Below are 72,089 nucleotides of genomic sequence, written 5' to 3'. Positions count from 1 at the left end.
TCGGCACATTCGGGCGGTGTTGCTGGTTTAGTTTTACCATTGTCGAGGATGTCTTGTAACCGGGATGGCGAGTCTGATCGAAATGTCTCAGAAGAAGGAATATCCTTCGTTGACCGTGAGAGCTTGTGATGGCCTAAGTTGGGACTCCCCTGCAGGGTTTTGAACTTTTGAAAGCCGTTCCCGCGGTTATGGGCAGATGGGAATTTGTTAATGTTCGGTTGTAGATAACATGAAACTTAACTTAATTAAAACAAATCAACCGCGTGTGTAACCGTGATGGTCTCTTTTCGATGGAGTCCGGGAAGTGAACACGGTGTTGGAGTAATGATTGATGTAGGTTGTTTTAGGATCACTTCTTGATCATAGTTGTTCGACCGTGCTTTTGCCTTCTCTTCTCGCTCTCTTTTGCGAACAGGTTAGCCACCATATATGCTAGTCGCTTGCTGTAGCTCCACATCATACCTTGCCTTACCTATAAGCTTAAATAGTCTTGATCACGAGGGTGCGAGATTGCTGAGTCCCCGTGACTCACAGATTACTTCCAAACCAGATGCAGGGACCGATGATACCGTTCCGGACGATGCGCTTGAGCTCAAGTGGGAGTTCGATGAAGACTCTCGTCGTTACTATGTGTCTTTCCCAGATGACCAGTAGTGGTGCCCAGTTGGGGCAATCGGGGACCGTGTCGCATGTGGGGGTTGATCTTTATTTTTGGTACCGTAGTCGGACCATGGGTGTATTGGATGATTGTAATGTTATTCATGTAGTTGTGTGATGTGGCGAGTGTAAGCCAACTATGTATCCTTTCCCCTTTTATCTATTTACATGGGTTGTTGTGAAGATTACCTTACTTGCGACATTGCTTTCAATGCGGTTATGCCTCTAAGTCGTGCTTCGACACGTAGGAGATATAGCCGCATCGAGGGCGTTACAAGTTGGTAATCAGAGCCTTCCCCGACCTTTGGAGCCCCCTGCTTGATCGAATCGTTGGCGTTGTTGAGTCTAGAAAAATGTTTTGAGTCATTTAGGAATTATATATCAGAGAGTTTAGGAATTCTTTTTACTCCCCAGTCCCTTCATCGCTCTAGTGAGGCATCCTGACGTAGAGTTTTGACTCTTCTCTTCTCAAATTTCACTAAAAAATTTAGGATCACGCGGGTATCTTGGAATCGTTCCGATCGATTTGTGACGAGAACATTGTTCTTGGTGCCTCCTGTCATTTAGGGGTTGTGGCAGTGTCCCGGGGAGTTGAGCTCCGAGGTGTTGTCGTCACAATTTTATCGTTGAGATTCTGGAATACCTGAGTTTCGCCGACATCGAAAATCTCTTTTATGCAGTTGTTGGTGAGATAACCTCGACGCCACCCAGTACTGGGGCGGGAGTTCGGGAGTATTGCCATAACTCGTATAACGGATGCTTTTCGAAGGTTGAGGTAAATGATTTCCGAAGTTTTCTCGGTTATGTGTTGAAGGATGGATACAGCTGGATGTAGGATTTGCTAGATTTGGGTGAGATATTATGCTTCCCCTGTATCCCCAACACCTGATTGCATAACCGGAAAGGTTCGGGAGTTTCATAGGTGGGAATTCTTGTAGCTCTAGTTCTTCTTCCGCGGATATTTGGTTTGGGATTGGGTAATCCTCACCAAGTATTCGTTCTTGTTCCGTACCTTGTTGTTTTTCTTCTACCTCAATTCTAAGTGGCTTCTCAATTTATGGATATGTGACCATTTCAATTGGAATGCATTCGTTCATTTTGTTCGGATGTGAAGACTATATGTTGCAATTTCAACCCGTTTGATTCAGCTTCAATATTTGTCTGTCAATGTGCTAATGGATGTCAACCTCTTCAGGATGGCTCCTCCAACGCGCACGACTCCGAATCCTGATCCGCCACCACCACCTCCACCTCCGGAGGCATGGCAAGCTGTGATGGCCGCTACCAATGCAAACACGCAGCTGATCATGCAACTTCTTCAAGAGCGCAACCAAGGGAACCAGGGTCATGGCAACAATCAGAATCAGTTTGCTACACTCAACCAGTTCCTTGCTAACCAGCCAAAGACCTTCAGCAATTGTGTTGAGGCAACAGACGCTGATGATTGGCTCGTGGACATATGCAAGCATTTCGAGTGCAGTAACGTCAGGCCTGAGGACTTTGTCAAGTTCGCTTCCTTCCAACTCAAAGACCAAGCTGCAGAATGGTTTCAGCAGTACAAAGATTCCAGAGGAGGCCGTGTGATTACCTGGGATGAATTCCGTCAAGACTTCAAAGCTCATCATATTCCTCAGAGTGTGGTTGAAAGCAAGCGTGAGGAATTCCGCAACCTGAAGCAAGGCACTATGTCTGTTTACGAGTACAACAAATGTTTCAGAAGCTCGCCCGTTTTGCTAAGCAAGACGTCCCTGACGAGAAGAGCATGATATACCAGTTCAGGGGTGGTCTCAGAGAAGAAATCTAGCTAGCTCTCGTCCTCTTTGAGCCCAAGAGGTACGATGAGTTTTACAACATGGCAATGAAGCAAGAGACTGCTCAACTGAAGTGCGATGCTTCCAAGAAGCGAGTTAGAGATGCAACTCCTTCTTCCTCAACTCAAGTGGCTAAGCAGCAGAAGTATTGGCTTCCTCCTCCTCCGTTCCGTTAGCCTTATCAGCAGAAGAGCAAAGGTGGCAGTGGATCTTCCCACCCACCCAACCCTGGCTTTCAGAACAAGACTTCGTCTCAAGCTCCAAGATCAAGTGCTCCGTATCACTATCTGCTCTCGGAGGTCACGTGCAACAAGTGTTCACAGAAGGGTCACTATGCCAACAAATGCTTCAATCATAGGCGTCTCCCTCCTCCTCCTCCTGTGAGATCGGCAAGTACAGCTGTGGTCAAGCATAACCCCAAGCACGCCAAGGTCAACTTGATGAATGCAGCTCAGGCAGAGGACTCGTCAGATGTCATCATGGGTAACCTTCCTGTTAACGATGTTCCTGCAAAAGTTCTTTTTGATACTGGTGCCTCACATTGTTTCATCTCAAGACCTTTTGCATCTAAGCATGAGTTGGCTTTGCAAGTTTGGCCTAGACCGATAGCAGTTGTCTTTCCCGGTAGGCGCATGAATGCTAACTCCTTTGTTCCGGATGTTACTATCACTTTGGGTCACTACAAGTTTCTGTCTTCTACTACGGTTCTTGGTGACTCGGATATTGATCTTATTCTCGGAATGGATTGGCTTTCTAAGCACAAGGCTCATCTTGATTGTGCTACCAGGCAGATTCAGTTGACTCATTCGTCTGAGGATGTAATTGTCTTTTCCGCTAATGACGATACCATCCGTCTATTTTCGCTCAATGAGAAGGGTGAACTGGATGCCATCTCTCAAATTCTAGTCATTTGCGAATATCAAGATGTCTTTCCAGAAGAGCTTCCAGGAATGCCTCCGCACCGGCCAGTTGAATTCGTCATCGATCTTGAGCCTGGCACGGAACCTGTTTGCAAACGTCCTTACAAGCTTGGACCTGAAGAGTTGAAGGAGATGAAGAAGCAACTCGATATTCAAGAGCGTATGGGTCTCATCTGACCTAGTTCTTCTCCGTGGGGTTGTGGAGTTCTTTTTGTGAAGAAGAAGGTTGGAACGGACCGACTTTGTGTTGACTACCGTCCATTGAACAAGAAGACTATAAAGAACAAGTACCCACTTCCCAACATCGACGAGCTGTTTGAACAACTCAAAAGTGCTCGAGTATTCTTCAAGCTTGATCTCCATATGGGTTATCACCAGATTCGAATTCGTGAGCAAGATATTCCCAAGACAGCATTCAGAACAAGCTATGGTTCATATGAATACACTGTCATGTCTTTTGGCCTCGTCAACGCTCCTCCGACTTTCTCTCGCATGATGAACTTCATCTTCAACCCCTACACAAATGACTTCGTCTTGGTCTACCTCGATGACATTTTGGTCTTTTCCAAGAACAAGGAAGATCATGCCAAGCACTTGCGTTTGGTGCTCGATAAGCTCAGAGAACATCAGTTCTACGCCAAGTTTTCGAAGTGCGAGTTTTGGCTCGATGAGGTTCTCTATCTTGGGCATATCATCTCTGCCAAGGGCATAGCGGTGAATCCTGAGAAGGTGTCTGCAATTGTGAATTGGGAACCACCTCAGAACGTGAAGCAACTCCGCAGCTTCCTTGGTCTCGCAAGCTATTGTCGAAGGTTCGTTGAGAACTTTTCAAAGATCGCGAAGCCTCTTTCAAACCTTCTCCAGAAGCACGTGAAGTACGTTTGGTCTCCTGAATTTGACATCGCTTTCAACACCCTGAAAGAGAAATTAGTCACTTCTCCAGTTCTGACTCCTCCTGATGAATCCGAACCGTTCGAGGTCTTCTGTGATGCCTCTCTTCAAGGTCTTGGTGCAGTGTTGATGCAAGAGAAGAAAGTTGTGGCTTATACCTCTCGCCAGTTGAAGCCCAACGAGAAGAACTACCCCACTCATGACCTCGAGTTGGCGGCAGTTGTGCATGCTCTTTTGACTTGGAGACATCTCTTATTGGGAAGAAAAGTGGACATCTTCACTGACCACAAGAGTCTCAAGTACATCTTCACTCAGCCTAATCTCAACCTCAGGCAGACTCGTTGGGTCGAAATGATTCAAGAGTATAATCCGAGTATCGAATATACTCCAGGCAAGGCCAATGTAATTGCTGACGCATTGAGCAGGAAGGCTTACTGCAACAGTCTGATTCTCAAGCCTTACCAACCCGAGCTTTGTGAAGCTTTCCGCAAACTCAATCTGCAAGTTGTTCCTCAAGGTTTCCTCGCCAACCTTCAAGTCTCTCCTACTTTGGAAGATCAGATTCGCGAGGCTCAACTTCTTGATGCTATGGTGAAGAAGGTGAAGATTGGGATTGCCAAGAGTCAACCCAAGTACAAGTGCTATCGCCTTGATGACAAGGATACTCTCTTCTTTGAGGATCGCATTGTTGTGCCTAAAGGTGATCTTCGTAAAGTCATTATGAACGAGGCTCACAATTCACTCCTCTCCATCCACCCTGGGAGCACAAAGATGTACCAGGACCTCAAGCAGGTGTATTGGTCGACTCGAATGAAGCGCGAGATTGCTCAGTTCGTGAATGAATGTGATGTCTGCAGAAGAGTGAAGGCAGAACACCAACGACCAGCTGGTCTCCTCCAACCTCTTGCCATTCCAGAATGGAAGTTCGACCACATTGAGATGGACTTCATGATGGAATTTCCAAAGTCCAAGCGTGGCAATGATGTTATATTAGTTGTCATCGACAAACTCACTAAAGTGGCTCACTTTCTGCCTATCAAAGAGTCTATCACTGCAGCTCAATTGGCGGAGCTTTATACCTCTCGGATTGTCTCTCTGCACGGTATTCTGCAGTTGATCTCTTCAGACTGTGGCAGCATCCTCACCTCGAAGTTTTGGGATTCTTTTCAGAAGGCCATGGGCACCAACATCCGTTTCAGCACAGCTTTATATCCTCAAACTAGCGGCCAAGTCGAGTGTGTCAATCAGATTCTTGAAGATATGCTCAGGGCTTGCGTTATCTCTTTCGGTATGAAGTGGGAAGATTGTCTTCCATATGCCTAGTTCTCCTACAACAATAGCTTCCAAGCGAGTTCAGGCAAGGCCCCATTTGAAATTCTCTATGGCAGGAAGTGTCGTACTCCTCTTAACTGGTCAGAGACCGGTGAACGTCAACTTCTTGGAAATGACTTGATCACAGAGGCAGAGGAAATGTGCAAAGTCATTCGTGATAACCTCAAAGCAGCGCAATCGCGCCAGAAGAGCTACTATGATAGTAAGCATCGTGATTTGGCTTTCGAGATCGGAGACCATGTTTACCTCCGCATCTCTCCAATGAAAGGTACTCGTCGCTTCGGTATCAAAGGGAAGCTTGCCCCTAGATACGTGGGTCCTTTCAAGATCGTCAGCAAGAGAGGCGATCTCGCCTATCAACTCAAGCTTCCCTCAAACTTTCAAATGTGCACGACGTGTTCCATGTCTCTCAGCTCCGCAAGTGCTTCAAGACCCCTGACCGCACCATCAACTTCGACGACATTGATCTCCAAGAAGACCTTTCTTATCATGAGCACCCCGTTGATATCCTTGAAGAAACTGAGCGCAAGACTCGCAATAAGTCAATAAAATTCCTCAAAGTCAAGTGGTCACACCATTCCGACCGTGAAGCCACCTGGGAACGCGAGGATCACCTCCGTTTTGAGTACCCGGCGTTTTTCCAATCCTAGATCTCGGGACGAGATCCTTTCATAGTGGGGGAGTGTTGTAACACCCCGAATGTAATTTACCTTATCTATATCCCAACTCTTGCCATTTCCGGCGCTAAGTTATTTTATTTCCTCGGTTTCGGGTTTTTGTCTCCGTGTGTTTTGATTTTGTCATGCATATCATATCATATCATCATGTGCATTGCATTTGCATACGTGTTCGTCTCATGCATCCGAGCATTTTCCCCGTTGTCCGTTTTGCATTCCGGCGCTCCTATCTCCTCCGGTGGTCCTTTCTACCTCTTTTCGTGTCTAGGGATTAAACATTTCCGGATTGGACCGAGACTTGCCATGCGGCCTTGGTTTACTACCGGTAGACCGCCTGTCAAGTTTCGCGCCATTTGGACTTCGTTTGATACTCCAACGGTTAACCGAGGGACCGAAAAGGCCTCGTGTGTGTTGCAGCCCAACACCCTTACAATTTGACCCAAAACCCACCAAAAACCCTTCCATCATCTAGAGCTTTCGATCACGATCGCGTGACCGCAAACCGTGCTCCATTTGGAGCTTCCTAGCTCCTCCTACCTATAAAACTAGGTCTCCCCGAAATTTTCGGGTCTCCGCTAGCCTAAACCTAGATCCTCTCCCTCTCGCCGCGCCGGACACGTCCGGTCCGGCCGGACACATCGCCGCCACCAGCCGCCGCTTGCCACGTGTCCCGCCGGGGCTCCCGCTGCGCCGGCCCGCCCGACCTAGGGAGGGCCCCTGAGAGCCCGCGCACCCCGCGCCTTTGCCCGTGACTCTGCCGCCGTCCTCCTCCCGTCCGGTCGCCGCACACCATCTCCGACCTCCACCGGAGCCCGCCGTGCTCCTCTACGCTCACCGTGCCGCTACCTCGCCGCCGCGGTCTGCCGCTCCGCCGCTCCACCGCGTCGGCCGAGCTCCGGCGCCACGCCTCCGCCGCCCGGCCACGCCGGCCACCTCCACCGCCCTGCCCTACCTCGTCGTCGGCGATGCCCTCAAGCTTCAAGTCCAGCGAACCTCGAAGTGCATGCTCCGGTGAACAGTGTCACGCGCCAGATCCAGTTTTCGCGAGGGTTGACTTTCATCACCAAACCCTAATTATTTTGCAAACTTTGGCATGTTATAACTCCGCATCCATAGCTCCGATTTGTGCGTGTAGCATATCAAAATGTTCGCCTCGCCGAGTACATCATTTCATCCCATTGCATCATTTTAATTTGAGCTCATCTTGATGCCCGAAATGCTATTGGAAGAGGGCTATGTGATAAATTTGTCAGATCTGTTTCAACAAATAGCTATTTGTCATTTTTGCCATGATTAATGTGTGCATGATATGCTCCTGAGCTCTACATGTGTTTTGCTATATGCCATGCCATCTTTACAGAGGTGCTTACCTTGTATTTTTGTGATATTTGTGGTGACTAGCACAGGCTTGCAAAGTAGCGTAATCGGTATTGCTGTTTTCAGGGACTTAGAATTTCACTAAGTCCTTGTCCTGATTTTGTCGTTATGCCATATGTTCATGTTGTTTCCTAGTGATCCGTGCCTCTTTTGAGGATGATCAGTAAGGATGATTTGTTAACATTGTGGTGCTATATCCATCCATGTCTTTCTTTGCATTTATGGAGCAACCTAGCTTGAGTCAATCGAGCTCTACTTTTGCTATAAAGTGAATCCTGGCAGATTGTTGACATGTTTAGCGATTTTGCCGAGGATGTTGCTATTGATCCTTGCATGATATGTTGTTGTTCTTGCCATGTCTAGCTTCTATGGTACATATTATTGATGTGTGTATGCTTAGTTTGTACTGCCATGCTCTGTAGTGAGTGCATCGAGCTCATAAACATGCCTACTCGTTAACTGATTTGCATGCTCCAATTTTTCACGAAGTCTGAATCTGTTTATGTTTTTGCCATGTTCACATGCTTGCAATTGTATTTCTGATCCATTTTGGCTCAAGGTCACTAAGGGAATTTTGTTAAGTGCTTTGAGTAGCTTCATGCCATGCCTTGCTTTGCCATGTTAAGTTCCGGTAGCATGTAGTTTTCATGCTCTAAAGTGTGCTTCCTGATGATAAATTCCAGACTTGTGTTAATTTCACTAAGTCTGAAACCTGTTATCATTTGCACTTTTGCCATGCTTGTTTGAACCTGTTAATGGATGAATTGGCCATAGCTCAGTGTTCATCTTTTGTCAAGCATCATGAGTGGATCCCTGCCATGTATTTTTTTGCTATGTTTGAGTGTTGTAGCATATTTATCTTGATGCATTTAGTTGGTTACTTGCTGATTATCGCAGACCGGTGCCATATTTGTTTTGCTTGCCATTTCCAAACCGTGCATCTGATTCCGGTGATCTTTATATCGATTTCAACCGAAATTACCTCACATTTCTAGTGGGACTCTTGGATTTCCAACTTGAGGCCAATTTCAATCATTCCTTGTCAAATCTTGCATATGCATCACATATCGCATCCCGCATATCATACCATCTTTGCATCATGTTGTTTGAGCATTGCACGTGGTTGATTGTGTTCCGTTTGCTTGCTGTTCTTGTTTGGGTAGAGCCGGGAGACGAGTTTGCGAACGAGGAGCCCGTTGAGTTCACTTACGAGGATCAAGTCAACTCTGACAACTTTGCACGCAAGATGATCATACCCTCGAAATCACTTCTATCTTTGCTTGCTAGATGCTCGCTCTTTTGCTATGCCTATGCTACGATGCCTACCACTTGCTTATCATGCCTCCCAAATTTTCATGTCAAACCTCTAACCCACCATGTCCTAGCAAACCATTGATTGGCTATGTTACCGCTTTGCTCAGCCCCTCTTATAGTGTTGCTAGTTGCAGGTGAAGATTGGAGATCATTCCTTGTTGGAACATTGTTTATTGTTGGGATATCACTATATTATCTTGTTATCTTAATGCACCTATATATTTGGTAAAGGGTGGAAGGCTCAGCCTTTTGCCTAGTGTTTTGTTCCACTATTGCCGCCCTAGTTTCTGTCATATCGGTGTTATATTCCCAGATTTTGCGTTCCTTACGCGGTTGGGTTATAATGGGAACCCCTTGACAGTTCGCCTTGAATAAAACTCTTCCATCAATGCTCAACTTTGGTTTTACCATTCGCCACCTAGCCTCTTTTTCCCTTGGGTTCCGCGGACTCAAGGGTCATCTTTATTTAAACCCCCGGGCCAGTGCTCCTCTGAGTGTTGGTCCAACCTGTCAACTGCCGGTGGCCACCAGGGGCAACTCTAGGCTGGCCTACCGGAACCTTGGACAATACGGTGTGCCCTGTGAACAAGATATGTGCAGCTCCTATCGGGATTTGTTGGCACATTCGGGCAGTGTTGCTGGTTTAGTTTTACCATTGTCGAGGATGTCTTGTAACCGGGATGCCGAGTCTGATTGGAATGTCTTGGGAGAAGGAATATCCTTCGTTGACCGTGTGAGCATGTGATGGGCTAAGTTGGGACTCCCCTGCAGGGTTTTGAATTTTCGAAAGCCGTGCCCGCGGTTATGGGCAGATGGGAATTTGTTAATGTCCGGTTGTAGATAACATGAAACTTAACTTAATTAAAATGAATCAACTGCGTGTGTAACCGTGATGGCCTCTTCTCGGCGGAGTCCGGGAAGTGAACACTGTGTTGGAGTAATGATTGACGTAGGTTGTTTTAGGATCACTTCTTGATCATAGTTGTTTGACCGTGCTTTTGCCTTCTCTTCTCGCTCTCTTTTGCGAACAGGTTAGCCACCATATATGCTAGTCGCTTCCTGCAGCTCCACATCATACCTTACCTTACCTATAAGCTTAAATAGTCTTGATCGCGAGGGTGCGAGATTGCTTAGTCCCCGTGACTCACAGATTAGTTCCAAACCAGATGCAAGGACTGATGCTACCGTTCTGGATGATGCGCTTGAGCTCAAGTGGGAGTTCAATGAAGACTCTCATCCTTACTATGTGTCTTTCCCAGATGATCAGTAGTGGTGCCCAGTTGGGGCGATCGGGGACCATGTCGCATGTGGGGGTTGATCTTTATTTTTGGTACCGTAGTCGGACCATGAGTGTATTAGATGATTGTAATGTTATTCATGTAGTTGTGTGATGTGGCGAGTGTAAGCCAACTATGTATCTTTTCCCCTTTTATATATTTTCATGGGTTGTTGTGAAGATTACCTTACTTGCGACATTGCTTTCAATGCGGTTATGCCTTTGAGTCGTGCTTCGACACGTAGGAGATATAACCGCATCGAGGGCGTTACATCCAAGCACTGAATGAACGGCACCTCCGCGTTCAGCACACGTTCAGGTTGATGAGGTCCCTTGGTCTCTTGATCCAGTTGAGGACGAGGGAGAGTTCCGTCAGCATGACGGTGTGGCAACGGTTATGATGAAGTTACCGGCGCAGGGCTTCACCTAAGCACTACGACGATATGATTGAGGTGTGTAACTGTGGAGGGGGGCACTGCACACGGCTAAGAGAAGACTAGGTGTCTTTGGGGTGCCCCTCCCACGTATATAAAGGGGGGAGGAGAGAAGGAAAGCCCTATAGTAGGCGCGCCAAGGGGGGAGTCCTACTTGGACTCCCGGAACAAGTAGGATTCCCCCCCTTTCCTTTCCCGACACCCCCCTAACCCTAGTCCAATTCGGGTTGGGCTTGTAGGGGCGTGTGCCTCCACCTGGCCACCGCCTCCTCTCTTCCACTAGGGCCCATGAAGGCCCATTAACCCACCGGGAGGTTCTAGTAACCCCCCGGTACTCCGAAAAATGTCCGAACATATCCGAAACCATTCCACTGTCCGAACATAACCTTCCAATATATCAATCTTTATGTCTAGACCATTTTGAGACTCCTCGTCATGTCCGTGATCTCATCCAGGACTCCGAACAAACTTCGGTTCATCGAAGCACATAACTCATAATACAAATCGTCATCGAACGTTAAGCATGCAAACCCTACGGGTTCGAGAACTATGTATACATGACCAAGACACATCTCCGGTCAATAATCAATAGCTGAACATGGATGCTCATACTGGCTCCTACATATACTTCGAAGATCTTTATCGGTCAAACCGCAAAACAACATACGTTCTTCCCTTTTTCATCAGTATGTTACTTGCCCGAGATTCGATCGTCGGTATCATCATACCTAGTTCAATCTTGTCACCGGTAAGTCTCTTTACTCATTCCGTAATGCATCATCCCGCAACTAACTCATTAGTCACATTGCTTGCAAGGCTTATAGTGATGAGCATTACCGAGAGGGCCCATAGATACCTCTTCGAAACACAGAGTGACAAATCCTAATCTCGATCTATGCCAACTCAACAAACACCATCGGAGACACCTGTGGAGCATCTTTATAATCACCCAGTTACGTTGTGACATTTGATAACAAACAAGGGAGTTACATAATCTCATAGTCAGGGGAACATGTATAAGTCATGAAGAAAGCAATAGCAATAAAACTAAATGATCATTATGCTAAGCTAACGGATGGGTCTTGTCCATCACATCATTCTCTAATGATGTGATCCCGTTCATCAAATGAAAACACAAGTCTATGGTCAGGAAACTTAACCATCTTTGATTAACGAGCTAGTCTAGTAGAGTCATACTAGGGACACTTTGTTTGTCTATGTATTCACACATGTACTAAGTTTCCGGTTAATACAATTCTAGCATGAATAATAAACATTTATCATGATATAAGTAAATATAAATAACAACTTTATTATTGCCTGTAGGGCATATTTCCTTTAGTCTCCCACTTGCACTAGAGTTAATAATCTAGATTACATAGTAATGATTCTAACACCCATGGAGTCTTGGTGTTGATCATGTTTTGCTCGTGAGAGAGGTTACTCAATGGGTCTGCAACATTCAGATCTGTATGTATCTTGCAAATCTCCATGTCTCCCTCCTTGACTTGATCGCGGATGGAATTGAAGCGTATTTTGATGTGTTTGGATCTCTTGTGGAATCTGGATTCCTTGGCCAAGGCAATTGCTCCAGTATTGTCACAAAAGATTTTCATTGGACCCGATAAACTAGGTATGACAGCTAGATCGGATATGAACTCCTTCATCTAGACTCGTTCATTTGCTGCTTCCAAAGCAGTTGTGTAGTCCGCTTCACACGTAGATCTCGCTACGACGCTCCACTTGGAACTGCACCAACTGACAGTTCCACCATTCAATATAAATACGTATCCGGTTTGTGACTTAGAGTCATTCAGATCAGTGTCAAAGCTTGCATCGATGTAACCATTTACGACGAGCTCTTTGTCACCTCCATAAACGAGAAACATATCCTTAGTCCTTTTCAGGTATTTCAGGATGTTCTTGACCACTATCCAATGACCCACTCCTGGATTACTTTGGTACCTCCCTGCTAAACTAATATCAAGGCACACATCAGGTCTGGTACACAACATTGCATACATGATAGAACCTATGGCTGAGGCATATGGAATGACTTTCATTTTCTATCCATCTTCTGCATTGGTCGGGCATTGAGTCTGACTCAACTTCACACCTTGTAACACAGGCAAGAACCCTTTCTTTGACAGATCCATTTTGAACTTCTTAAAAACTTTATCAAGGTATGTGCTTTGTGAAAGTCCAATTAAGCATCTTCATCTATCTCTATAGATCTTGATGCCCAATATATAAGCAGCTTCACCAAGGTCTTTCATTCAAAAATTCTTATTCAAGTATCCTTTTATGCTATTCAGAAATTAGGTATCATTTCCGATTAACAATATGTCATCGACATATAATATCATAAATGCTACAGAGCTCCCACTCACTTTCTTGTAAATACAGGCTTCTCCAAAAGTCTGTATAAAATCATATGCTTTGATCACACTATCAAAGAGTATATTCCAACTCCGAGAGGCTTGCACCAGTCCATAAATGGATCGCTGGAGCTTGCACCTTTTGGATCGACAAAACCTTCTGGTTGCATCATATACAATTCTTCTTTAAGATATCCATTAAGGAATGTTGTTTTGACATCCATTTGCCAAATTTCATAATCATAAAATGCGGCAATTGCTAACATGATTCGGACAGACTTAAGCATCGCTACGGGTGAGAAGGTCTCATCATAGTCAACTCCTGGAACTTGTCGAAAACCTTTCGCAACAAGTCGAGCTTTGTAGATAGTAACATTACCATCAGCGTCAGTCTTCTTCTTGAAAATCCATTTATTCTCTATTGCTTGCCGATCATCAGGCAAGTCAACCAAAGTCCACAGTTTGTTCTCATACATGGATCCTCCAGCCATTTTGCGGAATCTGGGCTCATCATCGCTTCCTCATAGTTCATAGGTTCGTCATGGTCAAGTAACATGGCCTCCAGGACAGGATTACCGTACCACTCTGGTGTGGATCTTACTCTGGTTGACCTACAAGGTTCGGTAGTAACTTGATCAGAAGTTTCAAGATCATCATCATTAGCTTCCTCACTAATTGGTGTAGGAATCACTGGAACTGATTTCTGTGATGAACTACTTTCCAATTCGGGAGAAGGTACCATTACCTCATCAAGTTCTTCTTTCCTCCCACTCACTTCTTTCGAGAGAAACTCCTTCTCTAGAAAGGTTCCATTCTTAGCAACGAATATCTTACCTTCGGATCTGTGACGGAAGGTGTACCCAACAGTCTCCTTTGGATATCCTATGAAGACACATTTCTCCGATTTGGGTTCGAGTTTATCAGGTTGAAGCTTTTTCACATAAGCATCGTAGCCCCAAACTTTAAGAAACGACAACTTGGGTTTCTTGCCAAACAACAGTTCATATGGTGTCGTCTCAACGGATTTAGATGGTGCCCTATTTAACGTGAATGCAGCCATCTCTAAAGCATAACCCCAAAACGATAGAGGTAAATCAGTAAGAGACATCATAGATCGCACCATATCTAATAAAGTATGATTATGATGTTCGGACACTCCATTACGTTGTGGTGTTCCAGGTGGCGTGAGTTGCGAAACTATTCCAAATTGTTTCAAATGAAGACAAAACTCGTAACTCAAATATTCACCTCCATGATCAGATCATAGAAACTTTATTTTCTTGTTACGATGATTTTCCACTTCACTCTAAAATTCTTTGAACTTTTCAAATGTTTTAGACTTATGTTTCATCAAGTAGATATACACATATCTTCTCAAATCATCTATGAAGGTCAGAAAATAACGATACCCGCCGCGAGCCTCAACACTCATTGGACCGCATACATCTGTATGTATTATTTACAACAAGTCTGTTGCTCGCTCCATTGTTCCGGAGAATAGAGTCTTAGTCATCTTGCCCATGAGGCTTGGTTTGCAAGCATCAAGTGATTCCAAAATTCCATCAGCATGGAGTTTCTTCATGCGCTTTATACCAATATGACCTAAACGGCAGTGCCACAAATAAGTTGCACTATCATTATTAAACTTATATCTTTTGGCTTCAATAATATGAATATGTGTATCACTACTATCGATATTCAACAAAAATAGACCACTCAGCAAGGGTGCATGACCATAAAAGATATTACTCATATAAATAGAGCAACTATTATTCTCTGAGTTAACTGAATAACCGTATCGCATCAAACAAGATCCATATATAATGTTCATGCTTAACGCTGGCACCAAATAACAATTATTCAGGTCTAAAACTAATCCCCGAAGCTAGATGAAGAGGTAGCGTGCTGACGGCGATCGCATTGACTTTGGAACCATTTCCCATGCACATCGTCACCTCGTCCTTAGCCAATCTTCATTTAATCCGTAGCCCCTGTTTCGAGTTGCAAATATGAGCAACAGAACTAGTATCAAATACCCAGGCGCTACTACGAGCATTAGTAACGTACAGATCAATAACATGTATATCAAATATACCTTTCACTTTTCCATCCTTCTTATCCACCAAATACTTGGGGCAGTTCCGCTTCAAGTGACTAGTCCCTTTGCAGTAGAAGCACTCAGTCTCAGGCTTAGGTCCAGACTTGGGCTTCTTCACTTGAGCAGCAACTTGCTTGCCACTCTTCTTAAAGTTCCCCTTCTTCCCTTTGCCCTTCTTCTCGAAACTAGTGGTCTTGTTGACCATCAACACTTGATGCTCCTTCTTGATTTCCACCTCCATAGCCTTTAGCATCGCGAAGATCTTGGGAATTTTCTTATCCATCCCTTGCATATTATAGTTCATCACGAAGCTTTTGTAGCTTGGTGGCAGTGAATGAAGAACTCTGTCAATGACACTATCATCAGGAATATTAACTCCCAGTTGAGTCAAGTGGTTGTGGTACCTAGACATTCTGACTATATGTTCACTGACAGAACTATTCTAATCCATTTTGCAGCTGTAGAACTTATTGGAGACTTCATATATCTCAATCCGGGCATTTGCTTGAAATATTAACTCCAACTCCTGGAACATCTCATATGCTCCATGACGTTCAAAACGTCATTGAAGTCCTAGTTCTAAGACGTAAAGGATGGTGATAACCCACAAGTATAGGGGATCGCAACAGTTTTCGATAAGTAAGATTGTCGAACCCAACGAGGAGCTAAAGGCAGAACAAATATTCCCTCAAGTTCTATCAACCACCGATACAACTCTACGCACGCTTGACGTTCGCCTTACCTAGAACAAGTATGAAACTAGAAGTATTTTGTAGGTGTTGTTGGATAGGTTTGCAAGATAATAAAGAGCAAGTAAAAAAAGTAGGGGCTATTTTAGATAAAGACATAACTAAGTTAGTTTTAGTAAAGAGCTTTTTGTTACGAGAAAGTTATTTGTCCCTAGGCAATCGATAACTAGACCGATAATCATTATTGCAATTTTATTTGAGGGAGAGGCATAATCTAACATACTTTCTCTACTTGGATCATATGCACTTATGATTGGATCTCTACCAAGCATCCGCAACTACTAAGGATCATTAAGGTAAAACCCAACCATAGCATTAAAGCATCAAGTCCTCTTTATCACATACGCAACAACCCCCTTACTCAGGTTTGTGTTTCAGTCACTCACGCAACCCACTATAAGCGAATCATGAACGTATTGCAACACCCTACAGCGGGGATCCCTCACGCTTGCGCGACACGGAGAGTGCCATAGGACAGCACCAATAATAAAACATGCAACTCAAACCAATCTCGATCATCAAATAGCCCATAGGACAAAACGGATCTAGTCAAACATCATGGGATAGCCATACATCATTGGGAAATAATATATAGCGTTGAGCACCATGTTTAAGTAGAGATTACAGCGGGTAGGAGAGAGGTTACACCACTGCATAGAGGGGGGAAGAGTTGGTGATGATGGCGGTGAAGTTGTTGGTGAAGATTGCGGTGATGATGATGGCCACAGCAGTGTTCCGGCGCCACCGGAAGTGAAGGGGAGAGGGGGCCCCTTCGTCTTCTTCTTCCTTGACCTCCTCCCTAGATGGGAGAAGGGTTTCCCCTCTGGTCCTTGGCCTCCATGGCGTGGGAGGGGCGAGAGCCCCTCCGAGATTGGAACTGTCTCTCTGTCTCTCTCTGTTTCTGCGTTCCCTAATTCTACCTTCTCACCGTTTCTTATATTCCTGGAGATCCGTAACTCCGATTGGGCTGAAATTTTAACACGATCTCTATCCGAATAGTAGATTTCTTGCAGCAAAAGAAGGGCATCAACCGCCTTACGGGGTGGCCTCGAGGGCCCAAGGCGCGCCCCCTGCCTCGTGGCCCCCTCGGGCATCGTCTCGCGTGGATTTTTCTTCCCAAAAATCACATATATTCAAAAAAAATCTCCATCAGTTTTTATCCCGTTTGGACTCTGTTTGATATGGACATTCTGTGAAACAAAAAACATGCAACAAACATGAACTGGCACTGGGCACTGGATCAATATGTTAGTCCCAAAAATAGTATAAAAAGTTGCCAAAAGTACATGAAAGTTGTAGAATATTGGCATGGAACAATCAAAAATTATAGATACGACAGAGACGTATCAGCATCCCCAAGCTTGATTCCTGCTCGTCCTCGAGTAGGTAAATGATAAAAAAGATAATTTTTGATGTGGAATGCTACCTGGCATAATCTTGATCACATATCTAATCATGGCATGAATATTAAGACACAAGTGATTCAAAGCAATAGTCCATCATTTGACATAAAAACAATAATACTTCAAGCCCACTAATAAAGCAATCATGTCTTTTCAAAATAACAAGGCCAAAGAAAGTTATCCCTACAAAATCATATAGTCTGGCTATGCTCCATCTTCACCACACAAAATATTCACATCATGCACAACGCCGATGAGAAGCCGAGCAATTGGTTCATACTTTTTAACGCGCTTCAGCATTTTCAACCCTCACGCAATACATGAGCGTGTGCCATGGATATAGCACTATAGGTGGAATAGAATGGTGGTTGTGGAGGAGACAAAAAGGAGAAGATAGTCTCACATCAACTAGGCGTATCAACGGGCTATGGAGATGCCCATCAATAGATATCAATGTGAGTGAGTAGGGATTGCCATGCAACGGATGCACTAGAGCTATAAGTGTATGAAAGCTCAGACTGAAAACTAAGTGGGTGTGCATCCAACTTGCTTGCTCATGAAGACCTCGGGCGTTTGAGGAAGCCCATCATCGGAATATACAAGCCAAGTTCTATAATGAAAATTCCCACTAGTATATGAAAGTGATAACTCAAGAGACTCTCTATATGAAGAACATGGTGCTACTTTGAAGCACAAGTGTGGTAAAAGGATAGTAACATTGCCCCTTCTCTCTTTTTCTCTCATTCTTTTATTTTTTTATTTTTTTGGGTCCTTCTCTTTTTTTGGCCTTTCACTTTTTTTCTTTTTTTTCGTCTGGAGTCTCATCCCGACTTGTGGGGGAATCATAGTCTCCATCATCCTTTCCTCACTGGGGCAATGCTCTAATAATGATGATCATCACAGTTTTATTTACTTACAACTCAATATTACAACTTGATGTCTAGAACAAAGATATGACTCTATATGAATGCCTCTGGTGGTGTATCGGGATGTGCAATGATCTAGTGTAGCAATGACATCAAAAAATGGACAAGCCATGAAAACATCATGCTAGCTATCTTACGATCATGCAAAGCAATATGACAATGAATGCTCAAGTCATGTATATGATGATGATGGAAGTTGCATGGCAATATATCTTGGAATGGCTATGGAAGTGCCATGATAGGTAGGTATGGTGGCTGTTTGGAGGAAGGCATATGGTTGGTTTATGGTACCGGCGAAAGTTGCGCGGTACTAGAGAGGCTAGCAATGGTGGAAGGTTGAGAATGCGTATAATCCATGGACTCAACATTAGTCATAAAGAACTCACATACTTATTACAAAAGTTTATTAGCTCTCGAAGCAAAGTACTACTACGCATGCCCCTAGGGGGATATATTGGTAGGAAAAGACCATCGCTCGTCCCCGACCGCCACTCATAAGGAAGACAATCAATAAATACATCATGCTCTGACTTCGTTACATAACGGTTCACCATACGTGCATGCTACGGGAATCACAAACCTCAACACAAGTATTTCTACTAATCCACAACTACCCACTAGCATGACTCTAATATCACTATCTTTATATCGCAAAACTATTGCAAGGAATCAAACATACCATATTCAGTTATCTACAAGTTTTATGTAGGATTTTATGACTAACCATGTGAATGACCAGTTCCTGTCATCTCTCTAAATAGATATAAGTGAAGCAAGAGAGTTTAATTCTTTCTACAAAAGATATGCCCACGCTCTAACAAATATAAGTGAAGCAAAAGAGCATTCTACAAATGGCGGTTTTCTATGTAAAGAGAAACAGGCTATCCAAACATCAAATGATATAAGTGAGCACATGAAGCATTCTATAAAGCCATACTCAAAAGATATAAGTGAAGTGCAAAGAGAATTCTATAAATCAACGAAGTACTATCTCATACCAGCATTGTGCATAAATTAAAAGTGAAAATAAATGCAAAAGACGCTCCAAGATTTGCACATATCACATGAACGAAACGAATCCGAAAACATATCGATACTTGTTGAAGAAAGAGGGGATGCCTTCCGGGGCATCCCCAAGCTTAGACGCTTGAGTCTCCTTGAATATTTACTTGAGGTGCCTCGGGAATCCCCAAGCTTGAGCTCTTGCCTCTCTTCCTTCTTGTCACATCGAGACCTTCTCGATCATCGAACACTTCATCCACACAAAACATCAACAGAAAACTCGGTAAGATCCGTTAGTATAATAAATAAAATCACTACTCTAAGTACTGTTGCGAACCAATTCATATTTTGTTTTTGCATTATGTCTACTGTAATATAACTTTTCCATGGCTTAATCCACTGATATAAATCGTTAGTTTCATCAAAACAAGCAAAGTATGCATCAAAAACAGAATCTGTCTAAAACAGAGCAGTCTGTAATAATCTGAACATTCACCATACTTATGTTACTTGAAAAATTCTTCCTAAATTACGAATAATAAAAAATTTGTATAGAAAGACAGTGCAAAAAGAATCAGAACCATTTGACGTTCCAGTAAAAAATGTAAAATCGTGCACTATAGACAAAGTTTCTGTCCTGCACCGTACAAACCAACAAGCATTGTAAACATCCTAAAGGAAAACCTTGGCACATTATTTTTATAATACAATGGAATTGTAAAAGGGGATAATTATTTTTATTGAAAATTTTCTGTAATCAAGATTCACAAAGTTTCCGTGAGCATGAACAAAGTTCAAGGCTAGCTCCCACTTCAACAATGCTTGTCTCTCTCACTTTCACTTTCCTTTTTGAAAAAGTTTTGGGTTCCCCTCTTTATTTTTGTTGTTTTTAAACTATATGAAAGCACTCAACAGAAATAAATGACCCTCTAAAACTTCTGGGTTGTCTCCCTAGCAGCGCTTTCTTTAAAGCCATTAAGCTAGGCATATAGTGCTCAAGTAATGAATCCACCCGGATCCCAAGGTATATCAAAGCCAATTTTAATTAACAATGATTTGTAATTTAGTAGTGAGCACAAAGTAACATATATCATGCAAAAACAAAGTCTAACTATCTTCCTATGCATCGGCATGTCATAAAAGAACAATTCATGCACACAAAGTAAAGGCCAATGCATAGGATAAACAGTTTCTTGCAATTTTATCGTGTGGGAAACATAGAGAGGTGGAGATATAGTTCCTCTCTCATAATAATTGCAAGTAGGAGCAGCAAGCACATGCATATTATATGTATCAAAATCATCATTTGTAGTAGTAAAAGGCAACCCATCAATATAATCCTTAATAAGCACAAACTTCTCCGATATAGTGTAGTTTGGAGAATTCAAAACGATAATACGACTATCATGTGTGGGTGCAATAGAAACAATTTCATGTTTAACATAAGGAACTATAGCAAGTTCATCTCCATAAGCATAATTCATATTGGCATCTTGGCCACAAGCATAGCAAGCATCACCAAAAAGGGATATTTCAAAAGAATCAACGGGATCATAGCAATTATCATAGCATTCATCCTTCGGTAAGCATGAAGGGAAATTAAACAATGTATGTGTTGAAGAGTTACTCTCATTAGAAGGTGGGCACAGGTGATCAATCCGCTCTTCCTCCTTTTGTTCTTTGCTCCCCTCCTCATCTTTTTCATCCAATGAGCTCATAGTTTCATCAATTTCTTCTTCCATAGATTCCTGCAAAATATTAGTCTCTTATAGGACACCGGAGACTTTCTCAATAAACGCATCAATATCAGAATTGTATTCATAATTCTCATAACAATATTTAAGGATAGCTAAATTTTTAGGGATGTAGACAACATCATAAAGATTTTCATATTCTTTGAACATAGATTCAATTTCATAAGCACCCATAAAAGCAACAAATTCTTCTATTTGTTCTACATCATAGTAGTCATATATACCTCTAGCATAAGAAGCCAAAGTTTCATTATCATTAAATTCACATGAAAAGGGAAGGTGTGGAGCCTTCATCCTAGAGCAACAAGTATAATCATATCTCAAGCATAGTTGCCTAGCGTACCAATACAACATATAAATATGATCCCATAATAGTTTCCCTTTTTGAGTCAAGCGATAATCCCTAAAGTATTAACGTTAATCCAACGTGTCTCCCATTACCAAATTTAATGGGGTTTTCTATGGATTATCGAAGTAGTACATAATATATGTCACATAACGAGCATCGAGGGTTTTAGGAGGTTCCTCATCTCCATGAGCAGCAAGTACCCCTAATTTTTTTGGTATTTCGTGTTCCATATCCATAACTAAAGATAAAGAACAACTAAGAACAGCAAATAAAAATTACTTAGTGATAAAGCAAACAAGCACACACGAGAATATTCACCCCACGCTATGACTCCCCGCAACGGCGCCAGAAAAAGGTCTTGATAACCCAAAAGTATAGGGGATCGCAACAGTTTTCGATAAGTAAGAGAGTCGAACCCAACGAGGAGCTAAAGGCAGAACAAATATTCCCTCAAGTTCTATCGACCACCGATACAACTCTACGCACGCTTGACGTTCGCTTTACCTAGAACAAGTATGAAACTAGAAATATTTTGTAGGTGTTGTTGGATAGGTTTGCAAGATAATAAAGAGCAAGTAAATAAAAAGTAGGGGCTGTTTTAGATAAAGACACAACTAAGTTAGTTTTAGTAAAGAGCTTTTTGTTACAAGAAAGTTATTTGTCCCTAGGCAATCGATAACTAGACCGGTAATCATTATTGCAATTTTATTTGAGGGAGAGGCATAAGCTAACATACTTTCTCTACTTGGGTCATATGCACTTATGATTGGAACTCTAGCAAGCATCCACAACTACTAAAGATCTGTAAGGTAAAACCCAACCATAGCATTAAAGCATCAAGTCCTCTTTATCCCATACGAAACAACCCCCTTACTCGGGTTTGTGTTTCAGTCACTCACGCAACCCACTATAAGTGAATCATGAACGTATTGCAACACCCTACAGCAGGGATCCCTCACGCTTGCGCGACACGGATATCACGATAGGACAGAACCAATAATAAAACATGCAACTCAAACCAATCTTGATCATCAAATAGCCCATAGGACAAAACGGATCTATTCAAACATCATAGGATAGCCATACATCATTGGGAAATAATATATAGCGTTGAGCACCATGTTTAAGTAGAGATTACAGCGGGTAAGAGAGAGGTTACACCGCTGCATAGAGGGGGGAAGAGTTGGTGATGATGGTGCTGAAGTTGTTGGTGAACATTGTGGTGATGATGATGGCCATGGCAGTGTTCCGGCGCCACCGGAAGAGAAGGGGAGAGGGGGCCCCTTCGTCTTCTTCTTCTTCCTTGACCTCCTCCCTAGATGGGAGAAGGGTTTCCCCTCTGGTCCTTGGCCTCCATGGCATGGGAGGGGCGAGAGCCACTCCGAGATTGGATCTGTCTCTCTGTCTCTCTCTGTTTCTGTGTTCCCTGATTCTACCCTTTCACCGTTTCTTATATTACCGGAGATTCGTAACTCCGATTGGGCTGAAATTTTAACACGATCTCTATCCAGATATTAGCTCTCTCGCGGAGAAAGAAGGGCATCAACCTCCTTACGGGGTGGCCACGAGGGCCTAGGGCGCGCCAACACCCCTGGGGCGCGCCCCCTGCCTCGTGGCCCCCTCGGGCATCGTCTCGCGTGGATTTTTCTTCCCAAAAATCACATATATTCCAAAAACAATCTCCGTTAGTTTTTGTCCCGTTTGGACTCCGTTTGATATGGATATTCTGCGAAACAAAAAACATGCAACAAACAGGAACTGGCACTGGGCACTGGATCAATATGTTAGTCCCAAAAATAGTATAAAAAGTTGTCAAAAGTATATGAAAATTGTAGAATATTGGCATGGAACAATAAAAAATTATAGATACGACGGAGACGTATCAGATGTCACACTGAACTATTGAGTAGTCATCAGCTTTGCTCTACCATACATTCGTAACGTCCAGAGTTGCTCCTGAAGCGGGTCTTGCACCTAGCGTTGCTTCCAGGACGTAATTCTTCTATGCATCAATGAGGATAATCCTCAAGTTACGGACCCAGTCCGTGTAGTTCCTACCATCATTTTTCAACTTAACTTTCTCTAGGAACGCATTAAAATTCAAGGAAACGGTAGCACGAGCCATTGATCTACAACAACATAGACATGCAAAAAACTATCAGGTACTAAGTTCATGATAAATTAAAGTTTAATTAATCATATTACTTAAGAACTCCCACTTAGATAGACATCTCTCTAGTCATCTAAATTATCACGTGATCCATATCAACTAAACCATGTCCGATCATCACGTGAGATGGAGTAGTTTTCAATGGTGAACATCACTATGTTGATCATATCTACTATATGATTCACGCTCGACCATTCGGTATCAGTGTTTCGAGGCCATATCTGCATATGCTAGGCTCGTCAAGTTTAACCCGAGTATTCTGCGTATGCAAAACTGGCTTGAACGTAGAGCTTATCACACCCGATCATCACTTGGTGTCTCGGCACGATGAACTGTAGCAACGGTGCATACTCAGGGAGAATACTTGTACCTTGAAATTTAGTGACAGATCATCTTATAATGCTACCGCCGTACTAAGCAAAATAAGATGCATAAAAGATAAACATCACATGCAATCAAAATAAGTGATATGATATGGCCATCATCATCTTGTGCCTTTGATCTCCATCTCCAAAGCACCCTCATTATCACCGTCGTCACCGGCATGACACCTTGATCTCCATCATAGCATTGTTGTCGTCTCGCCAATTATTGCTTGTACGACTATCGCTACCACTTAGTGGTAAAGTAAAGCAATTACATGGAGGTTGCATTTCATACAATAAAGCGACAACCGTAAGGCTCCTGCCAGTTGCCGATAGCTCTTACAAAACATGAACATCTCATACAACAATTTATATCCAATCACGTCTTGACCATATAACATCACAACAATGCCCTGCAAAAACAAGTTAGACGTCCTCTACTTTGTTGTTGCAAGTTTTATGTGGCTGCTACGGGCTTCAACAAGGACCGGGCATAGTAAAACTTGATTCAACTAAAGTTGGAGAAACAGACACCCGCTAGCCACTTATGTGTGAAGCACGTCGGTAGAACCAGTCTCATGAACGCGGTCATGTAATGTCGGTCCGGGCTGCTTCATCCAACAATACCGCCGAATCAAAGTAAGAGTTGCTGGTAAGCATTATGACTATTATCGCCCACAACTCTTTGTGTTCTACTCGTGCGTATAACATATACGCATAGACCTGGCTCAGATGCCACTGTTGGGGAACACAATATTTCAAAAAAAAATCCTACGATCATGCAAGATCTATCTAGGAGTTGTATAGGAACGAGAGGGGAGAGTGTGTCTATGTACCCTTGTAAACCGAAAACGGAAGCACTCAGTAACACGGTTGATGTAGTCGAACGTCTTCGTGATCCAACCAATCCAAGCACTGAACGTATGGCACCTCCGCGTTCAGCACACGTTCAGCTCGACGACATCCCTTGATCTCTTGATCCAGCTGAGGACGAGGGAGAGTTCCGTCAGCATGATGACGTGGCGACGGTGATGATGAAGTTACCGGCACAGGGCTTCGCCTAAGCACTACGACGATATAATCGTGGTGTGTAACTATGGAGGGGGGCACCGCACACGGCTAAGAGAAGACTTGGTGTCTTTGGGGTGCCCTCCTCCCACATATATGAAGGGGGAGGAGAGGAGGCCGCCCTAGAGGGGGCACACCAAGGGGGAAGTCCTACTTGGACTCCCGGTCCAAGTATGATTCCCCCCCCCCCCCCGTTTCCTTTCCGAAGAAGGAGGAAGGGGGAAAGAGAAGGGAGGAGAAGAAGGAAAGCCCCCACCCAAACCTAGTCCAATTCGGATTGCGCTTGGGGGCGCGCGCCTCCACCTGGTCGCCGCCTCCTCTCTTCCACTAGGGCCCATGAAGGCCAATTAAACCCCCCCCCCCGGGGGGGGGGGGGGGGGGGGTTCACGTAACCCCCCGGTACTCAGGAAAATGCCCGAACCTATCCAAAACCATTCCGGTGTCCAAACATAACCTTCCAATATATCAATCTTTATGTCTCGACCATTTCGAGACTCCTCGTCATGTCTGTGATCTCATCTGGGACTGCGAAAAAGCTTCGGTTCATCAAACCACACAACTCATAATACAAATCGTCATCGAACGTTAAGTGTGCAGACCCTACGGGTTCGAGAACTATGTAGACATGACCGATACACATCTCCGGTCAATAACCAATAGCGGAACCTGGATGCTCATATTGGCTCCTACATATTCTTCGAAGATCTTTATCAGTCAAATCGCATAACAACATACGTTCTTCCCTTTGTCATCAGTATGTTACTTGCCCGAGATTCGATCGTTGGTATCATCATACCTATTTCTATCACATCACCGGCAAGTCTGTTTACTCGTTCCGTATTGCATCATCCTGCAACTAACTCATTAGTCACATTGCTTGCAAGGCTTATAGTGATGAGCATTACCAAGAGGGCCCAGAGATACCTCTCCGAAACACAGAGTGACAAATCCTAATCTCGATCTATGCCAACTCAACAAATACCATTGGAGACACCTGTAGAGCATCTTTATAATCACTCAGTTACGTTGTGATGCTTGATAGCACACAAGGTGTTCCTCCGGTATTCGTGAATGAAATATGCCCTAGAGGCAATAATAAATTTGTTATTTATATTTCCTTATATCATGATAAATGTTTATTATTCATGCTAGACTTGTATTAACCGGAAATTTAGTACATGTGTGAATACATAGACAAACAGAGTGTCCCTAGTATGCCTCTACTTGACTAGCTCGTTAATCAAAGATGGTTAAGTTTCCTAGCCATGGTCATGTGTTGTCATTTGATGAACGGGATCACGTCATTAGAGAATGATGTGATGGACAAGACCCATCCGTTAGCTTAGCATAATGATCATTTAGTTTTATTGCTATTGCTTTCTTCATGACTGTCGGTGTCAAAACCGGCGGATCTCGGGTAGGGGGTCCCGAACTGTGCGTCTAAGGCAGATGGTAACAGGAGGCGGGTAACACGATGTTTTACCCAGGTTTGGGCCCTCTTGATGGAGGTATAACCCTATGTCCTGCTTGATTAATATTGATGATATGGGTAGTACAAGAGTAGATCTACCACGAGATCAGAGAGGCTAAACCCTAGAAGCTAGCCTATGGTATGATTGTATATTGTCCTACGGACTACAACCCTCCGGTTTATATAGACACCGGAGGGGGCTAGGGTTACACAAGGTCGGTTACAAAGGAGGAGATATACATATCCGTATTGCCTAGCTTGCCTTCCACGCCAAGTAGAGTCCCATCCGGACACGAGACAAAGTCTTCAATCTTGTATCTTCATAGTCCAACAGTCCGGCCAAAGGATATAGTCCGGCTGTCCAAAGACCCCCTAATCCAGGACTCCCTCAGTAGCCCCTGAACCAGGCTTCAATGATGATGAGTCCGGCGCGCGGTATTGTCTTCGGCATTTCAAGGCGGGTTCCTCCTCCGAATACACCACGGAAGATTTTTGAATACAAGGATAGTGTCCGACCCTGCAAAATAAGTTCCACATACCACCGTAGGGAGAATAATATTTCCACAAATCCAATTTGCTGACTTGCTTTGGCAACACGACATTATGCCATGGCCCGGTGATTATTCGAACCGTTTCCTTTAACTAGCTCCACACATAACGCGAGGTGGTTTCTTCACACGTCTTGTCAAAGCAGAGAGCGTGTTCCCCTAATTACGGGATTCTCATCAATACGGTTGTGGGTAACCCAACCGTGTCTAGGACTCCTAGATTCTAGGCAAGTCCCAAACGGCTACGGAGAGGACGCTTGATATTAACCCTCTTTATAAAGGGACAAGGCTTTTACTTTTTTCCCTCCCGTGCTCAATCGAATCCTTCCCCCGCCTCGAGTTCTAACACCCAAAGCCCATGTCAGGTGCTTCGGACCTTCAATCATGTCTGGATCTAGCCTTCAAGGCCGGTGGATGCCCTCCTCCATTATGGAAGAGGATATCAAGAAGTTGAGGGAGGCCAGATACCTGACCGTCGAGGTTTCGCATTGGCTGCCTTCCCGAGGGCAGGTCGTCCCTACTCCCGAACCCAACGAGAATGTTGTGTTCATCTCCCACTTCCTCCGAGGCCTAGGCCTCACCCTGGATCCCTTTGTTAGGGGTTTGATGTTCTATTACGGGCTAGATTTCCACGATCTAGCCCCGGACTCCTTTCTCCACATCTCGGCATTCATTGTCGTGTGTGAGGCCTTCCTCCGCATTACCACTCACTTCGTCCTGTGGCTCAAGACCTTTGACGTGAAGCCGAAGATGGTCGAGGGGTAGTATGCAGCATGCGGAGGCGCATTAATAAGCAAGATAGTAGGAGCTCCGTGGCCAAAAGGTTCCTTTCCAGAGGTGTCCGGATTATGGCAACGGGAGTGGTTTTACATCACAGCTCCCAGAAGTGCCAAGTGGGTGGCTGCCCCTGCTTTCCGCTCGGGCCCTCCACCACAACAGATGTCATGGATTAGCAGAGGACTGAGCTGGGGTCCAGCCAAGGACGTGCCTATACTGCAGAGCCGCATTCAAGATCTCTTCGAAGGAGATTTCATTCTGGTTATGGTGGTGCAAGTCATGCTGGTTCGTCGAGTCCAGCCTTGCAAATGCCGGCCCCTCCGCATGTGGGAGTTCAACCCAGAAGGGCCGCGCACTATTCAGAATTTCATCGGCCTAACGCACGAGGAGATGTACAAATCATTCTTCGGACCCCAAATAGTGTGTCCGGATACTACCGAGGATGTGGGCCTGAGCAGCAATCGTATCGCCGACCAAGTAAGTAATCCTTTAGCCGAAGACACCGTCTTTCATTTACCATGACGTCATTCTGAGAAATCGCTCTTTGACCAGGATTGTCTAACAAGGGCGAAGATGATTCGGTGTTCGGCCCCCCATCCTAAGGGTTTGGAGAATCCGGTACTAGAAAAGATGCTCGAGCTAGCACCTTGCCCGGAGCCCTCAAAGGAAGATAAAGGGGGGAAATAATGAGGTTAAAAGAGGGCCCTCATCGCTACCAATTCAAACCGAGGGAATGAGCACCTCCGTGAAGGAGGATAACCAAGGGGAAGAATCTGACCTTCTCTCGCTTCGGGGAAGGAAGAGGACTGTCTCTAAAGATCCGGAAACCGAGGATTCCGAACGGGAGAAGAAGTCTCCACCAGAGGGTCCTGCCTTGGAGGGTGCTTTTGCCGCACAAAGTCCATGCGAGGATCAGCCCTCCAATGAGCTGTAAGTAATCAATAAGTACTTTAATAGTAGAGATATACTACCCTACCTCTGAGGAAAATAACCGAAGCGTTTATCTTGTAGTTCGGATCTTAGCCCTTCTCAGCAGAGCTCGTCTTCGGGGGATCTTCTTCTGGAAATGATGGAGAGTGAAACGCCTGCCCCGGACTCCCCCGCTCGAGAAGCGGGCGACCTTGAAGTGTCGTCGCAGAGGGCCTCTCCGGATCTGGTGAGGCTAGAAGATAATCCTATAGTCACCCGAAGTCCCCAGCGTCCGGCTCTTGAAGAGAGAAAACAAAAGAGTCCGACACCGTCTAGTATGCGGTCGGACGTACTGAGGGAGCTGTTGGAGCGAGCGGCCATCTCAAAAGAACACCGTACATTGATGGGTATAGTGATGGAAAGAATTTTGTCCGCTGAAAGAGGATTGCATGAAGCCTTTATGAGTCTACTGACGGGCTTTGAGGTACGTGAAATGATATACTTTTTGATAGTACAACACATTTTCAGGTGTGCCCTGTGTAGATAGTAGCCCCTGAGACTCTGGTCGTCGTCAAGAACGGCGGCGAATAGAGGATCGTAGTCCCAGGTAATAATACCGCTTTATGTGCAGGTGATGGGAGCTCCGGTGGCTGGCCGGACTAATGAGTTTGCCGAACTAAAGTGGCAACTGGATGCGGCAGATGCCGACATCGAGCTTGTGAACAAGCGGCTTGACGAGGCACAGGGTAAGTAATGTTTTTCCGGTCAATGTCACATAGTAAGAGCAGCATGATGCTAGTATATTTAATATGTTGTGACTGCAGATGGAGCTGCCACCGTGGAGACCCTTCGGGCGGAACTTGCCTGAGCCAACGAACAAACAAGGATTAGTAATGCGACCGCTTTAAAGGCGGCCGAAGAGTTAAGAGCCGAGAAGGCCGCGCATTGCAAGAGCAAAGAAAAGATGGCCAAGATGGATGTGAAGTTAAAAGACACTGCCGAACGTTGCCGGTTCCTTGAAGAAGAAAACCGAGCGAAGGCGACGGACCTCGAAAAGGCCACGATGGCAGCCAAAGACACCCGCTCTGCCATGAGGGCAAAGAAGGAAGAGTTGCATGAAGCTGGTGATATTGTGGCTGGGAAGCCCTTTTTTCTGCGGAGGATGTTCGGAGATCCACGGTATGCCCCTCTGGATCGGCTGTGGAGTTTGGCAGACGCATATCTGGATTTGACGGCGAGTGCTGTCGATGCGGCCGAATACTTCCGAGATCAGACAGATCATGAAGTGGACAAGCTATTCTGGTCGCAATTTAACGTTCCAGAGCGTCCGCTTCCCTTGACTGATCGGCTAGCCGAATGGGCCGAACTCAATAGATTATCCGGACTCGCCATGCGGTCCGTCGTAGATCATCTGTGGCCAGAAAAACCGAAGCTGAACAGCTATTTCAGCTTAGTGCAATAGTTCCTTGGAGCGGTGCCGTGCATCAATGCGATGAAGAGGTCGGCGTGTATAGAAGGCTCACGGATGGCCCTTGCCCGTGTCAAAGCATACTGGGCGGAGATGGATGCTACCACTGTTGCGGCGCAGGGTTCGGCCATAGGCCGAGTGGCTGCCGAGCACTATTTTGAAGAAGTTATTGAGGGTGCTCGTTTGATAGAGGCCCAGTGCTCAAAGAATATTATGTTTGAGTGATATGTATTTCCATTGTAAAAATAATGTTTTTATGAAATTTATCAAGGTTGTATTTATACTTTTGCCCGAAAGTAATATGATGCCTCTTGTGTGGTCGTTTATGTATACATGCGTATAACCTGAAAGATTGTAGTCGTTGGCTTCAGCCCCCACGCATATAATGCGGGGGTGTTCGCAGAAGACGCGTATTCACACTTAATCCAACGTCTTGGTCCTAATAAGGAGGTGATGGCGCGGCAAACTAGGCAACCGGACTATAATGCTTTAACACTTTCACTTAGCCATAGGAGTTTCACAGTGGGGCTACTATATAGCCCCTGGTGGCTCCACACTCATCCGAATTCGGGGTGTGTACATGCCTGGCCGGGAAATGGCCCATCGTTAAGGCGGAGGAATTCTAACATTCCAATAGGTCATCGAGTGGTTGACCAGTCTCACGCTATACCATGACAGTCAGTTTTCGGCTTTCTCTACTGAGGTGCTCGTCCGGATGAACCAGGGCACAATCATAGCAGTTCTCCTGGTGCCGCCTTAGCCGATAGAGCGGAACGTAAGGCAGCAAAACACAGGAGCCGGGCAAACCCAACATTTGACCAAAGACATGATTCAGAGCTGATGCATATAAGGCCAAACTTGCGACGATGAACAATCCCTAAGGTATTTGGTCTTTATGGTGTAAACCAGGCCTAAATAGTGCCCTTTGTAGGAAGCCCCTGCTGTCCAGGTACGTGCATTATTCTGACGTGTCCACATGCCAAGACACCAGCATCCTTCTCAATTGTACTGAGAATCTTAGGGATGTGTATCAACAAGAGACAGTAAAAAAGGTTTACGTAGGGTCTTAATCTAAAAAGAATCCTTCGAACGGGTCCCTGCTGCACGTCTGCGCCTGTGTCTCTGTTGTGCCGTATCCTGGACGGGTGTAGCACGATGGTCATCTGTAAAAGAGAGAAACTTAGGTGAAAAGTTGCCGTGCAAAAAGGTAGGTTTAAAGAAACCATGTATAATTCAAGATGAGTAAAAATTGCCACTTGTCTGCGCGCGTTGAGCCCCTTGTATTTGTAATAGGGGTGTGGCCTATCAAACCTGTGTGAATTACATATAGCTGCGCCGGACTTGTCTAACCGTGTCCGTGGTCTTGACGACCTATCAAATGCTTTAGTTGGTGAGGCCGTTTTTAGTGTGCGGCTGCCAAGGCAGTCGCACTCTCTTCGGCGCGCAAGGATCGCTCAATATTTCCATTCACTGTAATGATGCCACGTGGACCGGGCATCTTAAGCGTGAGGGAAACGTAATGCGGTATTGCATTAAAGCGAGCGAAAGCTTCGCGTCCAAGTAGTGCTTGATAGCCACTTTGGAACGGAGCAATGTGGAATGTTAAATTTTCGCTACGGAAGTTATCGGGGAAGCCGAATATAACCTCTAGTAGCAGGGAGCCCGTGCAATGAGCCCATGGGCCTGGCATTACTCCTTTAAAGGTAGTATTGTTGTGGCAAATTTTCGTTGGGTCTATCCCCATTTTGCGGATTGTGTCCTGATATATCAGGTTTAGACTGCTGCCACCGTCCATCTGGACTTGTGTGAAATGGTATCCGTCAATTATTGGGTCTAATACCAAGGCAGCCCATCCTGCACGCCGGATACTTGCTGAGTAATCCCGATGGTCGAAAGTGATCGGTTGAGATGACCAGTGGCAGGACTCCGCGGTGATAGGCCCTTGGGTATATTTCTCTGGGAGTGCCGCTTTGTTTCTCCCCTTGATCACGTGTAACACGTTCACTGTTTTGACTTCTGGTGGAAATTTCTTTTGTTCCCCAGTGTCTTGCTTGAGAGGCTCATCCTCGTCTTCGCTTGGTGTATCCTACCCCTTGTGTACGGCGTTGAGCTTGCCGGACTGCTTGAAGACCCAACATTCTCTGTGGGTATGATTAGCGGGTTTACCAGGGGTGCTATGGATCAGACATATTTGGTCCAGAATTTTGTTTAAGCTGGACAGTTCATCTCTGCTGCCTTTAGAGGGCGGCTTTTGCTGACCTGGCCGAGAGCTTCTGAATCTGGCGTTTACTGCCATGCTCTTCGGGATGTCTTCTTTATTCCGGCGCATATTATTTTTGCTACGTCGTGATTTCCCATTTCCATCTCTAACTTTGGATGTACTTGGGTCGCTAGTGCTGCATCTGGCTAGCCAGCTGTCCTCACCCGCGCAAAAGCGGGTCATGAGACTTGTTAATGCTGCCATTGTTCTCGGCTTTTCCTGGCCGAGGTGTCTGGCAAGCCATTCGTTGCGGACGCTATGCTTAAAAGCTGCCAAGGCTTCGGCGTCCAGACAGTCGACTATTTGGTTTTTTTAGTAAGAAACCTGTTCCAAAGCTTTCGGGCTGACTCTCCGGGCTATTGAGTTATATGACTCAAATCGTCCGCGTCCGGAGGTCGGACATAAGTCCCTTGAAAATTTGCCCGAAAAGCGTCTTCGAGCTCTTCCCAGCTTCCAATGGAGCTTTCGGGGAGGCTTTTAAGCCAGTGCCGAGCTGGCCCTTTGAGTTTGAGGGGTAAATACTTAATGGCATGGAGATCATCTCCTCGAGCCTTATGGATATGGAGGATATAGTCCTCAATCCAGACCCCTGGGTCTGTTGTTCCGTCATATGCCTCTATGTTTACGGGTTTGAATCCCTTTGGAAATTCATGGTCCAGCACCTCGTTGGTGAAACATAGGGGGTGTGCGGCACCCCTGTATCTGGGTGTACCGCGTTGCTCGGATGTTTGTTGTGTTGCATTGTATGCTAGAGCGAGCTTGCGTGGTCCATCGATGGATCTGGTTGCGCCGTCCTTTTGATGCGAACCCTCGCATGGATCACGTATTGGCTTACGTGCGGCATTGTTTGCCGCTCTATGTTGGCCGTGAGGTCGTCTATCCGGCCAGATGGTCGTTTTAATTTTTGGTTGCGGGGGATCTAAGGCCTCCTCATCAAATTCAGGTAGCAACTTCCGCTTTGGGTAGCTCTTTGTGGGGTGATTACCGCCGTACTTCGCTGCTGCGTTGAGCACTTTACTCCATCTAATTCTGAGTGTGTCTTGCGCAGCCTTGGGCCTTTGCTTCTGCTTTTTTAGACTTCTTGCGGTGGCAACGAGCCTTTGATGGGCATTCTGTTGCTCCGGGTGTTTGTCCGCTGTGATGTCGTCCGGACTATTATCTTTGACAGAGTCGGGTTGTTCGGTTTGATTCTCCGTGTTGCCGTGGTCCGGCGATGGTTCACCCTGCTCTAACGCTGGGTCTATATGATCGTTGTTTCTGCCGAGGCGGGATTTGTAGCTGCGCTTAAGTCGTCGCTTTGACTGCTTCTCGAGGGGACAACCCTTCGTTGCGTCCTTCCGTTCCTCGTCGTCGTCTTCTTTTGGTGTGTCCACCATGTATACGTCATGTGATGAAGTGGGCGTCCAGTGCCCTGTGGGCAGTGGTTCCTGTTCGTCTCCTGCATCGTCGTCCATACCATGGATGTCTTCGGAGTCAGAGTCGAGCATGTCGGTTAAGTCATCGATAGTGGCTACTAAGTGGGTGGTAGGTGGGCGGCGAATTTCTTCGTCATCCGCATCCCAATCCTGCCGGACATATTTCGGCCAGGACTCTCCTGATAAGGAGAGAGACTTTAATGAATTCAGTATGTCGCCGAAGGGCGAGTGCTGAAAGATATCCGCGGAGGTAAACTCCATGATCGGCGCCCAACCGGATTCGATAGGAACGGGCGCAGGCGGTTCGGAGTCCGTGGCCGGAGAAGTATCCGGCAGTTTAACAACCCGGCTCTCGTGAAGGGTAAGATCGATATTTGGCTCGATCACCATTGGGGATGTGGCCTCTTCGGCCGGGTCTATCCACCCGTCCATGGGAGGCGCAACTGTCTCCAAATTAAGGGTCGGAGCGGCTATCGGTGTGATTTCTTGAACACTGTCCGATGGTAGAGCTAAATCGTACTCATCGTGACTGTGTGACGCACAAGGCAAGGGCTCGAATCCGTCGAAGATCAAGTCTCCGCGGATATCAGCCATGTAGTTTAAGCTCCCAAACATGACCTGATAGCCAGGGGCGTAACTGTCGATTTGCTCCAGATGGCCAAGCGAGTTCGCCAGTAGTGCGAAGCCGCCGAAAACAAATATCTGTTCGGGGGGAAAAGTCTCACCCTGGACAGCATCGCTATCGATGATAGAAGGAGCCATCAAGCCTAACGGCGACGACACAGAAGAACTCTCAATGAAAGCACCAATGTCGGTGTCAAAACCGGCGGATCTCGATTAGGGGGTCCCGAACTGTGCGTCTAAGGCGGATGCTAATAGGAGACAGGGAACACGATGTTTTACCCAGGTTCGGGCCCTCTTGATGGAGGCAAAACCCTAGGTCCTGCTTGATTAATATTGATGATATGGGTAGTACAAGAGTAGATCTACCACGAGATCAGAGAGGCTAAACCCTAGAAGCTAGCCTATGATATGATTGTATATTATCCTACGGACTAAAACCCTCTGGTTTATATAGACACCGGAGGGGGCTAGGGTTACACAAGGTTGGTTACAAAGGTGGAGATATATATATCCGTATTGCCTAGCTTGCCTTCCACGCCAAGTAGAGCCCCATCCGGACACGAGACGAAGTCTTTAATCTTGTATCTTCATAGTCCAACAGTCCGGCCAAAGGATATAGTCCGGCTGTCCGGAGACCCCCTAATCCAGGACTCCCTCAATGAATTATACATGTTCCCCTAACTATGAGATTATACAACTCTCGAATACCGGAGGAACACCTTGTGTGCTATCAAACGTCACAACATAACTGGGTGATTATAAAGATGCTCTACCGGTGTCTTCGATGGTGTTTGTTGAGTTGGCATAGATCGAGATTAGGATTTGTCACTCCGTGTATCGGAGAGGTATCTCTGGGCCCTCTCGGTAATGCTCATCACTATAAGCCATGCAAGCAATGTGACTAATGAGTTAGTCACGGGATGATGCATTATGGAACGAGTAAAGAGACTTGCCAGCGACGAGATTGAACTAGGTATGATGATACCGACGATCGAATCTCGGGCAAGTAACATACCGATGACAAAGGGAACAATGTATGTTGTTGTGCGGTTTGACCGATAAAGATCTTCGTAGAATATGTAGGAACCAATATGAGCATCCAAGTTCTGCTATTGATTATTGACCGGAGATGTGTCTTGGTCATGTCTACATAGTTCTCGAACCCATAGGGTCCGCATGCTTAACGTTTGATGACGATATGTATTATGAGTTATGTGATTTGATGCACCGAAGGTTGTTCAGAGTCTCGGATGAGATAACGGACATGATGAGGAGTCTCGAAATGGTCGAGAAATAAAGATTGGTATATTGGAAGGTTATATTCAGACACTGGTATGGTTCCAAAGTGTATCGGGTATTTTCTGGAGTACCGGGAGGTTACCGGAACCCCCCTGGGGACTAATGGGCCACAATGGGCCTTAGTAGAGAATAGAGAGGGCCGGCCAGAGGTGGGGCTCCCCCCCCCTTGCCCAGTCTGAATTGGACAAGGGAAGGGGGTGCCCCCCTCCTTCCTTCTCTTCTCTCCTCTTTCCCTTCTTCTCCTTCTTGGACTAGGAAAGGGGGAAACCTACTCCTACTAGGAGTAGGATTCCTCCTCCCTTGGCGCGCCCCTTGTGGCCGGCCAGACTCCTCCTCCCCTCCTTTATATACGGGGGAGGGGGGCACCCCATAGAGACACAAGTTGATCTTTAGCTGTGTGCGGTGCCCCCCTCCATAGTTTTCCACCTCGGTCATATTGTCGTAGTGCTTAGGCGAAGCCCTGCATCGGTAACTTCATCATCACCGTCAACACGCCATCGTGCTGACGAAACTCACCCTCGGCCTCAACTGGATCAAGAGTACGAGGGACGTCACCGAGCTGAATGTGTGAAGATCGCGGAGGTGTCGTGCGTTCGGTACTTGATCAGTTGGATCGCGAAGACATTCGACTACATCAACCGCGTTACTTAACGCTTCCTCTTTCGGTCTATGAGGGTACGTAGACACACTCTCCCCTCTCGTTGCTATGCATCTCCTAGATAGATCTTGCGTGATCGTAGGAATTTTTTTGAAATACTTCGTACCCCAACAATTCGGGAGTTGCATAATCTCATAGTCAGGGAACATGTATAAGTTATGAAGAAAGCAATAGCAATAAAACTAAACGATCATTATGCTAAGCTAACGGATGGATCTTGTCCATCACATCATTCTCCAATGATGTGCTCACGTTCATCAGATGACAACACATCTCTATGGTTAGGAAACTTAACCATCTTTAATTAACGAGCTAGTCTAGTAGTGTCATACTAGGGACACTTTTTTTGTCTATGTATTCACAGATGTACTAAGTTTCGGTTAATACAATTGTAGCATGAATAATAAACATTTATCACGATATAAGGAAATATAAGTAACAACTTTATTATTGCCTCTAGGGCATATTACCTTCAATGTTATCAGTCTTGGGTGTTTTGTAATCATTTTGAAGTCATTTTATATCATTTTTTGGTACTAACCTATTGACATAGTGCCAAGTGCCAATTGTTGTTTTTTTGCATGTTTTTTACATCGTAGAAAATCAATACCAAACGGAGTCCAAACAAAGCGAAACTTTCTGTGGATTTTTTTTGGACCAGAAGACATCCAATGGGACAGAGAAGCGCCTCGTGGGTGCTCCAAGGGGAGCACAACCCACCAGGGCGCGCCTGGAGGCCCAGGCATACCCTGGTAGGTAATGCCCACCTCGGGTGCCCCCGGACTGCCTCTTTACTCTATAAATACCCCAATATTCCAGAAACCCTAGGGGAGTCGATGAAAATCAATTCCAGCCGCCGCAAGTTCTAAAAACACCAGATCCAATCTGGACATGATCACGGAGGAGTTCATCATGTACATTGGTGCCTCTCTGATGATGCGTGAGTAGTCTTTTGTAGACCTTCAAGCCCGTAGTTAGTAGCTAGATGGCTTCCTCTGTCTTGTTTGATTCTCAATACAATGGTCTCTTGAAGATCCATCTGATATAATTCTTTTGCGGTGTGTTTGTTGGGATCCGATGAACTTTGAGTTTTTGATCAGATCTATCTTTTTATCCATGAAAGTTATTTGAGTCTTCTTTGATCTCTTATATGCATGATTTATTAGAGCCTTGTATTTCTTCTCTGATATTTGGGTTTTGTTCGGCCAACTTGATCTATTTATCTTCCAATGGGAAGGGGTGCTTTTTGATGGGTTCGATCTTATGGTGCTTGATCCCAGTGACAGAAGGGGAACCGACACATATGTATTGTTGCCACTAAGGATAACAAGATGGGGTCTATTTCTACATAAATAGTCTTGTCTACATCATGTCATCATTCTTATTGCATTACTCTGTTTCTCCATGAACTTAATACACTAGATGCATGCTGGATAGCGGTCGATGTGTGGAGTAATAGTAGTAGATGCAGGCAGGAGTCGATCTACTAATCTTGGACATGATGCCTATATAATGATCATTGCCTCGATATCGTCATGATTATTTTAAGTTCTATCAATTGCCCAATAGTAATTCATTTACCCACCGTTTGCTATTTTTCTCGAGAGAAGCCACTAGTAAAACTTACGGCCTCCGGGTCTCTTCTTTAATATATTTGCCTTTGCGATCTATTTTCCTTTCCTTTTATTTCCAGATGTATTAAACCAAAAATAAAAAAATACCTTGCTGCAATTTATTTTATTCGAGATCTATTTATCTCATCTATCATATTTTTATCACATCCCTTTGCCAATTTTTGGTGCTGTTACCCGAAAGGGATTGACAACCCCTTTTACACGTCGGGTTGCGAGTACTTGTTATTTGTGTGCATGTGCTGTTTAGGTAGTGTTGCTTGGTTCTCCTACTACTTCGATAACCTTGATCTCATTACTAAGGGAAATACCAACCGTCGTTGTGTTGTATCATCCCTTCCTCTTTGGGGAAATACCGACGTAGTCTAGCAGACATCAAAAGGAATTTCTGGCGTCGTTGCCGGGGAGACATCATCAACATCTACCAGGTTCCTAATCACAAATCTCATCTCCTCGCAATTTACATTATTTGCCATTTACCTCTCATTTTCCTCTCCCCCACTTCAAAAAAATTGCCGTTTTATTCGCCCTCTTTTTCGTATGCCGTTTTCTCGTTAGATATGTCTTTTGCTTGCAATCATGAGTGATTTCGGTATGGCAGCAATAGATGATGGCCTAACTCCTAATATTGGACGTACGGTCAATCTTGATGCTAAAACTTTTATCTTGGGGCAAGGGAATGTTATGGGAAAAGAACGTATCCAAGAATTTTTCAATTGTGTTGGAAATCTAAGTCTTGATGATGCTCCTATACTTCGAAATACTAGATCTTATGCGGATGCTATTTCAACACTAGTTCTGAAACTTGAAAGTTAACTTATTCGTACTCATCCTACTTTGGAAAGATTGTTTTTTGAGCTTCCCATTATAAAGAATCCTAAGGCTAAAAAGTTGGCCACTCTCGTTCTTATGAATGAATTTGACTACATAATATGGGAAGCTAGGGAAATCTTTGATTTTTATGGTATGAATCATGAAAATCCCGTGACAGATGAAATTCTTTACAATGGTGATTATGCGTTGAGACATTTGCTTGGGGATAATCAAATCTTTGATGAGAATCTTAAAAATAAAATCCCCATTTTAGATATAATCCAGCAAGTCTTCAATAATGTTAATCAATATTACTCTTGAATTGTTGCCGGAAATCAAAGGGGTTATGATGGTAAGCAACTTAATAGTGCTAAGGTTTCTATGGACAATATGTTTTATGTTGTTTTCACAAACCTCATGATAAAAACACCTCTAAGGAAACTAAGGACAAGGGTGACAAAACTTAGATCCTTGCTTTATGCCTAGCTAGGGGCGTGAAACAATAGCGCTTGTTGGGACGCAACTCAATGAATAAAAAAATTGCCTTTTGCTTCCTTTTCTTGAGTGCTAGCACAATTATGATACTATTCTTGGGTGATACTTGACTTGATCTTGCTAAAAACCGAAACTTTTGCGCTCACGAAAATAATTTTCTTTTTTAATAGAAGTGTCATAAATACCAATTCCTTTTGAAGAAGATTGATATACAAATTGCTCAGGTCGTCCTAATTTTTCAGAATTTTTGGAGTTACAGAAGTATTCGAAATACCCAAATTGCTATAGACTGTTCTGTTTTCTTTGCATTGTGTGCTTGTTTTGATGATTCTATGGTTTTCTTTGAAGAGTTTTTGCCATAGAAAAGTTGGAATACAGTAGATATAATGCAAGAACAAAATATGAATTGGTTTGCAACAGTACTTATAGTAGTGATTTGTTTTCTTATACTAACGGATCTCACAAAGATTTTGTTGACTTTTGTGTGATTGAAGTTTTCAAGTTTTGGGTGATGTTACGATGGATTAAGGAATAAGGAGTAAGAAGAGCCTAAGCTTGGGGATGCCCATGGCATCCCAAGCTATTATCCAAAGAGAAGCAAGCAACTAAGCTTAGGGATGCCCCGAGTGGCATCCCCTCTTTCTTCTAACGACCATATGTATTTTACTCGAAGCTATATTTTTATTCGTCACATACTATGAGTTTTGCTTGGAGTGTCTTTTATGATATGAGTCTTCGCTTGTTTAGTTTTGTGTTTTAAGTCTTGAATCCTTGCTGGACACACCTATTTGAGAGAGCCAAAATTATGCCATGACTTGTTAGAATTGCTCTCTATGATTCACTTAAATCTTTATGAGCTATGGAATTGCTCTAGCGCTTCACTTATATCTTTTTGAGCATAGTGTTCTTTAGTACTTTTGAAGAAATGCTATATTGCTTCACTTAGATTTATTTGAGAGTTAGTAATTTTTTAAGAAATTCTTGCTTGCTACATTTAAATTAATTTGAGAGAAAGAAATATTATGCTCATGATCTTCACTTATATTTGTTTGAGCTTATCAAAAGCAACACATGAAAATTAGTCCCAAACTAATAGATATCCAAGAAGGATATAATAAAAACTTTCATGAAGATCACTGGACAAAATAAACTTGATTCCTTGTGATAGTTGTGAGATATGATGATGTGATATGTGAGTCATGTTGATCAGTAATTATGCTTTAGTAATAATATTGGTCTTAAGGTTTGTGATTCACTATGCAAGCACGAAAGTCAATAGTTATGCAATGAAATTACATCCTACTTGTGGTGCATTATTCGGTGTTAATTATGCTCAATGCTTGCTTATGAGATTATGATGGCAGCTGGAACTACGTCGGTATTTCCCCGGAGAGGGAGGGATGATGTAGCACAGCGACGGTAGAGTATTTCCCTCAGTTATGAAACCAAGGTAATGAACCAGTAGGAGAACCAAGCAACACAACGTAAACAGCCCCTGCACACAAATAACAACACCTCGCAACCCGATGTGTTAAAGGGGTTGTTAATCCCTTTCGGGTAACGGCGCCAGAAATTGGTGTGTGACGATAAAAAGGTTGTAATAGAATGGATAAATAGATCGCAAATAAAATAAAGCGCAGAAAAGTATTTTTGTATTTTTGGTTTAATAGATCTGGAAAAAAGCAAGGAAAAAGTAGATCACAAAGGCAAATATATGAGAAATAAGACCCGAGGGTCGTAGGTTTCACTAATGGCTTCTCTTGAGAAAAATAGCAAGCAGTGGGTAAACAAATTACTGTTGGGCAATTGATAGAACTTCAAGTAATTATGACGATATCCAGGCAATGATCATTACATAGGCATCACGTCCAAGATTAGTAGACCGACTCCTGCCTGGATCTACTACTATTACTCCACACATCGACCGCTATCCAGCATGCATCTAGTGTATTAAGTTCATGGAAAAATAGAGTAATGCAATAAGAACGAGGACATGATGTAGACAAGATCCATTTATCTATATGGCGGTAGCTATAGATCTCGTCTTTTTATCCTTAGTAGCAACGATACATACGTGTCGGTTCCCTTTCTATCACTGGGATCAAGAACCATAAGATCGAACCCGCTACCGGGTACCTCTTCCCATTGCAAGATAAATAGATCGAGTTGGCCAAACAAAACCCAAATATTGGAGAAGAAATACGAGGCTATAAGAGATCATGCATAAGAGAGATCAAAGAAACTCAAATACTTTCATGGATATAAAAACATAGATCTAATCATAAACTCGAAGTTCATCGATCCCAACAAACACACCGCAAAAGAGTTACATCATATGGATCTCCAAGAGACCATTGTATTGAGGATCAAGAGAGAGAGAGAGAGATGAAGCCATCTTGCTACTAACTACGGACCCGAAGGTGTACAAAGAACTACTCATGCATCATCGGAGAGGCACCCATGGAAGTGGTGAACCCCTCTATGATGGTGTTTAGATTGGATCTGGTGTTTCTGGACTCTACGACGGCTGGATGAATATTTCTTCGACTCCCTAGGGTTTTGGGAAAATTTGGGTATTTATAGAGCAAAGAGGCGGTCTGGGGGGCACCCGAGGTGGGCACAACCCACCGGGGCACGCCAGGGCCTCCTAACGCGCCCTAGTGGGTTATGCCCCCTCGGGGCCCCCTAGGCACAGCCAAGGCCCATATGCTTCCTTTTGGCCCATAAAAATCATCATAAAGTTTCGTGCCATTTGGACTCTGTTTGATATTGATTTCCTGCGATGTAAAAAACATGGAAAAACAGGAACTGGCACTGGGCACTATGTCAATAGGTTAGTACCAAAAAATGATATAAAATGACTATAAAATGATTATAAAACATACAAGATTGATAATAAAATAGCATGGAACAATCAAAAATTATAGATACATTGGAGATGTATCAGATTATTTGTTTCTTGGTTGGTCGCTTCTCAATCTTTTGCTAGCCTTCATTTTGCACTAAGTATGATCACTACTTGTGCATCCAAAATCCTTTAAACCAGTTTGCCACATGAGTCCACCATACCTACCTATATGTGGTATTCTTTTGCCGTTCTAAGCAAATTTGCATGTGCCATCTCTAATTTTCGAAATAAATTTCTCTTCTGTGTGCTCGTACTTCTCATGAATCGGTAGGGGGTGGCTAATATATTTCCATGCTAGATATGTTATTCTCACGATGAGTGTTTATTCACTTGTCATTGAACGAGAGTAAGGCAAAGGTATTAGGGATGTCCAGTCCCGATATGAAAAATGAATTTACTTTATGTTGTCAAATAATAAATTCCTTGGAAAGTGTTGGTATGGAAGGCACCCCTGGATACGGCTAGCCATGGAAAGTGAAGTATGGTGGGCAAAGGAATAAACTTTAATTTCTCTTTGGGAACCGCCTATGATATATCTAGCATGGAGAGTATTGGGAACTTCTCGATCGTTCTCATTGACAGGAAAAGCATGCCTCCCAAAATGTTTTTTTATCTCTATGTTTTTCGCTTTGAGCTCTAGCACCTCTACAAATCCCTACTTCCCTCCGCGAAGGGCCTTTCTTTTACTTTATGCAATTTTTATTTTCAATTTGAGTCTCCATCTTCTCTTATAAAGCACCAACTAGGGGCACTATGATCGTACTTGAGCATCGGGTGTAGCTAATATGCGAGTGTGTTTTATGAATGGATCAATGATTGAGCATGATGGGCTAGGGATAACTTATTTTAGCGTTGATATTTTGAAAGACATGGTTGCTTGTTGAGATGCTTGAGTATTTAATTCTCATGTCAAAACAAGACTATTGCTCTGAATCATATAAAAGTCCAAATGTCCATTCTATAAGGAAAAGAATATGAGATGATATGTTAGGCAGCATTCCACATCAAAAATTCTGGTTTTTATCATTTATCTACTCGAGGACGAGCAGTAATTAAGCTTGGGGATGTTGACACATCTCCAATGTATCTATAATTTTTTATTGTTCCATGCTGTTATATTATCATTCTGGGACGTTTTATAATCATTTTATAGTAATTTTTTTATCATTTTTGGTACTAACCTATTGACATAGTGCCAAGTTCCAGTTGCTATTTTTGCATGTTTTTTACATCGCATAAAATCAATACCAAACAGAGTCCAAACACAGCGAAACTTTTTGTGGATTTTTTTGGACCAGAAGACATCCAATGGGCTAGAGAAGCGCCTGGGGGTGCTCCAAGGGAAGCACAACCCACCAGGGCAAGCCTGGATGCCCAGGCGCGCCCTGGTGGGTTGTGCCCACCTCGGGTGCCCCCCGGACCACCTCTTTACTCTATAAATACCCCAATATTCCAGAAACCCTAGGGGAGTCGATAAAAATCAATTCCAGCCGCTGCAAGTTCCAGAAACACCCGATCCAATCCCGACACCATCACGGAGGGGTTCATCATGTCCATTGGTGCCTCTCCGATGATGCGTGGGTAGTCTTTTCTAGACCTTCAGGTCCATAGTTAGTAGCTAGATGGCTTCCTCTCTCTCGTTTGATTCTCAATACAATGGTCTCTTGGAGATCCATATGATGTAATTCTTTTGCGGTGTGTTTGTTGGGATCCGATGAACTTTGAGTTTATGATCAGATCTATCCTTTTATCCATGAATGTTATTTGAATCTTCTTTGATCTCTTATATGCATGATTGCTTATAGCCTCGTATTTCTTCTCTAATATTTGGGTTTTGTTTGGCCAACTTGATCTATTTATCTTGCAATGGGAAGAGGTGCTTTGTGATGGGTTCGATCTTACGGTGCTTGATCCCAGTGACAGAAGGGGAATCGATACGTATGTATCATTGCCATTAAGGATAACACGATGGGGTCTATTTCTACATAAATATATCTTGTCTACATCATGCCATTGTCCGTCTTGCATTACTCCATTTCTCCATGAACTTCATACACTAGATGCATGTTGGATAGCGGTCCATGTGTGGAGTAATAGTAGTAGATGCAGGCAGGAGTCGATCCACTAATCTTGGACGTGATGCCTATATAATGATCATTACCTGGATATCGTCATGATTATTTGAAGTTCTATCAATTTCCCAATAGTAATTCGTTTACCCATTGTTTGCTATTTTTCTCGAGAGAAGCCACTAGTGAAACCTACGGCCCCGGGTCTCTTCTTTAAAATATTTGCCTTTGCGGTCTATTTTCCTTTTATTTTATTTTCAAATCTACTAAACCAAAAATACAAAAATACCTTTCTACAATTTATTTTATTCGAGATCTATTTATCTCAGCTATCATATTTTTATCACGTCTATTTGCCAATTTCTGGTGTTGTTACCCGAAAGGGATTGACAACCCATTTTACACGTTGGGTTGCGAGTATTAGTTATTTGTGTGTAGCTGTTGTTTACATAGTGTTGCTTGGTTCTCCTACTGGTTCGATAACCTTGGTCTCATCACTGAGGGAAATGCCTATTGTCGTTGTGTTGCATCATCCCTTCCTCTTTGGGGAAATACCGATGTAGTCTAGCAGACATCAGCGAGCGCTTCATCACCAACTTCCAAGGCACTCATGACCGCGCTCCTACGGCAGGCAACCTGCGGCGCATCAAGAAGCAGCCGGGTGAAACCTTGCACAAATACATACAACGCTTCACCAACGTTTTCCTCTAGATACCTAAGGTGTCGGACGAGGCCATCATAACATGGCAACCAGATGCATGAGGGCAGAGAAAGGGCGCCTCTCCCTCCTGGAGCCCCCGGAGGCTGATCCTAAAGACAAGAAGGACAAGGCCAACGATGTGAAGCGCAAGGGCCCTACTGTGCTCGCGGCTGAACCTGAGATGAAGCGAGGTTGCGACCATGCCGAATCCTCCAGGGGCAGCCGCCCATTCTGCGTCTTTCACAACGTCCATAGCCAAAACACCAATGACTGCCAGGAGCTCAGGGCAATCCGCGATGGGCGCCTTGGCTGCCGTCCCGAGCGCAACAACCGTGGCTACGGCCACGGATGAGGCCGCGGTGGAGGCCACTAGGACAACCGTGACCCCCGCCAGGACTGGCGTGATCAGCCTCGTGAAGACCACTGGCAGGGCCAGCCTCGCGATGGCCCCCGGAGGGACTAACATCGTGAGGACTGTCCTCAAGGCAACGCCGGCCTCTCTCCGCTGCCGCCGCTGCCAAGAAGGAACAATGACCAGCACCAAGACGATGGGGCTGGGGGCTTCCAAGAGCCTCGCGCCATTGCCTGCATCCTGGGTGGTGCTCAGGCCCCCGCCTCTCATCGCATCTTCAAGCAGTTCAGTCATGAGGTGAACATGGCCCTTCCTAAGATCGGGGCATCGCGTCCCCTCGGGTGGTCCAAGTACGCTGTCACCTTCAACTCCACAGACCAGCTCAAGTGCTCGGCTGCCGCTGGCGCGCTCCCAATGCTTTATTCACCAACCATCAGCAATGTCCTCATCACCAAGACACTCCTCAACGACGGCGTGGGGCTCAACATCCTCTCCGTCGAGATGTTCGAGACGCTCCAGGTGCCCTACGACCAGCTCCTCCCCACCAAACCCGTCTTGGGGGTGATCGACGGCTCCACCGTTCCCCTGGGACAGATTCGTCTCCCTGTCACCTTCGGCAAGCGCGACAACTACCGCACCGAGCTTATCGACTTCGACGTCACCCACATTCACCTCCCGTATAACGCCATCCTCGAGTAACCGGCCCTCGCCAATTCATGGCAGTGACTCACCACGGCTACAATGTTCTCAAGATGCCAGGAAGCGGCGGCATCATCACGGTTGCCTCTGACGAGTAGGATGCGGTGTGCTCCCTTGAGCGCGGCTACTAGGCCGCGGCAGCCGAGGACTCAGATGACGAGGGTGCTGCCCACCCTCCTAAGGCCGTTCCCAAGAAGAAGAAGCACCTCCTCCTCAGAGGCCCTCTGGAGGTTGGGGCATCCGGCGATCGTGCCTCGATTCCCGTGCCCACTGCTGGGGCGCCTTTCCCTCTTGCATAGGAAGGCGTGCCCAGCGCCCCTGTCAGGATGGGCTCGAGGGCTTCGTCTAGAGGGCCTCTGACCTGACCAGAGTCACGAGGGAGGCGTTTGGACACCTTGTAGAGGCATGCTTCAATGCGCGCTTCTGTGAGCAGGACGCGACGCGCCAGGCGCTCAGGAGTTCGTCACAAAGGCCATCAAAGAGCTTCAAGAGGCGCGAGCCATGCGTGCCGAGCGCCGCCCTGCGCCACTCAGTGAAGCTGCCACCCCTGATGTGGGTGGTGAGCTGCGTGTATGCGTTAACATCACAGGCCTCAATAGGGCTACTTCCCGGGAGCTCTTCTGACCGTCCCGTGTCGGTCGTAGTGGGGGCTGCCCCCGCAGCTATGTCTGCATGACGTTCGGCCTACTGAACATGGCTGCCACACGTGCGTCCTGGCGGATCACGAGGCCAGGCACTGGGAAATCTTGACGAAGGAGGTGTCGGAACCTCCGGAGAACCCCAGAACTCAAGAGTCGGCCAACTCATGAGGAACGACCTGTGTAGCGCGCATCTTCAGCTATCCCAACACTTCTGCAACGTTGGTGCGAGGTGACTTTTTGGTTTGTTCAGTTGAGGGCACCCCTTGGGCCGCATCATCCTCAAGCTGCTAGGGCCTGATATGTCCATTTTGCATCATGTTTTCTTACTATTATTTATAATGTTTTTATCCATAATAATGCTTTTTGGAGTAATTCTAATGCCTTTTCTCTCATAGTTTGCAAGGAACAAAAGAGGGATAATTCCGACAGCTGGAAATCTAGACCTGGAAAAGCTACGTCAGGCCACCTATTCTGCACAACTCCAAATGAGCTAAAACTTTATGGAGATTTTTATGGATTATTTGAGAAATACTGGAGCCAATAAACACTAGAGGGGGGCCACCAGGTGGGCACAACCCACCTGGGCGCGCCAGGCCCCCAGGCACGCCCTGGTGGGTTGTGGCCTCCTCGGCCCACCTCCGGTGCCCATCTTCTTGTATATAAGTCATTTTGACCTAGAAAAAATAGAGGGAGGACTTTTGGGACGAAGCGCCACCGCCTCGAGGCAGAACTTGGGTAGGAGCACTTTTGCCCTCCAGCGGAGCGATTCTGCTGGGGGGACTTCTCTCCCAGAGGGGGAAATCATTGTCATCATCACCACCAACAACTCTCCCATCTTGGGGAGGGCAATCTCCATCAACATCTTCACCAGCACCATCTCATCTCAAACCCTAGTTCATATCTTCTATTCAATCTTGTTACCGAAACTATAGATTGGTGCTAGGGGGTGGCTAGTAGTGTTGATTACATCTTGTAGTTGATTACTATATGGTTTATTTGGTGGAAGATAATATGTTCAAATCCATTATGCATATTAATACCCCTTTGATCATGAACATGTTTATTATTTTTGAGTAGTTACTTTTGTTCTTGAGGTCACGGGAGAAATCATGTTGCAAGTAATCATGTGAACTTGATATGTGTTTAATATTTTGATAGTATGTATGTTGTTATTCCCTTAGTGGTGTCATGTGAACGTCGACTAGATGACACTTCACCATATTTAGGCCTAAGGGGATGCATTGTGGAGTAGTAAATAGATGGTGGGTTGCGAGAGCGACAGAAGCTTAAACCCTAGTTTATGCGCTATTTCGTAAGGGACCGATTGGATCCAAAAGTTTAACGTTATGGTTAGAATTTATTCTTAATACTTTTATCGTAGTTGCGGATGCTTGCGGGAGGGTTAATCATAAGTAGGAGGTTTGTTCAAGTAAGCACAACACCTAAGCACCAGTCCACCCACATATCAAATTATCAAAGTAGCGAACACAAATCAAACCAACATGATGAAAGTAACTAGATGAAATTCCCGTGTGCCCTCAGGAACGCTTTGCTTATTATAAGAGACTGTTTGGGCCTGTCCTTTGCCTCAAAAGGATTGGGCTACCTTGCTGCATACTTGTTACTATTATCGTTACTTGCTCGTTACAAATTATCTTGCTATCAAATTACTCGCTACTTACAATTTAAGCACTTGTAGACATTACCTTACTAAAAAGTACTTGTCATTTCCTTCTGGTCCTCATTGGGTTTGACACTCTTACTTATCAAAAAGAGCTACAATTGATCCCCAGTACATGTGGGTCATCAGGGCCTGCCCCTGCAGCCGCACCATTTTGATTCATGTACTCCAGACCAGTTATGCATGCTCGAGTTATCATAGTTGTTGATGTTGCTTCTACTGTCTCATTATCTATGGAGTTGCCCCTCGCAGCCTCTGCGCATTGCTAAACCCGCCTCTTGCTCACCTCGCAACGGGAGATGTTGGCATGGCAGCTGTGCTTGGGTCCGTCCCTACAGCGCTAATAAACCTAAGAGAGTGAGCTCCAGCTCACGGCCGGCCCCACGCACGTTACCTCACCGAGTCCTTAGTGCCTTCATCTTCTTGTGGAAGGATCACCGGTAGGATAGCAAGCACGGATGTGTGCTATGTTTTCTTTCTTCGGCTAACTCATGGGAACCTCCGGAGCCGGGACCACGAACAGGCCCGCCAACACCTCAAGACGCTACCCCTCCTGGGCACCCCCTCAAAGCCAGCCACTCTTTTCTTGTGCAAATCGCTTGCAGGTTAAAGGGGGGCCCTGAGCACCACTCCTTAGGGCCTCCTACTGGCTCTCGAGCCCTCACCCCCTGGCCTTGACCACGGCATCGTGACCTGGCATACCAATGGTGGCTGAGCCTTGTTCGAAGTCCAGGACCCGAGGGCGTAGAGCATCCAGATGAGCGAAAAAGATGAGGGCGTCATCAGGAAAAGGGCATGGCCTAACGTCGCACGAGAAGCTCATACACACAGCAAAGGAACCGCCGCAGGCTCGCTAAGATAAGTCACCTCACACACGCATGTGTGAACCTTATGACCAGTATCATGTTCCATGTGATGTTGCTCGGGCAAGGGAACTTCCCTTTCAGTTCTTCGAGGGCCTCTTGCGCGCCAAAGGGGACATCCTGAAGATCGTGCCTCAGATGCTCTTACTGGACCTCGGGCCGCTCACGTCCTGGCCTTGACCACGGCATCGCAACCTGGCATACCAGCGACGGCCGAAGCTTTCCTTGGGGCTGGGTCCTGCAGGCGTATAGTAATAAGCTACCGCGAGAATGAAAGGGGGAACCATGCAAAAGCGAGAGGCGCAAGCACGACATTGACTGGAAATAATAGCATTAAGACAAAGGCATCACAGTTTTTACATACCCTCATGGGGCCCTTCATAGTTTTCCACAGGAACAAAGCAAAATAAATAGGATCTCCCGAGGACCGCGACCCAAGCAACATCGCCCGCGATGTCGGGCTGGCACCTTGCCTCCACTAGGCCCGGCCATGGCAGCGCGGTGGATCATAGATGTCGTCGTCGCTCGAGCCATGCCCGGAGGACACACTGCTGTTGTCAGAGGAGTCGCGGGCAAGGCCAAGGGCAAGCTCATTCCCAATTGCCTCGCCACCTTGCCGGCCCATCAGGGAGCCGCTACTGTGATCTCCTCCCCTGGGGCAGCACTCCACGCGTCAACTTTCCTCTCCAAAGACCTTGAAGAAGAGCGTAGACACCCCGTCATACTCGAAGTGGACGGGGTGACCTCCCTCCAGGCGGCAAGTGCGGGCGATCGCGCCCCATCCTCGAGTCATGAAGACGTCGCCAGAGTCGACAACTTCGACTTCCGCTTTTGAAGCCTGGCTACAACAACCTTTGTGCTGCAGCCACAGCTTGATGGCCCCCCTCGACGGTATCTCCCTCGCCAGATACCATGGGAGCCAGATCCACATGTGCGGCAGCATTGCCACCCACACCACAAACTCGCGGGTCGTGCCTTCGGCATGGGTCCACAGGCGGGGTGGCTGCATGGCCACCGCCTGCTCTCCTCCACGACTCCACTCCTTGCGGCGTCTGCAGTCGCTCCCATGGGCAGGGCTTTGCGCGCGAGCGTACGCACGGACCGGGAAGCCCGATGGAGTGCATTCGTGCCAAGGCCGTGTCGTCAGGTACGCTGCGGTGGCATCACGGGAGCAACCATGCCTCTTCTTCAGCGGGAGCAGCTTGGGGAGCCTTTCCCTTCTCCGCGGCAGAGAACCTACTCACTGGCGCCATGGATGCTCTGGCAAGATGATGGGGCAAAGAGGAAGAAGGAGGAGCAAGAGGAGAGAAGATGAAGATGGGCTGGGGGCTCCGCCCAATCCCTCATTTATAGCCGGAGGAAGGCCAACCGCCGACCACTCACGCCCCAAGCCATGATGTCCTTTCTGCATGTATCAGGCAGTTGTCAAGTCGGGCAGTTGCCGAGGCAGCTTAGGGAAGTGGAGACGCCCACGTCCCATCAAGCACCACGTGTTGACTCGGTCCACGGGCGATTAGGGCCCGCGGCGCTTTGCCCTTGCCCTTTGGCTTCGCCTCGAAGCCAAGTCCGAGCGCTCCTTGGGCCTGGGAGCTACTGTCGGCGTTCTAGGAAGCAGGGTGAGGGAGTCCTGGATTAGGGGGTGTCCAGATAGCCGGACTATACCTTCGGCCGGACTCCTGGACTATGAAGATACAAGATTGAAGACTTCGTCTCGTGTCCGTAAGGGACTTTCCTTGGCGTGGCAGGCAAGCTTGGCAATACAGATATGTAGATCTCCTACCATTGTAACTGACTCTGTGTAACCCTAGCCCTCTCTGGTGTCTATATAAACCGGAGGGTTTTAGTCCGTAGGAACAACAATCATACCATAGGCTAGCTTCTAGGGTTTAGCCTCCTTGATCTCGTGGTAGATCTACTCTTGTACTACCCATATCGTCAATATTAATCAAGCAGGAGTAGGGTTTTACCTCCATCGAGAGGCCCCAAACCTGGGTAAAAACATCGTGTCCCTTGTCTCCTGTTACCATCCGCCTAGACGCATAGTTCGGGACCCCCTATCCGAGATCCGCCGGTTTTGACACCGACATTGGTGCTTTCATTGAGAGTTCCTCTGTGTCGTCGCCATCAGGAAGGATGCCTCATCGTTGCTAAGTGAGCCGTTGCTAAGGGAGCTTTGGCTGTCGGCCAAACTCTCCGGCTAGGTGGTTTCCTTATGACCACATGTTCGGCTGCTGCGCCGACGATGACCTCTCGGGTCATCGAAAGCAATCTTCGCGTCAGCTTGGAATTTGCCGAGCAGCTAGATCCAATGGAGCTCTCTTCCCTAAACGAGCTCTTGGATCGCATCGCCGCCCTGGGAGTCGCTACGGATTATGACCAGATTGGGCCTAAACCCGATATGAGAGAGATTGACTCTCCCCAGGTCACCCATCACGTTGCCGTGGTAGAGGGACAGTGCGGCGACCCTTCATCTATCTTAAGGACTAGCTATGTCCGGATTCCCGATCCCTCCAAGCCGGATACCCGCGGAGGGGAGGACATCACTCAAGACCTGAACTTAAAGTCAGGCGACGGGCTAGATTCATTGGCCAGCATCCAAGAACCCAAACTTCCGAGTTTGGAAACTCCTTGGCCTCTGGGTCTCAGATTGGGTGAGGTTTCGGATTTGATTCCACCCACCCACATGTACATAAGCGATCTATCCCAAATTAGGCAAGAGCCCGAAGAAACAGTACATCATTACTGGGCCAGATTCCTCCTGGTTATGAACAGGATAAAGGACTGCCGCGAGGAAGACGTAATTTCATTCTTCTGCAATAATTGCATGGACAAGGGAATCCTCAACGCCATAAGTAGTCGTGATATTACACGCTTCGCTGACTTGGCATCCATAGTACGGAAGTACTGTGCGATGGAAAGCACCTGGAAAACCGAAAGAAAATTTTGGGACAATCCGGCCCTGAATACAAACCCAGTCCGAAATAAAAGGGTGCATCATCGCCAGACACCCGGGTTCAATACCTAAAAGCAAAAGCCCTCTACAGGGCATGGAACCGTACTAGAAGGATGGCTTAATGGACCCTGTAAAATTCACAGTGCAGAGGGCGCCACACCAACTCACAGCCTTAGAGCATGTTGGATACTCCGGCAGGTGGCAAAAATTGGCGAAGATCTTCTAATTCCAGAAGCCACAGAAAGCCACCCCAGAGACAACAGTACCGTATTAACAATCTTCGAGACTTTCATATCAAATAATATGTGAAAAAGAACACTCCGCAGCCTTGCCGAAGTCTACCAAGTAGCAACAGTAAACCCATGGAGTGACACGGCTATTACTTTTAACGCCAGTGATGAACCTAAATTCCGAACAGCCCGAGCACCAGCCGCATTGGTCCTCAGTCCAATAGTGGATGGCTTTCGTCTTACCAAGGTACTCATGGATGGCCGCAGTGGATTGAACCTCATTTATGAGGAAACCCTTCAAAAAATGGAAATAGACTAGAACCGCATTGAGCGAAGCAGCACAACCTTTAGAGGAATAATCCCCAGTCGGGAAGCGCGTTGTACAGGAAAAATCACACTAGATGTGGTGTTGGGCACGCCAGATAATTACAGGTCCGAAGAGGTCACGTTCCAAGTGGCCCCGTTCAGTAGCAGATATCACGCTCTGCTAGGGCGGGAAGCGTTTACAATCTTCCAAGCAATACCCCATTACGGGTACATGAAGCTCAAGATTCCCGGGCCTAAGGAATCATCACTCTCGCTAGTGATTCGGACATAGCACTCCACACCGAAAACAAGACAGCCGCACTAGCCCTCGAGGCGCTATCCGAAGCCCTAGTGGCTGAGGAACTGACTGCGCTACGCTCCACGGTGAATAGGGACGATGTGATACTCGACAAAAGATCCAAGTCCACCTCCTTTAAACCGGCGGACGAAATAGTCAAATTCCAGGTCCATCCAACGGACCCCAATAAAACAACTTCCATCGGGGCACAGTTAAACCCTGATGTAGACGCCGCACTGCGAGAGTTCCTACGAGAGAACTGGGACATTTTTGCCTGGAACCCTTCAGACATGCCGGGAATCCCACGCAGGCTGGCCGAACACAGCTTAAATATCCTAAAAGGATTCAAGCCAGTCAAACAGACTCTTCAGTGTTTTTCCAAACCTAAGAGACAGGTAATGGGAGAGGAACTAGCCAAGCTATTGGAGGCCGGATTCATCAAAGATATAAAACACCCGGACTGGCTAGCAAACCTGGTGATGGTACCAAAGAAGGACAAATACTGGCACCTGTGCGTTGATTTTAAAGACCTTAACAAGGCTTGCCCAAAGGATCCCTTCCCCCTCCCCCGCATCGATCAAATTATCGACGCTACCGCAGGACACGATTCGTTGTGTTTCCTCGACGCATACTCCGGCTACCATCAAATAAAGATGGTAGAGTCAGACCAAGCCGCAATAGCATTCATCACACCATACGGCCCATTCTGCTTCAACACAATGCCCTTCGGGCTCAAAAACGCTGGCGCAACATATCAGCGCATGATTCAGACATGTCTGGCAAACCAGATCGGCAAAACAGTGGAGGCATACATAGATGATGTGGTCGTTAAAACAAGACATGTCGAATCTCTAGTAGACGACTTGAGGCTAACATTCGATAACCTCCGAACATACGACATCAAGCTCAACCCGAAAAAATGCATTTTCGGCGTTCCAGCCGGAAAGCTCTTGGGCTTCATTGTATCCGGTAGAGGAATTGAAGCAAATCCAGCCAAGATCCGAGCTCTGTCACAATTGGATATCCCGAAGGACCTCAAACAAATACAAAAATTAACCGGATGTGTGGCGGCTCTAAGCCGCTTTATCTCCCACTTGGGAGAAAAGGCCCTACCCCTTTACCGCCTCCTGCGGCGCAGCCACGGCCGGACTCGACGAAGTAAAAGCCATCTTGGCAACAAACCCAGTCCTGGCCGCGCCAAACTTTGGCGAACCAATGCTATTATACATTGCAGCAACCCATCAGGTCGTAAGCGCAGTTCTCGTCGTCGAACGAGAAACGGACGGACACAAATTCCCCCTTCAAAAGCCAGTCTACTATGTGTCCACTGTCCTTACTCCGTGCAAGTCACGGTACCCGCATTATCAAAAGATTGCGTACGCGGTTTTTATGGCTTCCCGGAAGCTGCGACACTACTTTGAAGAGTGTTCAATAACAGTAGCCTCGGAAGTGCCACTTAACGATATTATAAACAACCGCGACACGACAAGCCAGATTGCAAAATGGGCCATTGAGCTCCTCCCATTCGACATAACTTACAAGCCACGGCGAGCTATCAAGTCGCAAGTTTTGGCCGACTTCGTCGCAGAATGGACGGAGGCCGAACTCCCTAAAGAGTACGGCACATATTCAAACTGGGTCATGCACTTCGACGACTCCAAAATGTTGGCCGGTCTAGGGGTTGGCATCGTTTTGACGTCCCCCACAGGAGACACAGTTCAATACGTATTCCAGATAATGTACACAGACTCCAACAATGCAGCCGAATATGAGGCCCTTTTACATGGTCTCCGGATGGCAGTATCCATGGGCATTCAACGCCTAGAGGTGCGCGGGGACTCGAACCTCGCAATATCCCAAATAAATGGAGACTTTGATGCCAAGGATCCAAAAATGGCAGCTTATCGCAACATCGTCCTAAAAATGTCAGCTCGGTACGAAGGACTCGAATTTCACCATATAGCCCGGGAAAATAATCAGGCGGCAGATGTCCTGGCACGCATCGGTGCAAAACGCGATGTAGTCCCCCCCAACATCTTCTTGGAAAGGCTGTTCAAGCCATTCGTAGTATGGGAAGGGGAACCCGGCAATAACAGCACGGACCCAACCGCACTACCCGACACCGAACACTCTGACATAATTGGAGGCTCTGCCAATGAAATAACACCTTCAGCCCACGTAATAATGGCCGTCATCGCCCCGTGGATAGAACCATTCCTCGCCTACCTTACTAGGCAGGAACTCCCCGAGGACCAAAATGAGGCACGCTGCATAGCGCGGAGATCTAAAGCCTATAAAGTCCATGAGGGAGAGCTTGATAAGAAAAGCACTACCGGAGTCCTTCAAAGGTGCATCTCCAAAGAGGAAGGGCGAAACCTCCTGGCTGAAATTCATGCCGGACTCGGTGGTCATCACGCTGCAGTTCGGTCCCTTGTAAGCAAGGCCTTCCGTATAGGCTTTCATTGGCCGACGGCCCGGGCAGACGCCCAGGACTTAGTCCGACGATGCGTCGGTTGCTAGCTTTTTGAAAACCAAAGCCATATGCCACCCACATCCCTCCAAACTATCCCCGTCACTTGGCCCTTCGCGGTCTGGGGGCTTGACATGGTTGGACCCCTTAAAGGCGGAACCCACAAGAAAAAATACTTACTGGTCATGGTGGATAAGTTCACCAATGTAACACCCTCGATGCGACTATAGCTCCCACGTGTCGAGGCACGACTTAGAGACATAATCGCATTGAAGGCATATGTCGCAAGTTAGGCAATCTTCACAACATCTCATGTAATATAGATAATAAAAGGGGAGATAACATAGTTGGCTTACACTCGCCACGTCAATCAAGTACATAAATAGCATTACATCAATCAAACACTCAAGGCCCGACTACGGCGCCAAAATAAAAGACAACCCAACATGCAACACGGTCCCGATCACCCCAACTGGGCACCACTACTGATCATCAGGAAAAGAACCATAGTATCGTTGAGAGTCCTTGTCGAACTCCCACTTGAGCTCAAGCGCGTCACCTGGAGTGGAATCATCAGGCCCTGCATCTGGTGTAATAGTAATCTGTGAGCCACAGGGACTCAGCAATCTCGCACCCTCGCGATCAAGACTATTTAAGCTTAATAGGTAAGGCAAGGTTAATATATGTGGAGCTGCAGCAAGCGACTAGCATATGTGGTGGCTATCCTATTCGCAAAAGAGAGCGAGAAGAGGAGACAAAGCGCGAGCGAGAAACTAGAGAGCAACCTGCACAAACATTACTCCAACACCGTGTCCACTTCCCGGACTCTGCCGAGAAGAGGCCATCACGGTAACTCACACTGTTGATTCATTTTAATTAAGTTAAGGTTCGAGTTATCTACAACCAGACATTAACAAATTCCCATCTACCCATAACCATGGGCACGGCTTTCGAAAGTTCAAATCCCTGCAGGGAGTCCCAACTTAGCCCATGACAAGCTCTCACGGTCAACGAAGGAATAGACCTCCTCCCGAGACGTTCCGATCAGACTCGGTATCTCGGTTCTTCAAGACACTTCGTCAGGTTAAAACAAATCCAGCAACACCGCCCGAATGTGCCGACAAATCCCGATAGGAGCTACACATATCTCGTTCTAAGGGCACACTCATATGAGACTAGCTACGAGTAAAACCAACCCTCAAGTTGCCCCGAGGTGGCCCCGCAGGCAGCTCAGTCGGACCAACACTCAATGGAGCACTGGCCCGGGGGGGTTAAATAAGATGACCCTCAGGCTCCGGAAACCCAAGGGGAAAAGGGCTAGGTGGCAAATGGTAAAACCAAGGTTGGGCATTGCTGGAAAAGCTTTAATCAAGGCGAACTATCAAGGGGTTCCCATTATAACCCAACCGCGTAAGGAACGCAAAATCCGGGAACATAACACCGATATGACGGAAAGTAGGGCGGCAAGAGTGGAACAAACACTAGGCGAGAGGCCGAGCCTTCCACCCTTTACCAAGTATATAGATGCATTAAGATAACATGGCAATATAATGATATCCCAACAAGTAAATAATGTTCCAACAAGGATCGGTCTCCAATCTTCACCTGCAACTAGCAACACTATAAGAGGGGCTGAGCAAAGCGGTAACATAGCCAAACAACGGTTTGCTAGGACATGGTGGGTTAGAGGTTTGACATGGCAATTTGGGAGGCTTGAAAGCAAGTGGTAGGCATCGTAGCATTGGCATAGCAAAAGAGTGAGCATCTAGCAAAGCAAAGATAGTAGTGATTTCGAGGGTATGATCATCTTGCCTGTAAAGTTGTCAGAGTTGACTGGATCCTCGAAAGCAAACTCAACAGGCTCCTCGTTAGTCAACTCGTCTCCCGGCTCTACCCAAACAAGACTAACAAGGAACAAGGACACAATCAACCACGTGCCAACTCAAACAATATGATGCAAACATGGTATGCTATGCGGGATGCAATATGTGATGCATATGCAAGAATTGACAAGGAATGCATGAACCTGGCCTCAACTTGGGAAACCAAGTGTGCCACTGGAAAGATGAGATGAAATCGCTTGAAAACGATATAAAGATCACCAGAATCGGAGTTACGGTTTGGAAATGGCAAGCAATTCAAATATGACCACATTCTACGATTTACAGCAAATAGCCATCTAAATGCAACAAGATGAACATGCTACAGCACTCAAACATGGCATCAAAATACATGGCAGGGATCCATTCCAGATGCTTAACAAAAGTCTAGCACTGATCTACGGCCAATTCATATATTAAGAGGTTCAAACAAGCATGGCAAAAATGCATTTGGCAAACAGATCTCAGTCTTAGTGAAATTAACACTTGTCTGGAATTTCAGATCAGATAGCACTCTTCGGAACAACGAAACTATATGCTACAGGACCTGAACATGGCAAAGTAAAGCATGGCATGGAGCTACTCAAAGATCTTAACAAAAGTCCCTTAGGGACCTTGAGCCAAAAGGGATCAGAAAATACATTTGCAAGCATGTGAACATGGCAAAAACATAAGCAGTTCTCAGACTTGGTGAAAACTGGAGCATGCTGAAAACAGATATCAAGTAGGCATGTTTACGAGCTCGATGCACTCACTACAGAGCAAGTCATGATAATCTAAGCATACACCCATAAAGAATACACAAAATACCAGCTAGACATGGCAAGAACAATAACATAGCATGCACGGATCAACTACAACATCCTCGGCAAAATCGCTAACAAGTAGACAATCTGCCCAGATTCACGAAATAGCAAAAGTAGTCCCTGAAATCAGCATTAACAAATGCCTCACTTTGCAAGCTTGTGCTAGTCACCACACACATCACAAAAATACATGGGTTGCAACTCTGGAAAGATGGCAAAACCCTTAACAAAACATATGTAGAGCTCATGGGCATATCATGCATACATTAATCATGGCAAAAAATGACAAAAATCTAATTGGAGCAGCAGATCTGACAAATATCTCAAATAGCACTCTTCTAACAGCATTTCGGGCAGCAAGATGAACTCAAATGAAAATGATGCAATGAGATTAAATGATGTACTCTCTGAGGCGAACATTTTGATATGCTATATGCCCAAAACGGAGCTACGGATGAGGAGATACGACATGATGAACATAGCAAATTATTAGGCTTTCGGGCAAAGAAAGTCAACCGAGACGAAACCGGATCCAGATCTAGCTCGCGTGTACTGTAGCAGTGGCGTGACTCCCGAGGATCGTCGGCCGAAATCAAGGAGGCAGGCGCCGGCGGACCCGTGCCGGAGAAGAATGGGGGCGGTGCCGGCAGGCTTCGGGCGGCGGAGAGGAAGGTCGGGCGGCGCGGGCGCGGCGCTCCTCGGCGGCGGGCTCCCGCGGCAGGGGCGGCGAGGTGTGGTATGGTGGGCGGCAATGGCGGGCGCGGCGGCCGGCGAGCTGGGCGGCGGAGGCGGCGGCTCATCGGCGTCGGGGAAGATGGGCGCGGGGAGGCGCGGTCTCCCGCGGGGCGGCAGCAGCCGAGCGCGGGCCGGAGAGGGCCCATGGCGGGCTTCACGGGCCGGCGATGTGGGGCGCTCGCGGGCGAGTGGGGAGGTGCCACGTGGCGGCGGTGACGGATCCGGACGCGTCCGACTCGTCCGGACGTGTCCGGCGGCGGCGGAGATCCGATTTTTAGGGTTTGGGAGAGGGGATCCGCGAATTTGGAGGAGGGGGTCTTTATATAGAGGTAGAGGGAGCTAGCAGAGTCCAAATGAGGTGCAGTTTTCGGCCACGCGATCGTGATCGAACGCTCTATATGATGGAGAGGGTTTTGGGCCAACATGGAGGGGTGTTGGGCTGCAACACACACGAGGCCTTTTCGGTCCTCGGTTAACCGTTGGAGCATCAAACGAAATCCAAATGGGAAGAAACTTGACAGGCGGTCTACCGGTAGTAAACCAAGGCCGCTTGGCAAGTCTCGGTCCAATCCGGAAATGTTTAATCCCCACACACGAAAGAAAGGTAGAAATGACCACCGGAGGAGAATGAAGCACCGGAATGCAAAATGGACAACGGGGAAAATGCTCGGATGCATGAGATGAACACGTATGCAAATGCAATGCACATGATGACATGATATGAGATGCATGACATTGATAACAACACACGAGAAAAAGACCCGAACCCGAGAAAATAAAATAACTTAAGGCCGGAAACGGCAAGAGTTGGATTACATATTGGGTAAATCATATCTGGGGTGTTACAACACTCCACCACTACGAAAGGATCTCGTCCCGAGATCTAGGACTGAAAGAACGCCGGGTACTCAGAACGGAGGTGATCCTCGCGTTCCCAGGTAGCTTCACGGTCGGAATGGTGTGACCACTTGACTTTGAGGAATTTGATCGACTTGTTGCGAGTCTTGCATTCAGTCTCTTCGAGAATAGCAACGGGGTGCTCACGATAGGAGAGATCTTCTTGGAGCTCAATGTCCTCGAAGTTGATGGTGCGGTCAGGAGTCTTGAAGCACTTTCGGAGCTGAGAGACATGGAACACATCATGAACATTTGTAAAGTTTGAAGGAAGCTTGAGTTGATAGGTGAGATCGCCTCTCTTGCTGACAATCTTGAAAGGTCCCACGTATCTGGGGGCAAGCTTCCCTTTGATACCGAAGCGACGAGTACCTTTCATAGGAGAGACGCGGAGGTAAACATGATCTCTGATCTCGAAAGCCAAATCACGGTGCTTACTTTAGGGCATGCCTCCCAGGGAAAGGAACCCCTAACGGAACTATTCTCCCTAGAAGATGTTTCTTACTAACCATGTAATATAACATAACTAGTTGGGCACTTGTCTGTTCAAGCACTAATGACCCCTACGCCTGGTCTCCATCCATACCCCGGTTCTTATATAATCGCAAGGGTATTCGAACACACTCCGGACCGTCAGGTCCTGAGGTTGAAGCGAAAAGGTCGGCCATGACAAACGATCTACAATCCGGCTAGAAGGCATTACACATGTCAATTAAAATTACATAGTCAATCTGACTGATTGTATTCCTCTTCAATACCATCTAACAGGCTGTCTAGTTTACAGTCCTGTTGGGAATACTTTCCGGCCAATTCTACTTGGCCGTATACTAAGCTCACAGGGATCTCCTTCCCATCGGGCCCCACGGGTCCGACCTCGGTCATGTGGTTTGGGTCAGCCTTCGTCTACCGCGTCTTCACCATGGCCCAGGCCTCCCTGGCGCCTTGACGACAGGCCGACATCTTCCACAATCGGAAGCGCCGCCGCGCTCCCTTCAGCTTCTCTACAAGCTCTCCAAGGCCTTTGGGCATGGAGACGGATGGCCACAAGGCCTGGGCGACGCCTTGCATCACCTGCCGAACTCGCTTGTGCAATTGTGAGAGCTCAAGAAGAAGGTCACCCATAGAACCGGGCATTTCCTCTACAGGACGACCTGTTAGCATACCTACAGACATTACTCTGTTAGTCGACTTCCTCGCCGAACTCTTTTTTCAAAGTTCGTTTAAGCACTTACTAAATCTGCCGTGTCGAAGCCGCTGATTCTCCTTAACGGAGTCCAACAGCTGGGCACAAACATCCTTCAGTTCAACGCCCAGCTTGGTGTTGGCATCTTGGAGATCGTTCTTCTCCCGCCTCACCTTTGTCAGCATGCTCTCACCAGCCTTCAGCTGGCGTAGGAGTTGTTTCTTTTCCGGATTTAATCCGGTGCCATCTGCAATTTCATTTGTCAGATTTGCACCCACGCCGCACTTCGCAAAATACTTATCTTTCGAAGCGTATATTACCAGAGGGGGTCTCCTTGGGCTCCCCTACCGCGGCTAGTGCGGCCTCAAGTTGGGCTTTGCACTCTTCCAGCTCCTGGGACAGTAGGGTATTCTTTTCTGTAAGAACCTGCATAACAAATGATCCTTAAATCAGTTATTCTAACTATTTCAAGTCTCGGGGGCTACTGGTATATATATATATATAATTACCAAAATTTTCTTACCCGTATGTCTTTTACATATTGCTCCGTGGCTCTGGCTAGACCATTTTGAGCGGCACGGAGGTACGCATCTCCCGAATTGAAGGCATCCAATGCCTCTTGGGAGAAACAAGCATCATGAAGAACTGTCCGGTGATGCCTGTGGTTCATGGCACTCTCCACCTCGGAATTGGTGGCAGACAGCCTATCCGCAGCCTTTGTCGGAGGAGCGTCCGGTGCACGCCTTGTGTTCACATCCGCTTCCGGACCAGGCTTTGGAGCCTAGCTGGTGGAGGCGCGATTGGCACCCTCTCCGGATATAGTCCGGCGAGGTCTCTTCGTCCTGAAGAGAGCACGAGCGTTAATATGCCTTGAAGGAATAACACCTAGGAATAAGATGGCGCACCATACCTTTGCACCGGCGTCTCAGTCCAGATCGCACTTCTTTTCAGCCCGCGGGGCCTTGCCGCCCCTCGTAGGCTAGTCGCCGCAGGCTCGGCCTCCCGTCTCAAGGACCTCCCCTGCAAAACACGGTTGTCATACGACAATCGAAAACACACGAGGATAGATCCCTTTTCAAAGTGCTGGGACTACGGTCTTAGTTACCTGCGAGGCTGGGAGTAGCCCTGGGTAATCGGCCGTAATGGACCCCAAGGCGTTGTCCTTGCTCAATTGATGAAACACCCCATCAATCAGCTCCACAGATAAGTCTGGATCCTCTTGAGAGGCCGGGTCGAGGGACTGTCCCGGATCCTCGGGTTGTGGAGGAGGGCTATTTATTTCTTTAACAGCCTGGTGCAGTTCCTGCGTTGAAGTTGTTAGACTGAATATTTAACGATGGGAATATAAAACGGATGGGAAAGTAAAAGTGTCCACTTACCCAACTTGGGGGATTGTACATAGAAAATCCACCCTGTGGGTTGACGCGGAGAAATTCCTCCTCTTCTCCCTTGTACAAAGCGGACAAGATCTTTATTAGAGCGACAGCCGAATCGGTCCCCTTACGGCCGTGGCGGGTGGCGTTGTCCTCCCCGTTGAAGTCCCACATGGGGTGGCCTCTATACTGAAGCGGTTGCACCCCTCGCATGATGCATGCGGCCATGACCCCAATCATGGTCAGTCCAGAATGAGCTAACAGTCTTATCCGGCCCATCAGGTAAAGAATGTCCTTGTCACTTTCCCTCTGAGGGCTCCGTGGACGCCAGCTTAGGCGCTTCTTTAGGGGAGCACTGTCAAACTCAGGGAGGCCGATCCGGACAGGATCTGGCAGCGGGACGTCCTCTATATAAAACCATTTCGAAGGCCAGTCCTCGGACGCCTTCTTTGTGGTTCCAGATAGATATCCGGTCCCGGTGATGCGCCACACTTCGGTTCCGCCCACTTGATATATTGACCCCTTCCGAGAACGGGGCACAAGGCAGAATAGCCTTTTCCACAGCGCGAAATGAGCCTCGCAGCCCAAAAACAGCTCGCAAAGGGCTACGAAGCCCGCGATATGAAATAGGGAGGCAGGCGTGAGGTTGTGCAGCTGGAGGCCATAGAACTCCAGGAGCCCCCGGAGAAATGGATGAATTGGAAATCCGAGCCCTCTTATTAAGTAAGGGACAAGGCATACCCACTCTCTTTTGGAGGGATTGGGGGCACTCTCCGCTTGCTCTCCGCCATTATAGGTGGCAAGTCCGGCTCGAACCGAGACCATATAGGCCGGGGGGAGAAATCCCTTGGTCTGGAGCATCACTAGCTCGCTGTGCGGGATGGAGCATCTCTCCCAATCTCCAGGCTGAGGGCTGGAAGGGCGAGAGGAGGAGCTGCGGCGTCCGGTCATGATAGAATGGACCTCTATCAGATCCGCTCTAATGAATACTCGCGGAGGGGAGAAGGTGTGGTTTGGATCTAAATCCTCGTCCCCGTAAATAGGCGGCTCATTCACGCGGCAACGGGTGTAAATGTAAAAACACCCTGACTTTTCGTATTTGTTTGACACATGGAAGACGGACATTATTGGGCATAGAAGCCAAGGAGCGCTACATTAACAAGAAATCGGACATTATTCGACACGTACACGGAATTTGGAGGAGAAACCGCCTTGCAATGCCGAAGACAATCTGTGTGCCGGACTCGTTGTCATTGAAGCCTGGTTCGGGGGCTACTGAGGGAGTCCTGGATTAGGGGGTGTCCGGATAGCCGGACTATACCTTCGGCCGGACTCCTGGACTATGAAGATACAAGATTGAAGACTTCGTCCCGTGTCCGGAAGGGACTTTCCTTGGCGTGGATGGCAAGCTTGGCATACGGATATGTAGATCTCCTACCATTGTAACCGACTCTGTGTAACCCTAGCCCTCTCCGGTGTCTATATAAACCAGAGGGTTTTAGTTCGTAGGAACAACAATCATACCATAGGCTAGCTTCTAGGGTTTAGCCTCCTTGATCTCGTGGTAGATCTACTCTTGTACTACCCATATCGTCAATATTAATCAAGCAGGAGTAGGGTTTTACCTCCATCGAGAGGGCCCGAACCTGGGTAAAAACATCGTGTCCCTTGTCTCTTGTTACCATCCGCCTAGACGCACAGTTCGGGACCCCCTACCCGAGATCTGTCGGTTTTGACACCGACACAGGGTACCCAGACTTGCCTGCCTGCGGCCCATGGCGTGGCCTCATCGACGGCTTGGTACAGCCCATCTATGACACCTCCAAGACAAGACCCTCACGATGGTCCAAGCCTCGGTGGGCAACATCAAGACCTCTAGAGGGAGTGGCCTCCCCGGGCTAGCTCCTGAGGAGCAGAAATTTCTATGTGGGTGCCCACCTCATGAGGTTGAGGTGACGGAAGCCATGACGACCAAGGCCAGGTGGGGGCCAGCGGGCGCAGAGGAGCAGGTTTCCTCTTTGGTGCTAAGGAGGCAAGCGCAGGCATAGGGTCCCGAGGAATCAGCCAAAGGTTTCCATTTTCGTGCAACGAGACCAAGATCGCCAGGACGGCAGGACGGATGTCATCACCGAGCCCACCGCAGCGTCACGACCACAGACTTTGCAGGCGAAGACCACCTTTTGTCAGGATAAGATGTACTACGTGCCCCCCTTCAAAATTGGCTACTATGGGATCCCTTCCCACCTTCATTTTGGGGGAAGAGGACTGAGGCCACTATAAATATATCTTAGCCGCCACCGTGGAGAGGGCGCTCTCTCTTTAGATCAAACCCACACCGGAGCAGACCTCGCAAGGTTATTCATCCTTTGTACTACTTCATCGTCAGCCCCTCGTGAGGCCAATCCACCCCAAAGCAAGAGTAGGGTCTTATGCCGCAAGGTGGCCTGAACTTGGATAAACTGTTGTGTCCCTCTTCTTTCTTTATCATCGAGCTAGGCCGTGGGAGTGACGTACTGGTTGGCTGGAGAGGTTGAGTTCCTCGCACACGCCCCAGAGCTCGAACCTTTCTTGGGTCCATGGAGCCCTGAGTCCGACAAGTACCAATTAGTTGTGCTTCAAAATTGAACAGTACGCCGTTAATTAAAAAAATAAAGTCGAGAAATAATGCGGCACCTCGGGCCAGCGCGGCCAGATCCCATTTTGCATGGGAAATGACACACCATGTTTTGTTGACATGCGGTCCCGTTCCAACATGTCAGTGAGACAACGGCAGGTCCTTTTATACAATTTCTGAATGGACGTCCATGTAGGCCGGGGCGCCTCTTCCTGCACCATGGCAACCGTCCACCGCATGTTCGCCTTTCCCTCTCGATTTGGAACTTTTGTCGCATGCTCTTCCTCCCTCCATTTGCCTTCACCCCTCCTTCCGCCAATGTTTGATCGTCTTCTCCATGGAGGGAACATGCCGAAAACGACCCTGTTGTCGGTGTCAAAACCGGAGGATCTTGGGTAGGGGGTCCCGAACTGTGCGTGTAGGGTCGATGGTAACACGAGACAGGGGACATGATGTTTACCCAGGTCCGGGCCCTCTCTATGGAGGTAATACCCTACTTACTGGTTGATTGATCTTGATGAATATGAGTATTACAATAGTTGATCTACCACGAGATCGTAATGGATAAAACCTTAGAAGTCTAGCCTATATGATTATGATTGTTTTCCCTATGGACTAAGCCCTCCGGTTTATATCGACACCGGAGGGGACTAGGGTTATACAAGGTCAGTTACAGAGAAAGGAATCTTCATATCCAGGCACCAAGCTTGCCTTCCACGCCAAGGAGAGTCCCATCCAGACACGGGAGATAGTCTTCGGTCTTGTACCTTCACAGCCCATTAGTCCAGCCCATGCCAACAGGCCAGACGCCCGAGGACCCCTTAATCCAGGACTCCCTCAGTAGTCCCCGAACCAGTCTTTTAGTGATGATGTGTCCGGCGCGTAGATTGTCTTCGGCATTGCAAGGCGGGTTCCTCCTTCAATTACTTCAAAGTCCCTGACTTAAAGAGCAGTATTCGGCTTTCCATTTAATGCCGCACCCATCGGCTTCCACGCCTTCCTGACTTCAGCTTCCATGTGTCGATCAAATGCGAGAGTTCGGGGTATTTTTGCACAAATCACCCTGACCATACAAGAAAGGCGCTTATTTAAGGAGATTAGATCTTAGATCCATTCCACATCCTGCGGAAAAATCCTCAGAGCTTGCTAGGAGGAACCACTCCAACATGGCTAGCGCTCCCAGCTCTTCCTCCCATCCCCACGGCTCCGAAAAAGTTGATTGGGAGACATGTTCCATATCTCACGGTCAGCTGACGAAGCTGCAAACATAGGGCTTTCTTCCCCCCCACATATCTAGTCCCCGTCCGAGAAGGATTGACGTCCTTCAACAGCGGGGTTCAGGCAGAGAATTTCCCCAATCCATCCAGGGGGAACGAGTGTGCTTCGTTCCCTACTTGCTAAGAGGTGTCGGATTTCCAATCCTCCCATTCCTCCGAGGACTTCTGGAGTATTATGGCCTCCAACTGCACAATTTCACTCCTGCCTCCATCCTGCACATCGTGGGTTACGTTGCTCTTTGTGAGCTATTCCTAGGCTGTGAGGCCCATTTTAAATTATGGAGGAAACTGTTCTGCCTCGTCCCTCGTAATCAAGAGGGATCAATATTCGAAGTGGGGGAGCCGACGTATGGCGCATCGCCAGGACCGGATACCTATCCGGCATGCCGAAGAAGGCATCCGAAGAGTGGCCTTCCGAATGGTTCTATATTAACGACGTCGCTCTTCCTGACCTAGTCCAAATGGGTCTCCCCGAATTTTCAAGCGCTCCGTTGAAGAAACGCCACAGCGGGCACCCTCGGGGTCTCGAGGAGGAGGATAGCACGGAAGTCAGTCAGTTCATGGGCAAGATTAAGATGCTCGCCTAGTCTAGATTATCAATAATTGAGGTAATGGCGATTTCTATAGCGCGGGGAGTCCAACCACTCCAATATAGAGGGCTTCCCATGTGGCACTATAATGGGGAAGATGATGCCTCATGTTGCGACCGGAAAGGTCCGAAAACCCCCACCGCTTCGGCCAAAATATTGGCCGAACTGTACAAAGGGGAGAAGGAGGAGTTCACTCGTCTCCAACGTCGAGATGGATTTTCCATGTATAATCCTCCTAGCTTGGTGAGTTCCAATCCCACCATTTTACTCAATCCTCTCCCTGAATCCTTTTAAATGGATAGTAACCTATCCACTCGCAACAGGAATGGACGAAGGCTAATGATGGGATCCATAGCCCCGCCCCCCAACTGGAGGATCACAACCAGGACCTTGACCCCGGATTCGAAGAAGATCCGGACATATTTGTGGAGCTTGAGAATGGAGTATTCTACCAGGCGAGCTATGATGGTATGGAAGTGCCCATCATCGCTGATTATCCCGGCCTCCTTCCTGCTTCGCATGTAAGTAATTTAAGAGATACCTTCTTCGAAACAGCTTCCTTATTATGCCTCACCCACCACACTATTTCATGCTCCAAAGGGGAGGCGCTCGACGCCACAACGCGCACCAGAAGCATCTCCGAGGAGAGCGGTGCCCGCGCCGAGCACATCTTCGAGGGAAAGGCAAACAATAATACGGTAGAACCTTCATCAAAGAGGTAAGGCTTTCTTTTTAAGATATGTCTCCTGGTCGCCACATCAAATCGTGACGTCATCCTCCGCATTTTATCAAGAAAAGCGTCTGTCGGACTATGTCCGGGGATCCTGCCGGTCGTGCCTCCACTAGTCAGGTTCCAGACCTTGCCCTAAGGATGGGGGCTGACATGGGGGTGGTGCCGGACTGTCCTTCCGCAGAGGATTCGGACGATATGTCCGTCACGAACTCTGAAGTGGCGAGCTCCATGAATCATCGTTATCAGAGGGCCGCTCTCCGTGACTCCGGCTTTTCAAAGGAGGCATTCGATGCCTTCAACTCGGCCGATGTGTACATCCGAGCTGCTCGGGATGGACTTGCCAGAGCCACGGACCAGCATCTAAAATATATGCGGGTAAGTGTAGATTTGATAGTCATATACCAGTAGCCCCCTAGACTTAAAGTAGTTGATACAACTGATATAAGGATCATTGTATAATCAGGCACTTATGGAGAAGAATAGCCTGTTGTCTCAAGACCTGGAAAAGTGTCATACTCAGCTAACTGCGGCTACCACCGAATTGGAAAAATCCAAGGAGGCACCACCTGGTAATGCTTCTCCCCATCAGAAAAAGTATAATCATATACCGGTTATATTAATACTGTTGTGTTTCTGCTGACAGAATCAGTAGAGCAACTGAGAGAGAAACTGAAGGTCGCCCAGGCAGGTGAAGAAGAGGCCAAAAGGCAACATGTGGCAGGTGAACATGTGCTGACGCCGGTCAGGGAGGAAAAGAACAAGCTGCAGGATTCCCATACACAACTGGGCGAAGAACTAAAAGATGTTCGAGCCCAACTAGTTGACGCCGTCAAGGAGAATAGGAGGCTACAAGGTGGCATATTCAGTATGCTTTTCAAACTTGCCTCCCTATAATTCGGGGAGGGCAGGAACTGACATATTTATGTCGACAGGTATGCTGACTGGCCGTCCCGAAGAGGAAATGTCCGGATCTCAAGGTGACCTTCTACAAGAGTTGTCCCGGATGCACGAGCAAGTTCGCCAAGCAATGTGGAGTGTTGCCAACGCTTTATGGCCATCCGCCTCTCCTCTAGGAGGTATGGCAGAGCTCATGGAGCTATTCAAAGGGGCACGGCGGCGTATTCGATTATGGAAGATATCAGCCTGCCGGGAAGGTGCGGAGAGGCCTGGGCCATGGTAAAAACACGGTATACCAAGCTTGATCCAAATCATATGGCCTAGGTCGGACCTCTAGGGTCAGATGGGAAAGAAACTCCCGTTAATTTGGTATATGACCAAGTAGAAGTAGCCACCAAATATTCCCAATAGGATTGTAAGCTAGACAGCCTGTTAGACGGTATAGAGGAGGAAATTTTTGAGTCCAAGTGACTATGTACTTTCCTTGACATATTTCTCCCTAGCCGGATTGTAAAATGATTGTCATGGCCAACCTTTTCGCTTCGACCTCTGGACCCGAAGGTGTGGAGTGTTTCCGAATACCTGAGCGGAAAAATAGACCGGGGTATGCGTGGAAACCAGGCGTAGGGGTCATAGTTGCTTGAACAAACAAGTTGTATCCGGCTAGCTATGTTATATTACACTGTGATTGTAAGAAACATCTTCCAGAGAGAATAGTTCGGTTAAGGGTTCCTTTCCCTGGGTGTACATGCGTTAATGTGCATGTCCGAACTGTGATTGAAAAGATCGCAGTATACATAACATCTTGGGGTTCATAGTGGAAGGAATATAAAAACATCTTTAGTCCGCCGACCGAATATTCCCTTAAGAACGCTAGCTTTCGGCTTCACCCAGTCTGAGGTACACATCCGGATGACCCGGCAATAACAATCGCAGAGGTGCTCCCTTTATGCCCTAGCCGAACTAACGGGAACGTAGGGCATAAGCATAGGAGCCAGGCAACCCAGCTTGGCCAAAACTTAAGCCATCTCGATGGATATAATGGCGAAGAAAAGGTACATATGAGGAAAAACACATATGTGATGAGCTTGATGCTCGAAAAATAACAATAATAAGCTTCTGTGCAAGAAGCCCCCAGGTATAATGGACGTACACATTTGAGGATGTGTACGTCATAGGTGCATGTTTTAACCGCATGAAAGTTTTAAGGCTAAAAAGTAAAAAGCAAAAAGAGAGGAGAAAAAATAATGGAAACAATAGGGAGAAGGAGACGAATGAAGAGTTCGGCGCTAGGCATAGAATCTTCAGAGTCTGGCCGCGTTCCAGGGGTTCAGCTCTAGGCGATTGTCTGATGCATCACGCAGGTGGTATGCTCGTCCGGTGAGAACTTCGTCAATGATGAAGGGACCCTCCCACTTGGGCTTGAGTTTGTCCTTTTTCTTCTCCGGCAAGCATAGAACGAGTTTGCCAACATTATAAGTCTTGGCCCTCACTTCTCTGCTTTGATATCTACGGGCCTGCTGTTGATAAAATGCGGAACAGGCTTTTTCAACATCGCGCTCCTCCTCCAGGGCATCTAAGCTGTCTTGCCGATCAAGCTCGGCCTCTCTCTCTCTTCGTACACGCGCACTCGAGGTGAGTCATGAATAATGTCACAGGGTAACACAACCTCTGCGCCGTACACCATGAAGAAAGGTGTATATTCGGTAGTGCGATTGGGCGTGGTCCGCCGCCCCCAGAGTACGGAGTCGAGCTCCTCAACCCAGTGCTTGTCTGATTCTTTCCAAGACCGCACTAGTCTGGGTTTGATGCCGCTCATAATAAGACCATTGGCTCGTTCGACTTGACCATTTGTTTGTGGATGATAGACGGAGGCGTAATCGATCTTAATGCCTAGATTAGCACACCAGGCTTTCACCTCATCGGCTGTGAAATTGGAGCCATTGTTGGTGATGATGCTGTGTGGGACACCATAATGGTGCACGACACCGAATATAAAGTCTATCACCGGTTCGTCTTTTGCCGTTTTAACTGGTTTGGCCTCTATCCACTTAGTGAACTTATCTACCATGACCAGCAGATATTTTTTCTTATGGATGCATCCTTTAAGGAGTCCAGCCATATCCAACCCCCAGACCACAAAAGGCCAAGTAATGGGGATTGTTTGTAGAGCGGTGGGCGGCATATGGCTTTGGTTGGTGAAAAACTGGCATCCGACACAACATTGGACAAGGTCACGTGCATCTGCTCGGGCCGTCGACCAAAAGAAACCTGTACGGAAGGCCTTACTTAAAAGGGCCCGAGCTGCGGCATGGTGACCACTGAGGCTAGCATGGATTTCAGCCAAGAGCTATCATCCCTCTTCTTCGGAGATACATCTTTGAAGTATTTCGGTAGCGCTTTTCTTATAGAGCTCTCCTTCGTGGACCTTGTAGGCTTTCAAACACCGAACAATGCAGCGAGCCTCATTCTGATCATCAGGGAGCTCTTGCCTGTTAAGGTAGGCCAAGAATGGTTCGGTCCATGGGGCAATTACTGCCATTATTAGATGGGCCGACGATGTTGTTTTGGTGGCTGAGCCTCCAATGATATTGTTATTGTGTTCGAAATCTGGGGGTATAATCGTATCCGGACTAGTGTTGCCGCTCTCGTCCTGCCACACCACGAATGGCTTGAAGAGCCTTTCCAGATGTTAGGCGGGACGGGGCCACGCTTGGCGCCCATGCGAGCAAGAACATCTGCCGCTTGATTGCTTTCTTGAGCCACATGATGAAACTCGAATCCCTCGAACCGAGCTGATATTTTGAGTACGGCGTTACGATAGGCCGCCATCTTTGGATCTTTGACGTCCAAGTCTCCATTTATCTGGGATATTGCAAGATTTGAGACCCTGCGTACTTCCAGGCGTTGTATGCCCATGGAGGTAGCCATCCGAAGACCGTGCAATAAGGCCTCGTATTCAGCTGTGTTGTTGGAGTCTGTGTATAATATTTGGAGTACGTACTGAACTGTGTCTCCAGTGGGGAACATTAAGACAACGCCCTCCCCTAAGCCCGCCAGCATTTTGGAACCATCAAAGTGCATGACCCAGTTGGAATATGTGCCGTACTCTTTAGGGAGTTCGTCCTCTGTCCATTTGGCGATGAAGTCTGCCAGTACTTGGGATTTGATGGCCCAGCGCGGCTCATATGTTATGTCGAATGGACGGAGCTCAATGGCCCACTTGGCAATCCGGTCGGTGGCGTCGCGGTTGTTTATTATGTCATTCAGTGGTACTTCGGAAGCCACCGTGATCGAACACTCTTGGAAGTAGTGTCGTAGCTTCTGGGATGTCATGAAGACCGCGTATGCTATCTTTTGATAATGAGGGTACCGGGATTTGCATGGATTTACGACAGTGGATACGTAGTATACCGGCTTCTGGAGCAGGAATTTGTGTCCGACCTCCTCTCGCTCGACGACGAGTACTACGCTCACCACCTGGTGTGTTGCAGAGATGTATAATAACATCAGTTCGCCGACGCTTGGCGCGGCCAGGATTGGGTTGCTTGCTAAAGGAGCCTTTATTTCTTCCAATCCGGCCATTGCTGCATTCGTCCACTCGAAGTGGTCGGTGTG

The sequence above is a fragment of the Triticum aestivum genome, chromosome 2A (genome assembly GCF_018294505.1).
Source record: "Triticum aestivum cultivar Chinese Spring chromosome 2A, IWGSC CS RefSeq v2.1, whole genome shotgun sequence".
Lineage (NCBI taxonomy): Eukaryota > Viridiplantae > Streptophyta > Magnoliopsida > Poales > Poaceae > Triticum > Triticum aestivum.
Note: the sequence above shows the minus strand (reverse complement) of the source record.